The sequence below is a fragment of the Aplidium turbinatum genome, chromosome 10 (assembly GCF_918807975.1).
Source record: "Aplidium turbinatum chromosome 10, kaAplTurb1.1, whole genome shotgun sequence".
Taxonomy (NCBI): Eukaryota; Metazoa; Chordata; class Ascidiacea; order Aplousobranchia; family Polyclinidae; genus Aplidium; species Aplidium turbinatum.
Window position 1 is genome coordinate 15,788,556 of NC_137481.1, and position 72,089 is coordinate 15,860,644.

Consider the following 72,089-nt stretch of genomic DNA (forward strand, 5'->3'; position numbering starts at 1 on the left):
TTTAACGTTGTGTGTTCAGTAGGCTACAATACTGGTGTACCGGGAAGATGTGTTAGGTAGTTCTTCACATTGACTCAGGGGTGCAGTGGTTAGAAAATTGTAGGGAGGGGGCAGGGCCTCACTGCATTGACTGACAGACCGACCTGCCTGATCTAAGTCATTGTTGTTCAGTGCATATTGCATAACTATGTAATTTCGTAGCAGTTTAATGCAGTTAACTTACTAAAAGCATCGAAATAAATTAATTTCAATGGTACGCTATTGTTCTCATTTGTCCATGGTAAACATAAAAAAATCAGCGAAGATACCATTTGTAGGATTAAACTTGTTATATACCTGTTCAGTGATACAGGTTTAACAATGCTACTTTTGCTATTGACACGCTTCCTCTGTCTATCTGAAACCTATGACTGCAACAAAACCAGCTGTAACTAAGTTACTGCACTATCAGTGTTGTCAGGTTATGTTGCAAAAACAAGCAAAAAAATTTGAAAAACAAGCCCAAAACAAGCAAATTAACACAAAAACAAGCCCAAAAACAAGCAACAAAAAACAGTCAAAATAGCAGTTAAAAAGTTGCAATATGGCAAATTTTTATAATACAAAACATTCTATAGAGAAATAAAACATAGTAACTTTAGCGGGTATAGCATTAGCATACTTTATTTCAGGCAAAATATAACATAATTAAAATAAACTCAAACGTTTTTGACACGTACGTGTGTCCTCATCAGGAATTAAATCTGAAATACGGTAGGCCTACATAAAATGAAAAGTTGTAAGATAAATTTCACTTTGCACTGTAACTAAAATGTGATAAGGAGTAAATAAGGATTTACTAGGCTATAATGACACTACCAGGCAGAAGCACACACTAGTTACCCCTGTTGACTACCTGGCTATGGCTACTGACTTGTGACATTGTGAACTTGAACTACTGACTTATGACTAAACTTGTGACTTGAGTTGTTGACTGGTCATTGTTGTGTGTGCTGGAATTCTTGGAAAGTGTCTGGTGGAAAAAGAAACCGCTGCCCAGTGTGGCCAGATACAAAATCCGTTTAAACAGAAAATTAAAACAGCAAAAGTTCCATAATATTTAAAAATGTCATAATAATTTAAAACATCTAACAATTATACCAATAAAATGAAATATTTCAATAAAAATAAAACAACAAGCACAAAAAAAGCAACCCGCAAGTCTTAAAAAAAAACCGCAAACCCAGAAAAAAACAAGCCCAAAAACAAGCAACCCGCAAGTCTTAAAAAAAAGCCGCAAACTCAGAAAACAACAAGCCCAAATTCGCGGGAAAACCGCAAGGTTGGCAACACTGTGCACTATTCCTGCAACCATGCTTGCAGCCTTGCACATGCTCAGTTGTCAGACTCAGTGTTGCCAGATGCTTAGCACCAAAAAGTAAACAAAATTTCACCAGATTGCATACAACTTCACCAGATATAAAAAACACCCTAAATAAAACAATTTCACCTAAAAATACAAATAGTTTTTAAGACATAAGACACTGCCGTCACGCATGCACAAACCTCTTGCAAAACGTTTTCTATACGAGCGGGGATTTTTCGCTTAAAAGTTTAAAAAAATTGAAAAAAACTTTCTTGAAAAAAATTGATTGGGGGAAAATTTCACTAGATTTCACCAAAAAGTTTTCTGGTCCCAAAGTCAAAAAATTTGGCATCAAAGACCTCTAAAATTGAATTTCACCAGAATTTTTTTTAATTTGGTATCTCATTTCCCCCATCTGGCAACGCCAATCAGGCTCTGCAAATTCTGAGCGGGAGGCGGGAAATTGAGCAAGGACCAGGATAACATTCGCCAGCCCATTGGCTGACGACTGATAAGTGATAATAATTGTCGGGTTTTAGTCAGAGAGTCGAACCGTTTGACTATAAAACTCGGGTTCGGTTCGATTCTCTGGTACTTTCAGGGCATTTTTAAGGAACCACTATTACAAACAATTAAAACATTTTTGTCGGAGGCCGTGAGTTCGGATCTCTAGCAAACTTCCCTTCCAGTCATGATTGTTTCAAATTTCAATTAACCCATGAACTCTATATTGCCGGCCAAGGTATATCAGATATCAAAACAGAAAGGCATGACACAACGTAGCAGCCCACTGTTTCGAGAATGTGCTGGTGTGACCGTAAATATGTTGACTGAAAAAAAGGTTGACGTTTCGTAGAAGTGCTAAATATATTGCTGCACAGGAGTATAGTAGCCTAATCGGACTAAAATAACGGTGTTAATAAAATGTTACTGCCCATGTAGCCTAGCCTACCGTACCTATAGTACAATTACTGCCAATGCAAGTTAAACAAAAACTATAAAAAGTCAGTGAAATTTTACTATTTTTGTCAGTAAAATTGCAAAACACTTTCACAGACCAGTAAATTTACTTCCAAAAAATAAGTGAAATCATCTACTACGAAAAGAAGTAAAATTTAAGACTGCTCAATCAGTGATTCTACTATATTTGGAGTAAAAAAACGTCTTTGTCTAGTAAATATACCACAAAATGGCCAGTAATTTCAAGTACTGTAACAAGATAGTAATATTCTACTGCTCTTTTGACAGTAAAATTACGAAAATTTTTAACAGTGTAAGTAAAGTAGGCTAATGATGCACTGCCTAAAACTCGAACATGCATGACCAATTGACCATTGTCCAATGACCATGCATAACTTTCTTTTCGAATATCAAATCAAACACCGACTTTGTTCATAAATAAAAGTTTTGTTTTTTGCGGTTCGGACTCTTTTAAACTATAGCCCGAGCTTTATAAGCATTGCCTTTGTGTTGAAAATATACCTGGTTAAAAATTAACGCAGCGAAGGTAGCGGCAGATATGCTGTACTGCGATATTATAGATCTTTCTGCAATTGTGATAAATTAGCCTAGTAGGCTACAGCTCAGCTTAGCCTGAATATGCTATGCATGAATGGAAGTTGGATTGCATTCATTTTGCACACTTGCAAACCATACATTAAAAAAATGTTGGTTCACTTAAAAGACCAAATTACTAACTTGTGTCACGATTTAAAATGATGATCATAAAGTTGATTGAAATAGAAATTAATTTAATGTTTTAAAAGTTGAATACCAATGAAAAATGAATGAAACGTTGAAGTTACCATTTTCATCGAACTAATTCGATTTAAAATATTTTTCTGAAGATCTGATTCAACGTTGACAATCACCCTGAGGCAAAATTTATTTTTCTGCTTTGCCTTTTTCTATGTGTCAGCTTTTTTTGCGCACGTGAGGTTATATAAGCGGGGTTTCTTTCATGTTGGCTCAGATCTGAGACCTGTTGCCTCGATAAGCGGACAGAAGCGTTAGCAACGCTTTAAAAGGTTGCCTGATGATGATGATAAATATATTTTCTTTTTTGAATCCAAATGAAAGAAAAAGTTAAAAATCTTTTACTTTTCATAAATAGCAAGCAAATGTTAAAATAAAACAAAATGCAGTAAATAGTCAATTGTGGAGCAGACATTGAACATGAAAAGTCATCTTGACTAGGTTGCGAATATGGCAGTTAAAAAAATTCATTTTGTTTTTTGCAGGTGAATTCATATCGTGAATGTGATAGGAATTTAGAAATATTTTTTTTGCACTTGTTCACCAAAGAATTAACAACAAAGACTTTACACAATCAAGAAAAGAAATATTGATTTTCTTTAGTTTGGATTGCATTTTTTCCAACTGAGTATTACCTCTGAAGCAATAATGCTTCAAAAACATCACCTGTTTACATTTGCAGTATTTTCTGTATTACTATGCACAGGTGAGCAGGAAAACGTCTATACCTACAGTTATAAAACTAAATAAATCTATTTTTTTAAACTTAATTTTTTTTGGTACTTCTTGATTCCTCGATATCTTTTTCCGTTCAGTTTTAAAAAAGAGTTTTTTGTACCTGTAAACTTAAGGTTTAGTGCGTTGTTTAGAAAGATTCGCTATCAGTAGTCACCCATCGAACAAGGTGTGGCCTAGAAACAAATTTCCGAAAAGTCGTCTTTCGCCAGAATATCTTTGATGGACATACTGTAATATGAGTATCTTAATGTAAATGTCGAAAACTATTGTAGTTAGCTTTCTAGTCAACAATAATAAATAACAGCACAGTCAAATGACAGCAACAATCGCTATTAATAAACATAAGGTGTATTTCACAACAGCTTACTGAACACTGCAAAGTTGATAAAAATTCTTCGTTTATCAGACTTTAAACAAACTGACGTTTTAACAGCTAAATTACCTGCTGTTCATTTCTGACTAATAGATAACCGAAAAAATATTCGTCGTAGAGTAACGTTTACATTACAAGTAGCCTAAGTGACATAATATCCGCTTGTCTCTTAATACAATTTGATTGAGAAATGGCTTTACTGCAGCGCACCTTATCATTTTCATATCAACAAATAAACATTAAGGTTTTATTTGGTCAATTGCTAATTAACTGGTTATAATTTTTTCTATAGTTTATGTTTCTATGCGCAAAGGTTTGTACAACTGGTATGTGCAATAAGTACCATTTAGTTAATTTGTCTACAGCACCTTTATAAATAACGCGTTGAGTTGGATTTAATTTGGCAAATTAAATAGCTGTCATCTCGTTGGCATTGTTCTAATGTTCGTAAATGCAACCTATGGAGCGTAAGTAACATCTGTGACATCTTTCTTTATCCACACCAATTGTTAAGTTTGTTTCAGAGAAAAATAAGCGTTTGTATCAACTTCTAGATTGATTCCAATAGTTTTGCTGTTGCTTAGTTCCAAAAACATACATTGAGACTCAAACTCACATTGACAAAATTTATTTTTGCAGTTTTGTCAATGGTTCCGCATGAAGATGCCATTGATTTAGGAGAAACTAAAATGAGAGCTGATCCTGAGCTCGAAGCCTATGTGATCGAACCAATCTCAGGAGGAAATGTTAACACCCGCCACATCTTTAACGCTCTCGCTCGTCAACCGGTGAAGAAATCACCCGATCATAACACGAATCAGTCTCCATCAACGATTGCAGATGAAGATGGGACTGAGGCTTCAGAAGAGCAAGAGGAAACAACTCCTGAGCAACCGACAAGCAGCGAGTAAGTGTCCCTACTTGAATTGTCATATAGATTTCAATGTCCGCTGATGTATTACACATTTAACGTTTTGCAAAAATTAAGAAAAAGTAAATAAGGGAGCTTAATTGAGTTGTAATCTGTTCTGTAGTCACATACACGATTTAAAAAATTAGTGTTTTCAATATTCTCTTGCTTTTGCAGGATTACGGAAGAAGAAGGATCGGCTGAAGTTAGTGATATAGATGACGAAGTCACTGACATCAAGCAAGTTGAATCTGTCCTCAAGCCCGAGTCTACCATTGTCGGTGTCGATCCCTTTGATCCGGAAGAAATCGCCCGCAAGGAATATTACTCTCATCACAAGGATACCTTTGAAACCATTGTCGGCATCAATGAACGTAAGTCAAAAACTACAGCGCTTACAACTTATGACAAATAATGAGAAGGGAAATTACAATTCAGTTTTGTTATGCAGATGTCAGTCTTAGAGGAATAGAACAAGGAGATATCAAGTCTTTTGGTGTAAGTGACAAAATTGATTTTTTTTTATTGTGAATAGACTTGTTTTACAACCGTGGTTCTTGGCATTTCCTTTCAGTTTTGTTTATCGTTGCAGTAAATTTGTAGCCTTCATGCAAAACTAATGATAAGAACTTCCTGCCGAACATAATTCCAACGGTTAGGGAAATGCTCCGTGAATAATCAATTATCACAAAAAAACAAACGGTGGCTAGCTGAGATGTAGAAATACGTGATAAATTGACAAACGTGATATAATGACAATGTCAGATGAATTGAAGCAGAAGTGTGATTTCCGCTGACAAGTTATCATAACTCTGTTATTCTGCAAAGGGATAATATAATTTTTTTTGCTTTGTTTCTAATACAGCAAGTTATTGTTTCTGAAGTGTTGTTATGACAATATCACGACAAGCTATATCGTGCATGCTGCAAGCACTTTGGTTTTATTTGTCATTACCTAAAAAGGCAACATGCGGAATGCGGTTGGTTGGCAATGTCTGCTTGAACATAATGAAAAAATCGACATCACCAAGCAAAGGCTCGTTAGGGTTGATCTATTTCCACACGAAAATGTTGTACAATTGCCAACAATGAGACACATAATTAAATAGATTTATCTGTCTGCATGAACTCCTCATGTTTACACCGGTCTTTGCAGGCTCTGCGCAATGTTGGAGGATCAAGATGGCCAAAAACGAAAAGAGGTTTCCATCGGGGTCTTGTGCGCATCCCATACAAAATGTCCAACAAATACAGTGAGTACTTCACAGCAGGCCCAAAAGCAAAATATACAATGGACGTATTACGGTCATTGAGTATCTTTAATATTAAAATTTTAAATATCTATTTGTAAGTTTCTAGGCAGCCGATTTGTAGCAAGAATTGACAGCGATAGACACGTGTTTCGCCCATGAGGCTGGGCTCATCAGTATCGCACCGTATTCTTGCCACCTTCTTCTCATATCTATTTTTAATTAACTCTTTGTCAATTTTCAGATTCGACGCACCGAGAAATTATCAGAAACGCGATGACTGTTTATGCAAAGTACACTTGCATTAGATTCGTGCCGAGGCGAACAGAAATCTCTTATCTTTTCATCAGTGATGCCAAAGGGTGAGTTCAATAAAATAATTTAAGTCATGGCCACCTAAAGATACGGCCTGATTTGACACATTTTGCAGAAATTTCCAGGTTTTTCTAACTTTGGGCGAACGTTTAAATAAATTTTTCTAAAAATTAGATTTTTACGCTTTCTTTATTCTTTTCCCCAGATGACACAATAGGTTTTAACATCTTAACATGTTGAAAAACAAAGAAGATTTGATTTCGAAGATTTTAGTCAGACTGTTAATTTTCAATAACAGTCTGATTTTGTGTTTTTCAATTTACTTTTTCTCATTTGCTATTGCTTCCCCAAGGCAACAAAAAAGTTTTATGTCATTAGGAAACCGCAAAAAGTAAAAACATCTCAAAAAATGTCAGTCAAGCACTAGCAGTAGCTGCAAAATGTGACAAATCAGGCCGCATCTCCAGGTGGCCATGTTTAAGTCAATATGTGAAGAATGGCAACTTAAAAGTTAAAAAAATATACAGTTCATAACTAGAGCAAATATATCTGTGGCAGTACTGATTTTCAATGTGGTGCATTCCTGTCTTTTATGAATACCTTATTTTTAGTTGCTGGGCTTACGTTGGAAAGACTGGGTATTCTGCCCAGACGGTCTCACTTGGAATCCCAGGCTGCGTATCAAAAGGCATCGCCATGCATGAATTGATGCATGCAGTAGGATTTCAACACGAACACTCCCGAAGCGACAGAGACAAATACGTGCGGGTACTTCACAACAACATAGCAGGAGGTAATGGAGAAGAGAGAGACCTTTTATTTCTGAAGATGTGTTTATGTAATAGAAACTGCTCTACTTTTTATTTTATTTTTTTATTTGAGCTTGCGATTCAGTCCCCGTTTTTAATGTATATTTTATTTCCAGATGGCACCAACTCGAACTTTGACAGATTGAATAACACTAGAAATCTGGTTGTCTACGACTACAACAGCGTCATGCATTACAGCAAACACTCGTTTGCGAAGAAGCCATATCTTCCATCAATCACGGTAACAATTTAATGTTCTTGTGACAAGCTTTTTATGGTTGGAGGACAAAGAACATTTTGTAAATTTCAATCTACCCACTTAACTCAGATTATATTTTACAATGCAGAAAGAAAGGATCTTATGTGCGATTAAATCTTCCATCATATTTATATGCCTAGGTAGTTACCATTTTGAAATGCTGTTTTAACTAACAAATTTTTCATAAATTTCAACAAATTTATAGAAAGGGTAAATGGTCTGATTATAATGACATACAGCACCCAAAATTTAAAAGCTCTTTGCATCTTTACCAGGTAACTCCTAAGCGCAAACCAGAACCTTACATTGGACAAAGAAAACGCTTAAGTCCCTACGATATCGAGGAAATCAGATATCTTTACGACTGTGGTGAGTTTGAATTATGAAGTTTCTTTTACACAATCTAGTAAAGTACAAGTTGTTAAATGAAAGTTTCTCCGAACAATTATTGTGCGATAAAGGGATTTGATCAAGAGTAAAAATTTTAAAAATTACCGATAGTTTTGCTTTTATAATTTTTAAAATATTCAGCAGTGTAACCATCTTACGGTTATCAAGAACAATTTTTGTATTTATTTTTGCATTTCAACGTTTTGATGCTGATCGTCTTAACTCAATCATCTTTTGTCATATTGGGAACGTTGAGTACACAGTAACCTACATAAAACTGCTTAAAGTAGAAAATAATAATTCACTTCGTGATCACATGCCAACAAGTAGGCTATACCTACGCCAAGCTTACAAAGATACCGAAGGCACGAAGCATAAAAGCCTCGATCTTTTGTGTATCCAGCAACAAAATCACAATTTCTTTAAAGTAATTTTTAAATTGTTGTATTTTAGGCGAAGGGAGTTTTCAACGATGTGGCAGAGATTTCGTTGGTCAAACTAGAGGGTCTTTTGAAAGTCCGTCGTACCCTAAAGCTTACCCTAAAGAAGCTCACTGCACATGGAATATTACTGCCAAAAGAGGAAAATTCGTTAAAGTTACTTTCAAAAACGTCGACATTAAAGGTAAGCGTGAATTAATTCAACTAACTTATGTTTAATCAAAAGTGTAACGTTTTGTATTAATTCAAAATAGTTGGTTCAATCCAGACATTAACCATTAACTCAAATCACTTAGATTCAAATGTCTGCCAAGAAGACGCTATTCTTGTTCACGACGGAATAAATGCCGGGTCTCCTGTTCTGCGAACCATTTGTGGTAAGCACAGAAGAGACATTGAAGTAACTTCAACCGGACGACAACTGTTCATCATATTTTCGTCCGATCATATCAAAAATTCCAACACCGGATTCAGGGCTGTTTTCACAGAAAGTGAGTTTATATTTAATTTTTTGAACTGTAGATTGGTTTGGGCACCTAGAAAAACTTGTTTTAACTTGGTACAAATATTTTTGTAGCCATTACGCAAGGAGCGCCGGCACCATTACTAGTCACCCCCAATCTTCCTCCGATTGATCAAACCGTAAACAAGTTCATTTGCAACTTTGATACTGATATGTGTGGAATGACACAAGACACACTCGATTCTATGGACTGGCTTCGTATTCAAGGCGCAACTCCAAGTCGTGAAACTGGCCCATCTCGTGATCACACGACTGGTAGAGGTAAGATCAACATTCGGTTTTTGCACTTGTTGAGACCATTGAATGCTTATGAACTTTGAAACAATCAAAGGTTTGTTTTATGTTTTGCAGGTCATTACATATTCGTCGAATCGTCACTTCCAGCAGTTTCTGGTGACAATGCCATCATCCGTTCTCCTTGGTTTGCTCGTAAAAACCGATTCTGTGTCTCATTCAGCTACCACATGCTTGGACATTACATGGGTGGTCTGCGTTTATATGCATATGAAAAACGGAAAGGTAGCAAGTACGGCCATGAAATTCTTTTATGGGAAAAGTATGGCAATCAAGGCAAAAATTGGAAAACTCAAAAGCTTTCTTATGTTGCTAAAAGCAATGTAGAGGTGAGTTTGCGCACAGTTTATTGTTTGCACCACTTATTAATGAGTTAACTCAACAAGCTATTAAATACCTTTATACTCTATTGCAGCATGTACAATTCTACTGGGAAACTTACATCTTCTACTATCAATCGGATTGTGCTTTGGATAATATTGTGATTCTTCCCGGAAGTTGCTCCTCCAATAGAGCACCCGTCACCACCACTCGACCAAGACTTGTAGTTTGGACAACTCACCGCAAGCCAACAACCCCAACAGCGCCAACCACTATCAAGCCTGTCACTAGAAGGCCAACTATTCGGCTCACTCGACGCCCCACTACTCCAATAACAACTTCCACCCCTCCTCCTGTTGTTTCAAGTAAATGCTTTTGTGATTTTGTGTGTTTATACAAAAAAGTTAAGTTGTAGTTTTAAACTTGATTATTTTTTTAGGCGTGAATTGTACCTTTGAATCTGATCTTTGTGGATTCTCTCAATCAAGCACAGACAACTTCGATTGGACCAGGAGTTCTGGTTCTACGCCCAGTGCATCAACAGGACCGACTGGAGATCATACCAGTGGAAGAGGTAAGATACCATCACAATCACACTGTTTTGCACTGTGGCTTGAAGTAATAATTGAAATCTCGCATGGCATTACATTGGTGTGCAGTTTTTCTACTTCATTTTGTTGTAGCCTATGATACTCCATTGCACTTTCTCATAGAGACTTCTTAATTTAATTAGCCTTTCGTTTCTTCACACAAACAGTTATGTTTTGTTCAATAGGTTACTACATGTTTGTCGAAGCCTCCTCTCCCCGAAGACTGGGTCATGTTGCCCGACTGATATCGCCGATGTTGACTCCTCAAAAGCACTGTCTTCGTATGTGGTACCACATGTACGGAAAGCAAACCGGAAAGCTCACCGTAAGTTTATAAACTAAGTTTATAAACTCAAATACTTGACTATCTTTCGATTTGGGCAGTGAAACAATGAAGACATGTTTTTTTACTTACAGATTACGCAAGTTATAAATGGGATTTCAACTAAACTTTCTGAGAAGTTGGGAGACAGTGGAAAGCATTGGCTTCCATTGTCAGTTGAAGTCAATTCTGATGCTCTGAGAAAATCTCTGCGGACTCGTCAAGACGCCATTGATGAGGTAATTATTAATAACTTCTACTATTCTAAACCATTTGTACTTTTATTTTTACAAGTTCAGTACAGGTAGGCTACTGTGGCATATGTAAATGCAACTTTAACAAAAACTTTCATCTTCCTTTTATTTTAGTCTTCCTTAAACCCACCAATTGTCGAAGAAGAAGGTGATGATGAAGAAGAAGAAGAAGAGGAAGAAGAAGAGGTAGCCTTCTTAACAATCACAATATTTGTTTTTATTAATTCACACAATTAATGCTGTAGATAGCAACTTGCACTAATTTAATCAACTGTCACGGTCCCGCAACGAACTTTACCCAATCGCCAAGCCTCTTTAAAAACTTTGATCAATTATTATTATTGGCAGCGTTTAATTCGCGTGACTCAATAAAATGTCTTCTCAGTATAAGTTAAAAGTTTGGTAATTGAACCTTTGTCGTAAAATTAGGTCATTAGCAAATGGTAGAATAACAAAATTTAATTTTGCAGGTTGGGTCACAAATAGCGCATGATGACTCTGGAAATGGTAAGTGCCACATTTATCTGTTCATTACTTTTTTCTATTTATAAATAAATAGCTCTTTTTTTATATCCTTCTGTTATGTAGTTTAATTTCTAGTCGACACCTGTTCATTAGCTAATGTAATATTTTAGTTAAACTAAACTTACTTGTTTACACAGATGCAGGAACGGCTCAAACTGGTATTCTTCAAGTATCACCAAATGTCCAAATCATAATCGAAGCCTCCATCGGGAGAGGATATGCTGGTGACATTGCAATTGATGACGTCGCTATCACTGATTCGGCGTGTGGTACGTATTTTTAGTATTGTTTTTTTTTTCGGTAATAAAAGCGATCTCAGTAAAGTGTCTCTTTGACAGTAACGTCTAACATTATGATTGCAATGTTCTTTTGATTTTTGTGCGTTTATCCACAATATATTTATTTTCAGAACAAGTCGTGACTACTATTGACAGCACTGTGACGAATGATCGATTTACTTGTGACTTTGAAACCGATCAAGATCTTTGCGGCTTCGCACAATCCCAAGACGATGATTTCAATTGGTTGCCTAACAGCGGTAGCACGGCCAGTTCTGGAACAGGACCCTCTGCTGATCACACAAAAGTAAATCATAATTACCTTAGCGTTTCTCTCTTAAAATAAAATTCTCATTTAATCTGTATGTCATCTTTTTGTCTTGATATTCTCCACTTAATTAAGCCAATTGTTTTTCTTAGAAAACTGAAGAGGGCGTTTACATGTACGTCGAGTCTTCATCACCACGACGAATCTATGACGTGGCTGAACTTATTACTCCCAAGCTCATGGCAGGAAGATATTGCATTCGATTTGCGTATCACATGTACGGTACCGCAACTGGACAGTTGAAGGTAAGGTTCACACTTCTTTATTTTGATCTTCCACAACTAACTTTACATCCATGGAGTCAAATTGTTGTCGTTCGTATAGTTGTTAGTGTAGACCAGAGTAGACCTACCATGTGACCTACTGTAAGCTATTGTGTGCGGTTAGTAATTAAGTAACTTTTTCTCAGGTGTTTTCTGTCGAAGAAACAGCTGATGATAGAGATCCTACTCCTGTAAGAAGATGGAGTGAAGCAGGAAGTCAAGGAAATACATGGCACACGCAGTCAGTAGAATTTGCAACGGAAAGGAGCTCTCGATCGGTTAAATTCATATTCCAAGGCATGATAGGCACAAGCTTTACCAGCGATATGGCCATTGATGACATTGGAATAACAAGAGGAAGTTGTTCGGAATCTCCACAGCCGCCAACGACCAGCCGGATACCTAGAACTACAACCACTACAACAACCCAAGCGCCAACAACTACCACTACAACAACCCAAGCGCCAACAACTACCACTACAACAACCCAAGTGCCAACAACAACTACTACAACAACCCAAGCGCCAACAACTACCACTACAACAACCCAAGCACCAACAACTACCACTACAACAACCCAAGCACCAACAACTACCACTACAACAACCCAAGCACCAACAACTACCACTACAACAACTCAAGCACCAACAACTACCACTACAACAACCCAAGCACCAACAACTACTACAACAACTCAAGCACCGACAACTACAACTAAAGCAGCAACGACAACTACCTCAGCGTCAACAACTACAACTCAAGCCTCTACCACCACGACATCGATTCCAACTACGACAACCGGTTTCTATTTGCCAACTTCTGATTATCCTGCAGCCTTCGCTTGCGACTTTGAAACTGGTGGCATGTGTGGAGTTTCTCAAGTCCAAAGTGATGCTTTTGACTGGATTCGGCGCAAGGACAGTACGCCAAGTGGTGGAACTGGTCCTACATCTGATCACACTACTGGATTAGGAGGAAGAGGTAAGAATAAGAGAATGATTTCTCAATAACAAACCATGATACCAAGAATAGATAGTTTGTAACGTTTGCAATGAAGTACAATATAGCACAATAATTTTGATGTTAAAATTAATGTTTCTTATCCACAGGACATTACATCTTCATAGAAGCTAGTAGCCCTCGAAAACGCGGTGACACTGCTGCATTAATTACTCCGAAGCTGGCTCTTGAAACTCCAAAGCGTTGTGTAACATTTTGGTATCACATGTGGGGAGGTGGAATAGGCTCCTTGCGAGTGAATGCTAACTTCAATCCATCGCCAAGGTTAGTATCAAGTCTTTTAAAGCATTTTCAGTGAGCAAATCTTTTCAACAATCACATTTCTCAGCAAATTACATTTCCTACTTTACACAATGTTACATTTTACTTTACAGAACAAAAAAGTCTGCTGCCATGCTTCAGCCTACCAGCACATTGGTTGTACAGAAAAGTGATGATGAAGGAAGGAACTGGAATATGGCTCGATTTGAAGTCAACCAAGATGCTGATTATTATGGAGGATATGTTCAGTTTACCTTTACGGCTGTAAGAGGACAGACATTCCAAGGCGACATAGCTCTTGATGACTTATGCATTTCGGAAGGACCATGCGGTAAGACCTTATTTTTTGTGAAAAATATTGTTATTATGGCAAGTAACTTTATGAATAAATTACACAACACTACAATAGACGCAAGAGGATTAATTTACTATGGTGTACGTATTTTGCAAATAAACAACGTTTATTTTTCATTACAGACAGTTTCAGCCAGTGTAGCCCATTGGGAGTTTTGAGTAGAACCACATCTACCCCTCCAATTACTGCAAGAACTCACCGGCCACCAGTTGTCAAGCCAACGACAGCCACCAAAGGAAGAACAACTGTGAGACCTAGGAGAGTTACATTGAGACCAAATCCAAATCGTCGTCCTACAGTTCAACGTCCCGCACGTCCTTCGTCATCAAGACCAACTCTTTGGTCTGGTATGCCACGTAAGTCAGCTTGTTGAAATTCGGTAACGTGTGTTAAAATTTCAACCACTTTTTCCATGTTTCATTGCTATACCATGCATTGGGTATGGGATGGTGCAGAAGATAAGGCACTCGCTTTTAAAACATGTCCTTCTGATTCGATTCACGGCATAACCTTGTTCTTCAAAACATCCTTTTACCTCTACCTAGACTTCTAAAGTATAAGTGATTGGATAGATGTAGTTCTAAAGCAAAGACGGCCTAGAAAAAGAACGGCCTCCCTACTCTCGCTGGTACCAAAAGCTTAGTATAACGAAGACCTTGACTTCATCATGTTTGTTTCTTGTTATCAAGTATGGGCCACGTTGACTCTGCATTAATCAACCCAAGCAATTGCCTAACTTTTATATTTTGTATCACAGTTTGTACTTTTGATCCCAAGCAAAGAAGGCAGACGCATACACCACCTTCTTCCATTCCTGGAGACTCTACATCAGATCTTGGTTCATATCTTTATCCAAACGCTTTTTCGACCAGTAATCTGTGTGGATGGAGACAAATCACCACTACCCAGGATCAGTTTGATTGGACTCCAAACTCCGGTTCAACAAAAAGTCAAGGCACTGGACCAGATGGGGATCACACGTCATCACTAGGTAAATTAAGATTATGAAAGCAAATACTTAAATCATTAAGTGAATAAAAAACTTAAATCATTGTTTGAATTTATTGTGAAATTTCTAAGCAAAAAGTTTATCCAAAGGTTAAATAGTTGCGCTTATTCTTTCAGGAAATTACATGTATATCGAAGCATCACTACCAAGGAAGCCTGGAAATGTTGCTTTTCTTCAAACATATCCTATGCCACCAGTAGCGTATTGTATGGATTTGTACTACAACATGTATGGGGTAAGAAGAAATGTTGAAAACTTATTATTTTTTTTATAATATGCATCACAATTTTAATATTATCCTACGTTAAAATGATCGAACTTAAAGGAGCAATATCTAAGCTGAATTATTGTTTTCCAGACTTTTATTGGCCGTTTAGCTATCCGTTCCCTTCAAAAACTCAGAAACGGGCGACATATCCTTTCAAACCTACACAGCATCAGGGGAAATCAAGGAAGAGGATGGAAAAATGTCAAAGTTGATTTCACCCCTCGTTCTAACGCAGTGGTAAGCTTCTTAACAGCATATTGTAAACAAACATGTCAAGCTTCATAAAACCTTGTTTGTCGTTTCTTTGAAATGATAATATCTAACTTTTTTTTCTTACTTTTTTCAGCACACAGCATTCCGTTTAGAAGGATCAGTCGGTAAAGATTATCGTGGGGACATGGCAGTTGATGATATTACCATTCTTCCTGGGCGTTGTAGTAAGTTATTGTGTTGCTATTTATAAGTACATCATTATGACTTACACATGTTCTTTGCTTCAGGTGTCTTGACTCAACTACATGTTATTCGACTAAAATTGTTTTGAGATTGATTTTAAATTTAAGCAAGTGTTTATATCTCAAAGCGTGCAGTGAAGAAAAAAGTGGTCAGCTCATATAAACGATTGAAATCATTCCTGCATCGATGATTTTGCAGCGACTCTACAGTTTTAAATACAAAAGCTTACTCTTTCTAAGGAAATGAGGTTTTTCAAGTTGTAATTAATCATTCTAATGTTTCACAACTGTCTTGACAACTCTCACTAAATTACACAGTTAGAGCATATTTTGAATTCTTCCTTTTTTACAGACGCTTGCAAGACACCAACGAAGCGCTACACAAACGACTTAAACCAACAGCAAACATTTACAACGGGGTGTGTCAATACTGAACTTTTTTGGGTGCGATGCTGCAGCTTAAACCAAGAGAAAGCTATTTATCGTCGAGTCTCTAACTGTGATGCCGACATGTTTAGCCTGGAGCGACTTAACTGGTATTGCAGTTACTTGTAAGACTGTTTTTGACAGTAGCTCAACAGAAGGTGCGGGCACTTATTTTGTTAATTACCATTAAACTGCTCTCCTCCCCCAATGAAACAGGAAAGGAGTTTAATCAATTCGTGAGAACAAATTTTAGCTTTGTGCTGACAGTATCGGACAGAAGTTACTGCAGTGATAGGCAATTTTGTCGCTTTTTCTGAGGCTTGGACCGATGAACCAACATGATGTTGGTTGGCTTAGTTGTCACTTGTATTAATGACCGTCATTAACGAATGTGCTAGGCTAAAGGCTTTTGCACTTTATATTACTGTGACTTCCATTCATAGCGTTTTCGTAATTGTGACTTGAAAGATGCAATAACTGTCGTGCGCAATTTATTCCATGTTACACTAAAGATTTCGCGAGAAGTTATCATAATGTAACATAGAAGAAAAGTCATCGTTTTGGTACATTTCTGATACGGTACAGTGAGATTTAGAGTATTATAGCCTCAAGCATAGCAATCTATTTTGAGTCTAAGTGCACTTTTGTATTTATTGTATTTATTGTTTGAGTTTGAAAAAGAAACTGTGGTAAAACAGACCACACAACCAAAAGCATGTTCAGGCTGTTGCAATGGAGCTCTTGCTCTGCCAGTAAAATATGCAGCAGCCAAACAGTGTAGTTGTGAAACTGCCACAGAGATTATACCATTGCATGATTGTCTGAAACGATGCTCTTGGCAGTAATTTATAAAATATGCCAGCATTTCCAGAAAATTGTTTTTGTATGAAAGTAATGGTATTTTTAAACAGAAGCTTTTTCTCATATCGACTCATAAACATTCCTTACCAAAAAAATTGCATGTATTGTTTGCTGTTCCATTATTTGCGATGTCTATCTCATCAAGTTTTTTTGTTTATCAAAATTTTCTAATATCTCAGTCTCTTGCCATACGGTACCGTACAATTGTTTTTTCTTGGAATTGCGAACTTGCCAGTATTTTAATATTTGTGTCTGTTTTTTTGTTGTTGAATTTCTTAATTTTAAATTGCGAAGAATATATAAAGATATTTAAAAGAATTACCACTGGACTTTTGATTTGTTGAGCAAATTAAAGCAGATTAATCGAAGAACTGGCGGATGAGGATCAACGGCTAGCGAAATTGAAACGAAAACTTCAGGTTTACTTCAATCAACTTTGAGTCATTCAAAACTGTTTGAAGTTGAATCGATAGACTTATTTCTACTCGTCTACCAATGCCTCGCCAATCCGACTCCAATTAGGTCGCAAAAGAATGCAAAAACCAAGGTTCATCTTATGTCAGATTGATGTAAAAAGCTTAAAAGTGACGCGAACTGTATGTTAAAGGCTGAAGTAAAGTCATGCAGGAAAGAACTCTTCGAAACTTTGACATCAACAGACAAAAGTGAATCATGAAAATAATAACAAGCCTATTGTATTAGCACAGGTGCGCATATCTCTGTTGATGAATAAGACAATTGTCAGAAAAAGCCACAAGATTTACTTAAGGTTGTCATTTAATATAAAAATGATAACACCTAGGGGAAATGGATGGAATCTTTTTCGATTCAACATTGACGTCTTTTAGAGATAAGAACATTAAATGTAGTTGAATTATCGAAGTAAAGTATTTGATCTGCTTCAGCAAATTACAGAGAAATATGACACACTGACCTTTTCTGAGATGAGGATTTACTTACCATAAAGCAGTGATTTCAATATAATAGTTTTTCCAGCAAGAAAAGTTGACTCGTGACAGCATTATTTGCGTGTGTTGGTCAAGGAAGTTGTAACTTAAATTTAAATTGACCAGCATGACCAGCCATTTTTTTAAAGGTTGTCGTACGACGGTCGAATACTTCGTTTACTTTTCAAAATACTGCCGTAGCCTGGCTTGATAAGAAAAAACGTGATAAAACAATCGAGCAACTGTCATCCTACTCTTCCTATGGTTACTCAACAACAAAAACTATAAAGCAAGAATGTTTATCTCACCAGTAAATTTTGTCTTGTTTAAATTTCGATGTTTTAAAAATAAGAATATCGCCACAATTTTATCCGAGTGCCACGAAAGGTTTGGCGATCTATATTGTATGGTAACGGCAGACCCCGTTAAACGGACATACTTCGGTTTGTCCAAAGCTGGTCGTTTTTATAAAGTTTTTTAATATGGGCTTTCTGTTGAGAACTTCTTCAATTTATTTGATGGCATATTTGTAGAACGTGTGGAAGGTAATCTATTTTGGCACAAGCTCTGCTGTCTTTTTCTACAGAAACTGGCAACAGTTAACTACCAAGGGCTCTACCTATTCAAAGCCTGCACAAAAAATCGTAACTGTGGTGGTCCAAAGTCACCATTTGCCATGTAATTCGCCCCAAGGGCCCACTATTCAGAAAAGCTTAATCCTAAAAGCTTGAAATGCGATAACAAAATAATGGCCTTTCAGCATATCGGAGAGGTCATGTAAACGTGAAGATGATTTATCTCCGAAAATAATAACCGTGCTTCCACCACAGTGACCCGTCGAACAAATTCCAAAGAATATAAGTGTATTCGATTGTAGCCTATTTAATAAAAGGAGTTTTAAAATTTATAAACCTGTGCTTTGCATCAAACTTTCCGGATATCTTCCATGCCGACTTGTTGTGATGTTTTGAAACAAATACATCAGCCTACAACGTGGAAACTAGACAAAGAACCTGTAAATATTTGGAAATAGATTATTTCGAACATTTTAATCGCACAGGAGAAATTCTCATACAGTAGGGCTTGTAGGTACACTGTGTTCAAACCTTGTCATAAATGTAAATAGGTGTTTTAAAATCTACATAAAAGCGTTGAATAGTTCAACAAACAATCTTGTTATTTCCTCTGGAGACTGAAGAATCTATGAGATAATAATGATTCAAATTAAAAGCAATTGTTATCATGATCATATTTTTATATTCTCATGTATCATCAGATACGGAAAGATTCGAAGAACAAGAAACAAGATCATGTTAAGTTTGCAACTTTTGTAGGGCGACACTACAAGTTCTATTTTTGGATTTAGTTTACCACGTCTGGGCAAAATGATGATTGGTAGCCTGGATTTTCCTTTCAAGGATGCAAGCTAAGCAAAATTGCTAGCAGGAGTGGATCTGAGTTTGCTGTGAAAAACGCTTTAGAATATGTTTATAAACTTTCAATGGCAGAAATAGCCTATGCCGGACAGTATATCACTACATCTCAATACAAAAAGTCAGCTTTCACAAAATAATTATGAGCAATGCTCCGCACAAGAAAACTTGCTGATTCTCGTGACCGATGCTTGAATAAAGCTGAATTGCAAATTGCAAACGACCTCAAGTTAGGTTTTCTTTAGGCTTGGGAGGAAACACTAATTGTTACCAACTAAAAATTTTGAGTTAAAAAACATCGCATACTATAATTGGTTGAAGCATGCAACCATTCAAAATAAATAACTTAAGTGTTTGTTTGTTTATCTTTATCCTGCATTGCGGGAAAGCGGACTTGAGCGCTATGCATCGGTGTACGCCTTCCGACATACACCTGACCCACGCTGCAGCCGACTGCAATGTCTGTTTCCGATTGTCTACTGTACTTATGACTTAAATTTGGTACTACCCATTACTCGAAATCGATCACTAGGTAGAGGCAATTATCGTAAAGTTTCTTGCCCAGAGAAACAACAGCAAGTGCGGGTGGCTGGAGTCGAACATGCAGGCTCTCGACTACGAGCCCAACGCACTAACCACTCGGCCACGGCTGCCGAGTGGTTGACACAGTTATGGTGTATTGACACAGTTATGGATTCTGTGCTGTACGATAATTGCAGCGACATTTACAGGATAAGAATCAATTTCGCATACCGTGCTTTTGTTACAATTTCAAAAATCTTCTCCAGATTTAACCCTGTGAAGAATGTATCGATACAGTGAGCCTAAGGGCAAATTGACAGAGTGGGTTATAATACAATCATAGAAAACCGACCGACTAGAGATTGATATCTTATTCTGTAATTACATGCTTATGTAACGGAAAGAGCTCAAAACGTAATATTGAAAATGTGTGCTGTTGAAGAAGAGGTGTCACTTGTCATTACAGCAAAACATAACCTGATGAAGCAATTTGTTTTGGTAGTGTCTAAACCAGTAAGCCTATTCCCAGTGTGACTGATGTAAATAATGATAATAAAGCTTGGTTTTATACATGCGTTCAGCTTATTTCACTGCTCAGCAATTTGGAAATTTTGCTAGAACAAAGAAAGGCTTGCTAAAATGTGTTATTTTAAAACTAAAATAGATGCTGATAAACCTCTCAGGTTGCAATCCTTGGTACACCAAAAGCTTATCAAAAAGTCGGTTACGAAGAAGCTAATCTCGAATTGAATCTTACTCTCCGATTCTATGAAATGTTTGCATAGAAAAATAACGCCTTTGCTTTTTCAACGTTACACATCGAAGAAAATTGGCTGTTAATGGCTTCAATGAAATCTGATCCACTAAAGATCCTTCGATACAAGCCTAAAGTAGCCTATATTTTGCAACATGAGCATTTCGCATGGCCGAATGGGTGTCATAAAAATGCACATTCAGTTTCAGTCTGTGGCTCTGTGTGCTCTACGATGATACCCACAAACAGAAAAGGCGAAGCTACGACATGGCATTTAACATAACCGCATCTGAAAATAAACTAAAGACTCCAAATGATCTGTTGCAGAAACTGATGCAATACAGAAAGCTCAAATCCACCTTCCTTGAACGAAGTTAGGCTACTCTTTTATAACGTAGACAGATTGTTGGCAGCATTTCCACGATGGTGATGGGTTGGAAGGGAGAAATGTAACGAGTAGGCCTACCTCAATGGATAACTTTTTTTAGAGAAAATGTAGTTTGCAATGAATTCAAATTTTTTATGCACACAGATTACAGGACTAAATTCTATTTTGCTTAATACACTACAGTAGATGTAGCCTATCAGGAATCAGGATGTGTTCAAGAACTTGCAGCTTTTTATTTGAGTAATTAAATTTGAAAATGACAAGGCTACGCACGGAGCTACGATGGGTATCGCGCATTTGATAAAAGCTAGCAGCGATTTTTTCTTTGTGTACCATTCCTGTTCCATGCTAGGCGTTCATGCACAGTTCCTTCCATTTATTCCGGTATTTGACTGTATTGAAAATTGTTGTAGTAACGTGAAGGTGATACTTATTGAGAAAAGTGAAAGGTTGTTTTCCATAGGATCGGTTTCCTTTGATCTTTCCTCAAAAAGCAGTGTCTCCAAACTGTTCCTTGCTCATGACATGGCCTAAAAAGCTTGTCTGTCGTTTTATGATGTTCATCAAGAGAGTTCAGGTTTGATTTGTTTAGGAACTTAGTCTGAGCAGCGATTTACAAAACCGAAAACAATTTTCAGTTTAAAGAAAAAGTTTAGACTGACAGTTAAATTGCCACAAAAAGCTTTGAACGAAGAAAAAAACAACCGTACAAGCAGTAGCCTAACTCCAGTGACGTGTGTAAACAACAGCATTGGCCTAACGACAAACAACAACAAAATTCATATCGTCTGAAAACAATTCCTCATAAGCTCACTACACAGACAGCAATATCTGTGTGCAGACGTTGAATCAATGTAAAAATGACAGATTTTGCTGTCTGGTTATGGACATTATCGCACTCAATCTTCATCAACCAGTAAGTGACGTATAAATCAGAAGAAATCTGACTCAAGGAAAATAAGCAATTAAGCCTTGAAATGATAAGATCGTCAACTCAAGCGGTGGGTACTCAATTTCAAACTCGGTCGATCGCATGCTGGGCTTAGCCTATGTGTGTCAGAGTTGGAACAATTTCACAGTTTTCAATTCAATTAGGCTACATCATCAACTCTTTTAATTACAGTACAATTACATTGTTCTGAAACTTTCAAATTACAATTGCTTCCAATGTAATAAAATCAATAATGTCCGATCGAACGAGAATGGAAGAAGCCATACTCGAGGTTTACCTTGTTTGGTATCATCAGTGGTACATACCCCTGTTTCTTGAGAGGGAATCGAACTTCCAACTTGATGGGAGTTGTGAACATTTCCGACTTGATTGGGAATCGAACCTTCGTCGAGATTGTATCACGGTGTCCAATATGCCGTTGTTAACCAAGTCGGAGACGTCCACAATTCCCATCAAGTTGGAAGTTCGATTCCCGCTCAAGACACATGGGTATGTACCACTGATGACCCCAAACAAGGATGACATTCGAGTGTGGCGTCTTTCCTTTTTGTTCTATCGGGACATTAATTTTACAAATTTCCACAGCCCCTTAAATGTAAACACATTTCAATTTCAAAAATAAACTGTTTCATTATTTATCGATGATTTTTACACTTTAATTTTATCAAAAACAAGACTTTATTTTGATAAAGATTAGGTTGCAATGTAGAAGTTCTTTTTGAACCCAACTAGCGGCTCAACAAAAGTACTGATATCATGCGTGCAACTTACGAAATGTAGGCTAATTGTTATTTAGCCCAAGATTTTTTGAAATTACAAATACCATTACACAACAACAAAAAGTTGCAAATAAACTTTTAATTAAACAGGAAACACCACAAAAAGTGCTCAATGCCAAGCAAAAAGCCAAACAGAGCAAATAACATCAAATATAGGCTAGTCACTTTATTTGATATAATTACAATTACACAAAAATGTGTAATTAATTACATTCAATTGATCCATCTCTGGACTGTGTATTATTGCCATTATCAAACGAAAAACACGATGAGCAGCCTACCTCAAACTTCTAAAATGCCCAGAAAATAGCACAAAGTGGAACATTGTTTTGTTTGTTAAGCATGCCTTCAGTGGATTTCAAATTAGTTTTCGAGGTGGGTTGCTGGATCTGTAGAAAAACAGAAACCGCAAAGCAACAAAGCCTGGGAAAGAAGTTCCCTCCGAATATGGAAAAAAGTCGCTTCTTCCCTTCATTAGCGTTACGTTGTCGCTTTTTTAAACAAGAACCAATCATCTGAACTGTCCAATTATGATTGTAGATAGAGAAGTCATTTGGAAAGTCTGACGAGGCAGGCATCGCCCTCAAACAACTTACAAAACTTCATTTTAATATTATTTTTGTGTAAAATTTACAAAGCGCATTGTACATGTGAAGTTGTAATGATATTGTAAACATAATATGTAGGCTACGTCGATTAACTGAAAGCTTGACCACATCGCATCGTGGCTCTTCGTCTTGTTGTGAATGATAAGGAGATACACTGTGAAGAAAGGGGCGTTCTTCCCGGCTATCAGCACAAGGCTGAGCACTCACTAGTACAGCGAGCAGTTGCGATTCGCCAACCATTCAGACCATCCAATCAACAATATGTTTCTCGGCAGCCGATTTGTAGCAAGAATTGACAGCGATAGACACCGTGTTTCGCCCATGAGGCTGGGCTCGTCAGTATCGCACCACTAGTGTTAAACTGTTTTATTTGCATCAACAGCGCACGGGTACAAATAATTGACACGGCGAGAGAGCACAAACAAACATAGCCAGGTCGAAGACTTTAGAAAACCGGCCTGCCACACCCCGCGGCGGCGGGGAGCGGCGTGATTTAGGGGTGACGATGCACCCGGAGGGGTAAGTCCACCAGCTTAGGTCGCGGGGGCCAGGCTGGGGAGTCGAGGTACCTGTGGAGGGATTGTGTGGATCGAAAACGTTACATGACCCGTCCGCAAATTTAGAATGGCGGAGCGGGCCAGGGAGACAGGCTCTTTCTGCATTGCCCAGAAAGATGGCCTGCGACGGGCCGGGCGACCCGTCGCGTGTGGACGCTGGAACCGGCAGTAATTGACCGTCGGGCGGCGCCCACGTCTCCCTCACGCGACCTCGGCGCAGGTACTTGACTCTTATACCCGGTCTGCCAGAGCGGATAAAATTGGGGTCTACCACGAGGAAGAGAGTCAACTATTTAAGGATAATTTGGTTCTCGTGGTAAACAAAATTCAAATAAAAATGTGGAGCAGAGGCTCGATTAATCAATAGAAACAAAAAATATAGGTGGGATTGTAATACATACTCACTGGAGAAGAGTAAGCTTTGATTCGGCGAGCACGGATGTGCACTGGCCAGACGTTGACGCAGGTTCGCCCAGCTGGGTCGGGGAGGCTAGCGATTGAAACTAGAGGCACTGATAGGCTACATTACCAGGAAAAAGTAGAAAATTGGGGTGGAAATTTTGAGGCTGCATCGAGTTGATCAGGGGATCGTGTTGATCAATGCGTTGAAAGCAGAGCGAGGTTGATCCGAGCGGGCAAGAACAGCGTTACAAGGCGAAGGCAGCGTAAGATATTCGACCACCGCTTTACCAGTCAGTTTAACTCTTATCTTTGTGGAAAGAAAAGAGCCAACAAAACCAGCAGGCGCCAGGGCAGAGGACATTGTGAAGAAAGGGGCGTTCTTCCCGGCTATCAGCACAAGGCTGAGCACTCACTAGTACAGCGAGCAGTTGCGATTCGCTAACCATAACGGTGTAGCTTCCACGCTAGCCATTCAGACCATCCAATCAACAATATGTTTCTCGGCAGCCGATTTGTAGCAAGAATTGACAGCGATAGACACCGTGACGAGCCCAGCCTCATGGGCGAAACACGGTGTCTATCGCTGTCAATTCTTGCTACAAATCGGCTGCCGAGAGAGATACACTGTGTTACGTTAGAATTTTATATCAAAAACTGAATCTGATCCTACCGAGCAGAGAGCAACGTAGGTGTTGGTAAAAATAAGGTTAAATGAAACACCTATTGATTGGCAAGTGTCGTTCGAACAGCTACCAAAAGAGAAAGTGTTGGCCTGATTTTTCCATGAGGGAGCAAATCAGTCAATTGTCTTTATATGCCTATGGATTATGGAATCGAGGTCTACATACATTTATTCCTTTTTTTACATTATTTTATCTGATTCATCAGTCCCTTTTCATATTATAAAAAATGACTGATTTAAATAGATTAAAAAAGTTACAAATGCAAATAAAGACTGCTTTTTTTTGGCTTGGCAAGTCTGTCGCCACTCATATGTGTATCAAGGACCGGTCTAAGAAAATACTAACAAGCAAATTTCAAAGTAGTTTTGTCAATAATACTAATGACGTGATAATAAAGATAAGCTCAATTTGCATTCAGTCTAATTAACACGGACAGTAACAAGCCGTTATAAAATATCACTTTCACACGCAAGACATTTCACTTTCTCATTTGGTGTGGCTGTGATTAATCAAAATCTTCTTTATGGTGATCACAAAGTTGATTCTTCCTAGAAGTTAGAAGTAACCTCATTCGAACCGCCAACGACCGAACACAAACGTATTTTCGAAAGTTTCTTTAAGTATTTTTATTTAGCACGATTCAGAGCAAAACACGGCATAGAGTAAGTTTCACATTCGATCGAAACACAGCGTGAGATGCTACAAAGTAAGAGAACCGTTCTTCTCTCGAATATAACAAAGGGAAAAAGGTATCAGAACCCTACTCTCGCTAATTGCAAGCAAACGAGACCGACAGACAGATTTTAAACAATTTGCGAGAATTTGGAACATGCAACGTTTCTGTGGCAAATGTTTACGCACAAATCCCTTCATTGCAACTGGGTTAAAATCATTCGAAAAGAATGGGAGAAAGCGTTGCATTTAATGAATCGATTTCATGCATCGGGTTTCTACTGCTTCCGCTTTGATCATTGTGTTTTTATTAAATGTAGGCTACATTGAACCAATTTCCTCCGTAAAAGTCTATCAAAAAAAGTTGCAGATCGTAGTCAAATGTCGGCTTCACCGTGTGTTCACACATCAGCATAGGACAGAAAGCTTTTTATTCTGTCTTTCATCTGTGTTCATTCCCTGCCTAAAGGGTATGAAAGTTGTCCATGAAGTTGCCCCATTTCAACACTAGAATTTGAGAGCTTCAGAGCATTGCACAATGTTGATAGAGAGTTAGATTTCAAGCACAAATACACACAACTGACCATTACAGGGCCGACAACACTATGTTCCAGCTGTCCAGGCTGCGAGCAACAGAATATTTGAAAGACATAAAAACAAATCTCCAACATGTAACCGAAATGAAATTATGTTAAACGTCTTCGTACATTGAATCAATGCAACAGCTAGTGAACTGGTCATCAAGGTGGCAGAAAAAACATTTTAACTTTAATCATGGGAGGCAGATTTCTTCCCAGTTTTAAATTTTCCAGTTATTTCATGCACATTGCATATAACCAAACAATATATTCCAAGAATAAATTGTAGCAATGCAAAACAAAGTGCTCAATGCAGGTAGCCGAGCTAGTGATTACATAAACTAAAATGGCTTTTATTTTCGTTTTTCAGTCTTGCGCCAGACGATTGCACCTGGCATGAAACCTTAGGTGGCGCATAACTTCGCCATTTTAGTTTTTGTAACCAAACAATATATTATTATATTTTTTTCACATTTTGGAACACTGTCTATTAAAACATACTTCACGCAAAAAAAACCTGCGCTACATTTATTCGCAAGTGTCCAGCACCGAATGCCACGTTCAAATGAAAGTGATTCAACTGGCAAAATTCATCAAGTTTACATTGATTTGACGTGCAAAAACGTTGAATCAATTTAAAATTGATGAATTTTGTTAGCTGAGTCAAAGTACACTATAGCGTATTCTGACAAAAACCCCAACAATGATAGAACAATATGTTGATATTACATGACCGGACAACGTTAAGTTGGTTTATGGATTCAGATGAGATTATCTGACATACTAATTACATCATTTTGGCACTAAAATAACGTAAAAAGTGACGGGTATCGGACGAAGAGTAAAACATTTAACAAATTACATTTAATAAAAAGTGCGAGTTGATAAAGTCTAAAGAGCCTAGGTTTGTTCAAGTGTGAAAAGACAAATATTATCAAAAAAATAACAAATTTTGCCGATTATATCACCCACCGCATATTTCCAGACAGTAAATCAGTCGATTTTTACATTGATTCAACGTCTGCAGACGTTGAATCAATGTAAAAACGACTGACTTGCTGCCTGGGTTGTGACGTAATAGCATCGGCTCATTTGCTGAGGAACTGCACAGGCAGCAAATCAGTCAAAATGAAAAACACAACAACCATTGCAAGATTTGCATACTCATGCAATTCATCGAGTTATCGCATTGGTGTATTCTACAGCATGTCGAATAAATTTCAACTCACGGAAGGTTAATATTTATCAGAGACCCAGAGTTCTTTCCGTAAGCGAAGGAAAAATTTAAAAGGGAGGTAGTTTGGAGAATTGTAACTTTTTCTGCAATTGCTATGTTGTTTGCTTCATTGTTTCTATTTTGTTAAGAACCGATTCTTTCCAAACCAACACCTGGTCTCTTGCGAGCTTGAATGGACAATGCGATGCCTAGCCCAGCCAGTCATTTTTTGCATTAACTAACGTTTGCAGACGTTGAGTTGATGTAGAAAACGACTGATTTGCTGGCTGGGACGAGGAGCTTTGGCATTGCGCAATATGAAAGTTGACAAGAAAATTTGCGACTTTCAAGAAACGACACACGCCGAGCTGTCTTCTTCCACCGAAGCAACGCTGTCTTCCCCATCGGAGCTCTCCGAACGAGAAGACAATGAAGCTGCTGGAGGATCATGTTCTTTAACTGGTTCTGCATCAAGGGATTCAGGGCTTGAATCTTCCTTATCGTTATCCAATTTCGATTCGTTGGGTTGGGGAGTGATTTCGTTCGGATGAGTGTTTAAAAAATTGATTTTTGCAGGAGAGGATGGAGTGCGCGTGTGGATGGGATCATTCAGGGATGGGGAGTCATTATTCTTGCAAGGATCGCTGCAGTGACGTGTCCTGGATGATTTCGGCTTGTCTGCCATGGGCTTATCATCATCATCATCGGAAAAAGAATCTCCGTTGAAAACACGCTCCTCAGACGCAGTGAGAGCGACGGCCGAACCTGGCACCAGGCCAAACAGTCCCTTCTAAAAACAGAATAAATGTTTCATCATTTTAACCTTTTTCAATCAAGTTTTTATAAAAACTTTGGCATTGAGAGAGGCAAAATAGACAGCAAGCATAGGGACCGTAGTAGCTGCGGGAACACAGCCAAACTATCAATAGGTACAGTTGATTGAGAGAAAGTTTGCCCTCGGACTGAGATAGCTTCTTTGGTAGTTATTCTCAGAAGTTTGGCATACTTGTGGAGGCTTTGAAATTAACAGGGTCGGTCACTGAGATTAACAGAGTGAAGTTTCGCTTCATGAAGTGTTGTTGTTGGTAGACTATTATACGACCCACTAGGCACCGCTGAATGGAGAGCTGTCCTTAAGTGCGTTACCGAAGTGCACCTGGAAATTTGAACCCCTGTTTCTCGATCTTATCGTTTTTTCTTCGTTCACAAAGTCGGGCGCTTAACCGACTGAGCTATAAAAGCTTCTTTTATCGCCAGCTCAGATGCTATTATCGTATCCAGGCTTACACAGGATGGTTGAAGATTTAGATTAAGTGAACGGGAAGGCAAGGAAGACAATCTTTTGTGCCCACCTTAAGGCATGCCTTCAAGTGTCCTGCCAAAGACACAGCCACATGCTCTAGAGCGGTGTCGAACCAACGTTCTTTCGAACGTTGAACCAAGGTTCTCCCCACTCGGCTATGCATGCAGTTCAAAGATGTTCACTCTACACATCTAATGAATTTTCAAAAGCTAGTTCTTATACCTTAGCAAATGTAGGTTGTCCTGCGCTTTGCAAAGACGTGGTTGTCGATGTGGTGCTGGTGACGATTGACTTTCCCTTCTCTGTGCCGGCAGTGAGGCCGCTAGTTTGGTTGGAAGCTTGTGTCGATGATCCGCTCTGCTGGAGCAACATCATTGAGCGAGAATAGAAGTTTACCGATTTATCGATTGCCTATTTCTAATCTGCAGGTCGCTGCAGCAAATAGGGTTTATTAACCAATCAGAAGGCAAGATTTAAATCAACTGATTGCAGCCATGTGATCTAGTTGCAGCCAAGACACGCACGTTAGAAAGTAAATTAACTTTTTCGAGTCTTGTGGATCTGATGGTGCTTATTGTTGGACTTATCAAAAAACTGAACATAAAACAACATTTTTCAAAAATAAATACCTTTCGACCTTGCACCAGTGACTGCCTTAACTACGAGCGAAATGCAACAAAACAAACAATGCGCTTTTGCTTATTGTGAAAGCAACCACTCCCATTATGACGCAGTTTGATCATGATCCGAGTTGAATCACGGCTGATGGGTTTACCTGGAGCCGAGCCAGGATGGCTTGCTTCTCGGCGTGTTCCACCTCGCGTTCTGTGATCACGTCATAAAGCGCGGCAATGTGGCTTCGGCAGTTGACCAGCACGGCTTTGTAACCAGAACTAAAAGTTTAGGGAAAGAATTTTGTTATGCAAGACAGCACTGATCACATACGTGATTATAGCAGTGGCGCGTGGTCAGCATACAAATCTTTAAGGATCAATTGGGATCAAATAAATTAAAGAGCAGATGGCTGGGCAGCAGTAAAGATAATCTATGCATCGTCATCTCGTAAAGTAATGTATTTATTGAGTTCCATTAAGGATAGGGGATCTCCTGACTAAGAAGTAGCAGGCCAGCGATTCTCCATCAAGTATTGATTCAATATTTTATTATTAAAAATGCATGGTGAATCAGCAGAGCCCTATGTATGTCATACTCATATGCATTTTTCTCTACAACTGTAGAGCAACATTAGTGCCTTGATTAAAAATAGAATGATTACAAATAAAGTTATTATGACATGCTCAATATTTCCAATCGAAACCTACCCTTCAGTGCCCTCTGTCACAGACCATTGCTCAATTTGCTGAAGACACTCCCGTGTTCTCTGAAGCGTGTCGAGAGGAACAAGGCTCTCTTCCGCCCACGAGCGGTCTTTTGAGCGTGATGTGGATACGAGTCGCGCCATGTGCGAAGGGTCTCTGAGCATGATGCAGATGAGAGCGGCCCACTCCAGACACAAGGCTTCAAGGAAGAGATTGAAGAGATACCTGCATGGATGAGATACTTACAAAGTTTTCACGTGAAGATGTTGTTTTTGATACTTAACAAAGTCACGTTCATAAAAATCGAAAAATTTGGAAAAAAAATGTTTTCAGGAAACAGCCTTAAATGTACAAACTATTCAGACTGAGTTTTCGCGTCAAGGTCAGAAAGTTAACTGTCAAATAATAAGAGAATGTTTGACATTTTCACTGCCTTGCACATTCGTTCTGTCGTTAAGATTACCATCAAGTTATCACACACGCTGTTAGTACAAACTATATCGGCACTCTCATCAATTCTAAGCGACCTTTAACATTCTGCAGAATGCAGACTATTAGCAACCCAAGGACTATCCAGAAATATTTTAATTTTAGGAGCCATTCTCCAACAAACTTGTAAGCTTCTAATGCGCATGTCAATGTCTCAACTTACAAAGCTTGCAGGCTTTTACCGATGTATTTTAATATAAAATCAATTTAGAAGCGATTAATTTTAGTAACTGATGCAATGTTGTTCTTATTTGTTAGCAGTACATTAAATGTGTCGGGCGCACACACCTAAAAAACCAACCTTATTACGTTAAATTACTGTAAAAAGACTTATTTCATGATTTGAATGATGAAAATAGGACAGCATTTTTAGTAACGCGAATAAGTTAATGAGACACGATGGAATCACGCATACGTCACAGCTACGGTTCATGGCAACGGTTCACACGTATAACCTAATTACGGAAAAAAGACATCGATTAAATATTAAAGGTTTCAAACCGCTCATTAAGTCCAAATCATTTCTCGACCTTTTCCACAGTTAATTTGCGACATAGGCGATGGGACATTAATTCTAAAAGAATTTGCCAGACACAAAATACAATATAAAGTTTCTCAAAATTACCCGGCTGGCAAAAGTTTCCCTTTTTGAATTGCTTTCATCGTCTGGCGACGTTGAAAACAATTCAAAAAGGAAAACTTTTGCTTGCCGGAAAACTGGTTAAAACACACACCACCCATCAGGCCATCAACTCTCCAAAATATTTTTGTTCAATAAGGTTCTTAAGTTGTGGTTAAAACTCTGAGCGTTATTTACATACTACTTACTGGCACAAAGAGTGATTAAAATGCATTCACTCTCAAGCCATCAATCACTAACATCATACGCATTTGCTTGCGTATGAAGCAACTATTACAAGCCACTTAAAAAGCAACCGGTTTTCATTGATGACAGTCTGCAACGTTCAGCGCGGGAAGCCCTTCAATATTTCACAGACACAGACAAAGTGCATTCACTTCATGTCAAAAGCAACTTGGTCCTCAGCCACTGCTCCATGACGATCAGATTTATAAAAAAATCTTTCTAATAATTAAACTAAGGGCGTGGCTGAAGTAAGGTGTTTTTAAAGCATAAAATATATTTTTCTTTGTTAACAAACTAATATTAAACGCCTTTGAGGTTACGTTTCTTTCCTTTCTTTCTTGAAATTTATTTTTGATAAGGCTTTTTGCAAGAACATAAGTTAGGTATTGTAACTGGTCAGTGTTGCATGCTAACGCGCAACGAAATATAACTCGCCAATTAAAAGGTAATGAGGAAAATTAATGATATGCTTCGGAACACGGCTTGAAAAACTTGCTTGGGATGTTGATTGCTATTCACAAGTCAGTTTATGTTTCTAACAAAACAGAAGAACAAAACTCCGCATTGCATACAGCAGCTTATAAAATAGACTTAAGTTGACATATATTAAGTTGATGCAATACTTCGGAGAAAGAGTTTGCTAAATATAAACAATTTCAACTTCTCAGATTACATGGACTAACTTCTTAAATTATATTATTTAAGTACTTCAAATTGAAATACATTTTTTGTCAATGCAAAATGTTAAAGTACGTTGTCTACAATCACGAGATTTGATTGGTTGAACCTCAGTCATGTGACGAAGCTAAACTCAGATTCGTTTAACATTAAGAGATTAGTTTACTACTGCCTGGCATATGATGCCTGAAATGCAAGTCCAAGTGAATTTGTAGCCATAAATTTGCCCCTTTTATATGACAATGACATTTTGACAATGTCAGACGATATCGAAGCGATGTAAAAACGGTTTTTGTTGGTTAAGGCAGAAGAAATGACTGCAGCAAGTTTGAAATTTTTTTCTGTTGTATCCCCACTTGTTGTTCTCGGTTAAAAATATTCGCAGAATCATCGTTGAGTGACGGTTGCTAAACAGGTTACGAATCCTTGCAACTTCACAATTTGACAATGAAGTTGCACGGCCGGTGATAATCCGTTTCAAACCGTGATAAAAAGTGATGATATGGTTGATATTAGTATACAGTAAACAGTCGTATCAAGGTAAGCAAAGATTCGCATCGCGGTTGCCCGCTCACCAACTTGCAAGGTATTCTTTTTTACATCGATTCGACGTGTACGGACGTTGAATCAGTGTAAAAATTGACTGCCATACTGACTGGGTTATTTCTTGAAATCGTAACCAGGGTAGCTTTTAATGAATCTTGATTTGGCGAAAGCGGTAAAAGTTCTAGACTTTGAATCAGGCTCAAACGAATCCATTTACATATTAGGAAGACACGCGGGAGACGTACCGCGCTGGCACCAATTTTAAAGCACAATTGTGCAGCTAGCATTTTGAAAACCAAACTTACAATAATTGTCAAAAGAGTGTCTGGTAAATCATTTTTAAAACACCTTAATTGGGCGATGGCGGGTTGCGTAAATGTGTCATTGACCAGGCCTGGGATATGGAGGTAGCTGACACTGTTGTTTGATTTGTGTCAAGATGACAACTCGGATAAGAGGGACATGGCCTTAAACACCAAGGTGAAGCTTGTTGCGTATGGCCTACTTTTTTCTTTTCTGGGTAATTCCATTCTGTACCCAAACGGCAAATCAGTCGTTTTTTTACAATGATTTAATTTCTGGAGGCGTTGTTGAATCGATGCAGAATAAGTGTAAAAAAACGACTGATTTTTAATTGCTATCTTGGTGACAATACTTACAAATCATGTTTAATTGTTTAACCATCGTTTAATATCGAACTAACATAACATAAATGTCAAAAAACTCACTGGATTTTAATTTCCGATTTGGTCTGTCCTCGTCTCGTATCCACCTCGAAGCCGGACTCCATGCAACCGTGCACGACCTCCGTCGTTGCAAATGTGCTCGAATCATCAAACGAATAACTGGTTTCCGACGCTTCGGAAACAACAGACACATCGGTGGCCAATGTGAGAGTCGAACCTGTGTCCTTCGGTGTCAGAACCGTCAAGATTCCTGAACCAGCGTCATCGTCGGTGGCAAAGCTGCTGTTGTCTGCAAAGCGAGGTGGAGGTCTCGTGATCACGCCAAGTCAGATCCGCCACCAAATCAGTCTTTCGTTACGTTGATTCAACGCCTAGAGTTGTTGAAGCAATGCAACAAAGGACTAACAAAGGAAAAGACATCAATAGCCCGAGGGGCATTGAGAGTGGCTTTGCAGGTATTTGCAGTCTAAACAATGCAGTATCACCACCATGGCTAAGCCAGCTTTTAAAACTCTGCAACGTACATTGCATCAATGTAGTTGGTTTATGAGTAACGGACGTCTCTCCATGATGTTGGATATGTAATTTATGTATTTACTTTTGGTGCATCTTTTATTGCGTGGAAGCTGCAGAAAAAGCATTGAAGCTGATTTTTTTAGGCTCTTCTCCTTCACACAGCTTCATTGATGAGAAGCAATCCAATATGTGTCAATGTGGTTAGGGGGTAATAAGGATAAAAAGGACTGAAGAAAGTTAGAATTACCCATCATACGAAGACAACCTACAAACGTTGAATCAATGTAAAAATGACGGGTTTTCCAAGCTGGGTATATGTGTGGACAGGTCGAATGAAAAATTGAGATCAACGCACAACATTGAGCAAGGCTCATAACGTCAAAATGTTTCCCTCTTATTTTTAAAGCTGGTAAAATATTGTCGTCACAATCTCACACAGAGATTTGTTGAAATTGAAGATCGCATAAATGTAAAAAAAGAACAATCTTTGCTTCAAGTGTAGACTGGTATAGAACGAATAATCGGCAATACCTGCCAGATTGCGATTTCCCGGGGAAAATACGTTGTTAAAGCCGGTGGATTGCGATTGCGGCAAGCTCCATCGGCTGTTCAGGGATTTCAAGTCGTTGTCTGATTGTGAGTGAGGTGGTCCACCTGAAACAACGTATTGTGCTTGCAACGTTGAAATAAAGTTACAACTTGTACTGCAACATAATTTTTGGCGCAGTGATGGGATTGCATCGTAGGTGTTGTAGTCGAAAGGGCAAAAGCAGAAGTAATCCTACCATCAGTCAACGTAAGGTTTGCGGAAGTTCAATTCTTACTGAAGAGTTTGAGGGCCTTTGAAAAAGTTGCTTGACTGCTCTATGGCGCCAGTAGCGATGCAATTTCACACTCACGTTCCTTGCATCAACTCGAGAAACTTTGCAGCTACCATCAGCGGCATAGTTTCCTGTGATGATGTGTGAAAACACACGCAATACTTCACTTGGTTCAATTTCTTCATGAATAAACCAACAGCTAAGAAACTTAAACAATGCATCACCTCTTAGGCTGCCAGGCCGGCTTTGTTTTGGCACGAACAGAGCAGGATAGGGCCAGTCAAAGTCTTCATGCAAAGCCTTGAAGCAAGCTATCGGGTCATCAACCCTGAAAAATGTTACACTGACATTTATTCTCTAACCGCTAACGTCTTCTAATTATATAAACAACGTAGAAAACAAGCTTTATGATCAACTATGATCAAGTCAACATATTTTACTGAAAGAATGTGCGTTAGTCGGTTTGAGAAATAGCTCTAGTTCTGTCTATTTCTGGTCTATAAAGAGAAAAGGAGTAAAAATGATTGGAAATACGTTTTCGTTGTTTTTCTACGTGCGCATAAACGGCTTGCGTGGTCTCACCTTGCCGCCCTTGCTCGTTCTTTCCTCAGCCAAGGTACAAGTTGGAAGTCTACGTACGCCGCAAAAGTGCCGAGTTTGTGGAGTTGACGGTTTCCGAGCATCTTACGCGCCTGCGGAGGAATATGTCAAGCAATGAGTGATTGTTTCGATTTCGGTCGATTGAAAAGCCAGCTAGCCAGCAAATTACTGGAGAAGTTAAAAGGAGTAAAGCAAAGTACTGGAGAAGTTAAAAGATACGCTACCTGTCTGGCTAATATATAGTCGATAAAATAATGCTCGGCGCATTCGGCGGCGGCGTGTTCCTTGCTCTGGTTGTTTTCTCGTTCATTTTGCAGCCTGAGAACAAAATAATGTTCATATCCGGAAATGGGTTAAGTTTTCATTATGAACTTGTCATCTAGCTCAAATAAAAAGTTACAACAATAACCAGCAACTTCCACCCCATCATTCAACTACACGTTTAAATGCATTGCATAAAAAAGAGAAGTTCCACCGCAACAAGCCAGCTATCATGCAGAGGTGGAAGATTAGTGGAGAGCCAGTGAGAGTCTGTCTTTCACATTGATTCAACATCTACAGACGTAGAATTAATGTAAAAAAAGACTGATTTAGTGGCTGGAAAAAAGCAACCAAGTGTTAATGGTTAAAATCTAGCAAGGAGCCATTTAGTTGTAAAGATCCGGAATAAGTGAGCCTGGAATAAAAAACAATGAAAACGTTATGTTCTACTGTATGAGTTTTCCTAAACTAATCCAAAGTGCAATTGGCAACGGGTGAATTACCTTTTCAATCCTTATTCGTGCGCAACTAGACAAAATTCTTATGTCATACACGCGTGAAGTTAATGACTAAAAGAAAATTACATTGATAAATAGTTGGTCGACTTCGTGCGCGGAAGCTTCATGTCAACAACAAAATTACTGAATTTTTTTTTGTATTTAAATGAGGCTTGACAACAATGCTACAAGCCAAACAGTGGCCACTTCCAGCAGAAAAATGCAAAACGCTCAATAAAATTCAGCTCTACTTTGCAAATTATGAAAGAATTTCCAAAATTGAAAAGGACACAACAATACAAAGAAGGTGAGCCAATGGTCACCTCAGCACGACTTGCTCGGAAAACTACAGTTCAGTTAAACTTATGTTTTTTTTTTCACATGCCAACTCTCTTAAGTTAAAGCGAACTGACCTTTTGGGTCGGGTATTGCCGCTCACAGGATGGCTCAGCGAATGCTGCAACGGCCTGTGCACTGGATCATCCTTCAACAAATTGAAGTCGTTTAATAATCGCCTATCTATCTACTTGCTCCACATAAGGCTGCGTGGCATAATGGTGAGAACGTGGGATCGAAAGGACCTCGGTTCGATACCTTCCGGAAGCAAGTGGCTACGTCTTGGCAAGATACTTAATATCATGTTTAAAAATGGATAAAACTCTAGCTTCTTTGTCCTCCATCCTAGATCTTTAAAACCAGTCTTTAAAATCTTTATCTTTAAAACTTTAAAAACAAATTATTAAAACCAGTTGTAATTCTGGATTTAAAAAGCAAGTTAGCTTTTGCATTGACCTCATCTTTCCACTAAAAAATCTAATGTTGATAAACGATTCGTGAAAACAAACAAGAACTAAATAGAAACTTGTAAACTTGTTGCAATTTTCTCACTACACAAAAACAAGCTTTAAACTCAATGTAAAGTACCAACACGAGTTAGTTGTGAGCATCTCCCCAAACAGCAAAATCCATCATTTTTATGCATTTTCTGCAGACGTTGAAGCAATATTGTAAAAACTTGATTTTTAAAAAGTTTTGACGGACGAATTTCTGTCTGGCTAATTACCTGGTGATACTGGCGCACTGAGTAGCGTGGGACGAAAGTCGATGAAAGCGACTCCGAGCGACCCAGACTCTGACCGGTTGTTGAAGGCACCGTGGCCGATGACGACACAGGGAGGAGATATGATTCGGTGAAGCTTCGCGTTGACATACGACGGCTGGTGGAGTTGACAGATGACGGAGAGAACTCATCCGCTGGTGAGCTTGCTTGGGTTTTGGTCGAGCTGCGTGTTAGTGAAGCGTCTAATGCTTTGGTCGAAGATTGTTACGTGGTTACAAGTGCACAGAGAACAACCAGGCAGACGCTGGTCGTTTTAGAGCAAATGTTGAGAATCAGAAAGTGGTAATAAAGCAACTTCCTAGACAACAAATCAGTAATTTTTTACATTGATTCAACGTCTGTGAACTGATTTGTTGTCTGGATTGTGCTGTGCAACAAACACAACATGTGAAAACATAATCTTTCAGCTTGGTTTATGGGGTAGGCTATTGAAGTGATTTATTTCATGTACTATTTCAGCGAGAAGCTATAAAGAAAGAAATATTCACAAATCAAGAAAGATTCTCTGTGAAACAAAGAAATATGACGTCACGGTATCAAGGATATGCAACTTGAGGCCAGAAACGGTAGTCAAGACAGACAAATCACACAAGCCTTCGCTGAACAGCATTATCGATACAAAAGATAGACTGATCCTCAGGCCAAAATGCACTTGCTTAAGCACCTCCAATACGTATTATTCACAAATTGTATAACTCCAATGTGTGGTAACGTTGAAATAGCAGAGAAAATATTAAAAAGATAAAAGAATGTTTTTTGGTATGAAAAATTTCCACCTGACACAAATCACCGTCGAAGTTTGTAAAAGCCAAAGCAATACAAGCCCAAGCAACAAGTCAATGATTAGATAGCTGTGTTAGTGGAAAAGCTTCATCAATCCAGCAGGCTGCTGTGGTTACCCGACATCGGACACACCTAGCGTTGTAGCCGGAAAACGTGACAACGATCGCCGGCGAAGAGGGACAACTTCGACTCGATGAGAGCTTCCGAACCGGATTGAAGGTCGTTGTGAGGCTGGGAGCGTTGCTTGGTTGAGGGACGACCGCTTTCTCGTGGTAGCTGGGCGCCATGCTGTATTGTCGCTTCACAAGCGACGTTTTCCGCTCTTTGCGTTCTTCACTGCTTTTTTTACCGACAGATTAACTGCTAAACTGCTGAGGAATACCCGTCCAGCTATTGGGCAATTTTTAGATCGTTCAAACGGAAAACAAATGTGAAAGCCTGAACCATCTAAAAGCAAGGCATATTTTCCACACACACCGAGCTACCAACCGCCTAAACAAACAGAATGCACGATGACACGCTCAAAACGAGACAGGAAAAAAAGCGCAATCGAGAGATGACGAACTCACCTGAACTTTAGGTTCGGTTCGGGGTCAGTGGGGGTATTATGAAGGGATGCGGGGGCAACGGCGGGGTATATGTTGGTGTTGAGTAAGGTGGGATGACGTGGGGCTGCGTTGGTGTCTCCGTCACCTAAAAAAATGTTTCTATTGGAGATATAAGGTGCTTGGTCATGTTAGAAAATAAGACGCAACAAGTGTGCTCTGGACGCTGAACACTTTCAGAAGACTTGCTTGTAATTTTTTTTTTTTTTTTGGTAAAAACAGGAATCTATATTTTAACTATACAGTGACTACTGATCAAACGGCGATGTCCTTTGCTAGGTAGTTGTGACTTAAGTTACCTTTCATTTGAAATAAAGAAAAAAATGCCATCTACAGACACATTGTTATGTATCTACGATTCTGCAAATTTGACTTAGTGTACTTCTTTTTATAATTCACCAGTCACCTATCATTTAAAGCGGATTTTGAAGTCAGAGCTTCTGACATCACGTGTTTAACATCCCGGTAGAAAACGTAAAGCTCGGCGTCTGTGTTGTATTCAGCAAATTTACTAACCACCAAACGCCACTAAGGATACCTGGAACTACATTACAGCAGCCTATCTGAGAACTACGTGAGAAAGGCAGACGAACATGAACTAAAATCCCGCTCACCACCGCAAATATAAGCCGCTACATTTCCAACGGCAAGCCATTGGGGTAAGTGAGGTTAACGGAGCAGCTACATTTGCCCAACTGCCATAAACCTCTCCGCTTCTAGATACAAGATAGACCCTTACCCTTTTTCACCAGTGGTAGTGCTAGTTCACAATCTACACAACATTGATACAATGGCAATGCTATCTCGCTACTTATAACCTACCGGTGTGAAACCAGCCTTCATATATTTCATCCAAAACTAGATAAGTTCGAAAAAAGTTTAGACATTTGAAAATCACATTGAAGCTTTGTAGTGAGCATAAAAAGATATTAATTTCAACTAAAATCAAAAACAACGTTCGTTCAGCGTGACAAGAAGAGAATATGAAACGTACCAATCGCCCTAAGAAAGCGTGCTATATCGTTGGCGAGCTCCCACATGTGATTCTGTAGGGCTTGGTCGAACAGGCGAGTGGCGTCCTGCCTAGCAACTGATAGCTGCTCTAGGTTCTGGAGGATGATGAGGTATGACGCTGCAGTTCGTAGCTGGTTGTTCTTGAGGCATTCCTGTGAGAGAACTCACAGTAGTTGTTTGAACGTGTCAAAGGATGTGATGCTCGGTCGAACATCATGTAGCTGGAGGAAGTAGTGAGGGATCATGACATGCGGGATAGCATGGCGTGACTTGAGAAAAGAACTCAATTGAACAGATGAACACAAGATACTGCAACTGGCCACAGGGATCTACTGGCTGCAAGAAAACGTTTCCTCCTACTGAGTGGTTGATGTAATAATACAGAAAAGCGCGCAAAAAGAGGTCAAAATAATATATTACAGATATTACAAGCTACTTCGACAGACTCACCTCAAATAACTCGCGAGGGCTTCCCACAGAGTTGAAGAGATATTCCCACAGAGCTATCTCGGTCTTACGGGCGCAGTGAACGACAGTTTGAAGATATTCTTCGAACCCACCAAGGAACTTGATGACAGTTGGAAGAAGAGGATCGGGTATCGGCTCCGATGCGGTCGCTTCCTCTTCAAGAACCTGAATGATCATACGTTTTAAGCTTGACAGTGAAATTTGTATTCGCTAAAGCGAATACAGGTTTTTATGTTTGACCTTTCGAGGAACAAATCACCACACAAATCTTTATGCATGCTTTAAAACCCATTTGGGTCTTGGGAGTTATGTTTTAGAGGACGCTTTGGACAGGTGGATATAGAGACAGGTTGTGAAGGCAATTGCGGCATGTGGAGGCGGATCCGACCACTCTCAGTAACGGGGACGTCACCGGATTAATAGTGGACATATGTGAAGGGAAAAAAACTTTTTTTGAAAAATTGCCTCCAAAAAAATAGCTTTTGTTAAGCTTAAGAGATGATAAATTGTTCTTATCAACGAGCACATACAAATATGGAATCGAAGCTACGTCAAACGAGTCAAAACGTTTATTTCACCAACAGGCAAATTAACTTTATGCGCCTTTCTATCGTAAGCACTCATTCACACATCGTATAATAACCCGCAAATACTAATTATACGCCTGCGGTGGTGTCGTCACAAAATCAAAATACTTTAAACCAGCCAACGGTTAGCACCGAGGGAGCAATAAACTTTTAAAAAAAGTTTCAAGCATACCTCATGCAACATGAGCTCAAGCACATGCGGAAAGCAGGATATGTTCTTGCAGGTCTCTGCCAGCTGTACGGCATGGTAGCCCAGGTTTCGACGAAGCAACTGCCGAAGAATCTGAGGCAGAGATATTTAAAAGTTTTGGTACTGTGCGTGTTAAAATGTTTAAAACAGCTTTGCATCATTTACAAACTAAATAAAATGTAGTGCTAATTAGTGAGGGCATTGGAATTATTGGAAGCAAAAACACTACGTTTGAGGAAAAATTGACAAATTGTATTCATAGCCAAAAGAGTCTTTCAAAAGTAACTGCATCAGTGAAGAAGTATGAATATAATGCTCACAAATCTGAGTAATCTAAAGTAAAAAAGCATGATTGAGACATGAAAATTATCTCCATTTCCAAGATACATATCGGCAGGAATAGCTATTTTCACAATAAACTTTATTGTTACAAGGCGATATGAACTGTCAATGCTGACAGGTCGTAAGCTTGCTCAAACCACAACACTGAACGATCAAATAAACGCGAGAAAGATGTTTTCCCGATGAATCCGTTAGCAATGGTCCAATGCAAGCGGTGTCAAGCGGTGCCGAGTGATTTCATGTCAAACGTATGCTATCAAACATACTTTGCGAGTTAAAGGTAACGGTTAAAGTCGCCAAAAGTGACAACAAATACACACAGCGCCATACCAACCTACAATTTTTCACCAGGTCAAATTTATTAATATCTTGTTGACCGTCGCAACGTCGATAATACGAAAATTGGTCGCCGATGTTCGACAACAAAATTACAACACTAAGAGAGTTTTTTAAGAGTTAATGGTCTTATCAAAAGTAACTTGAGACTTTTAGGTTATTTCTACGGCGATTGCCATCTAAAAATTTCAAATCAAAAGCCCATGATCTAGTTTTCATGATTAAATAATGGCCGTATGTCCGAGGCGTCATCTTACCCTACTCGGAACAACATTACAAGACCGGAAGCATTTTTTTAATTCCAAGGTATCAAGATTTAAACAAAGATTGATGTAGTTTTATATCCCTGGTTTACTCAACACTTTGGTCTGCTCTGTAACGATGGCGATGCCAATAAAACTAATGAACCCGTCGCAGACAACTTTTCATAGAAAGTTCACGCTACTTGTAGACCAGCAACGCAATGGCTTGGTGGATGAAGGAAATTGCTAATCGAAGAAACACTCAAATTACATCAGATATCTATAACGCGAAAAACAGTGTTCAAATTAGAAAACTTGAATTAAATTTTTCTGTACGTAAGCACTCCATGTCATGGAGTCCATGATCGCCACACTTGGCTGTTTCCTTACATAAGAAGCCAAAGTGACCTCAGTATTTTTCAAACTACTAAAAGTCCTACAGTTGCGGAATGAACTGACCTGGTGCAAGTATATTTCACAAGTGCGTTCTATGGTGGAGAATGGAAGGGAGGTGGTGATGTTGGAATGCAGCCTCTTGTTGTCGATCTTCTGATCCAATCCCTGGTAGAGAAGCTTTGAAGAGGAAATTTTGGTTAAAAAATTGTAACGGAAAGAGAGCTTTAGTAAAAAAGAGAGAAAACCGAATAACTTTGGATTGGACGTTTTTAAATGCAATAAGTTCAATAAATTGCTTTTGATTTCACTTTGAAAGGGAACAAATTCGAGTTTTCAATACATCAGTGAGTGTTTGGACTTTCTTGCCTCTGTTCGATATACTTGCGCGATTACATAAACTTTTCCGCATCTCGTGGGCTGCGCTAAGCACACGGTCACTGTTGAAAGACTGGGGGCTGGCTTTCCAGTAATGCGAACCTGAGTCCACCCAGCTGACGCTGGTTGTTGATAAACACCGCTCACCTCTACCCAGGGTGTAATAAATTGGGTGGGTATAGTTTCTGAAAGAAAGGCGACCGAGAGAAAGGAACTGGCTACTCTACTCTCATTAGTGCCGCAGGCCTACCCAGCCAGCAAATCAACCACTTTCAACAATGATTTGACGTCTGCAGACGTTGAATCAATGTAAAAAGGACCAATTTTGCTGGCTGGGTAGAGTGCTGAAAACCATCTTCTCATTTCCCAAAGCGACATTATATCGCAAAACGACTTGAGCACTTAAATAAAATCGCCTTTCTTTAAAGACCAACAAATCCGTAAGACCTTGACATGGAAAAGAGCATGAAGCAAGATTAGCGATGGACAGCGCTGCGTGTTTATTGGAAATGTTTATTGTTTATATAGAATACATATTAAAGTTTGTTGATCGTCAAAAAGCTCGCTTTCCAACCGCAAGAATGATTACGTCATTCACCACCTAAGGCTACGACAAAGCTCCATCGAGTAGCAAACAACAACAATGGCATGCGACTTGAGCTAGAAAACAAGACACTCCTGTTTATAAGACTGTTGGGTAACAAATATATTTCGACTTGCTTTGCATATCAGTTGTTATGATCTCGATACGTAACAGAAATCTCGGCTTAACTTGTCGCCATTCACTTTAAAATGAGGCTATTTTTGTTGTAATTTGTTATTTTTAACCACATTTCATGAAAACGCTTCTTATGCTAATTTGACTCAATTCCCAAAGAGCTTCCAGGAGAGATTCAACACTACAAGGAAACTTGCGATCTTACTTTTATTATCATTTTAGGTAACGTAATAACAGTGATTAGACGTCAGGTAATGAAAAAAAAACGATGACGAAACACACTCTGAAAGGGCGCCTGACTAAAAGCACGTGAAGCTATGACTGAAACATATTTTGAAAAGAAACTGCTTTGATGAGCTCTTTGGTTCCACCGAGGCTAGTGACTTTGCAGGTGGTCGAGTGTCGTGAGATGTAATTTTTTTGTGGTTAAGGCTGGTCCATGGCATTTCGCACGGTGTAAAAGCCGCCTCAACCTATTTCCAGGTTAACAATAAAGTAATGTGAAGAAAGTAATGTGCCTGCTGGTTTTGTTGGCTCTTTTCTTTCCACAATAATAAAAGAGTTAAACTGACTGGTAAAGCAGCGGTCGAATACCTTGTGGCTAGAATACGGTGCGATACTGATGAGCCCAGCCTCATGGGCGAAACACGTGTCTATCGCTGTCAATTCTTGCTACAAATCGACTGCAGAGAAACAAATAAAGTAATGTTTATGAAATCTAATGTTGAACTGTCAGGATTGCTTTGGCTGGGACTGCAAATATTCCGAAGTATTGGTAATTTTGTTTGTTTAATTTTCTGTATTTGGAATGCAACTCATAAGATCTGGTTTCACTTTCTGCAACTTCGGTAAAAGAAGGCGACATGTAACAAATGGTTCGGAGCACACAAAAACCCAACATAATACCACTGGGTCAACAAACGTGATATGTTTAAAAATCTTTCAACAAGTTGTAAGGGTTTGGTAGAGTTGGAGTATTTTCTCAAACAACTTTTGCAGTTTTAATATCGCAATATCTTTAAAAATCTATTGCAATTAATAAGATCCATTTGCATAATAATTGCGTTGGTGACCATTTGAAAATTGACTCCAAAAATTATCGCGAGTTTAAAAGGTAAACGTGACAATACGAAGATTTGAGACAAAATGTTATCCCGATGTAACATTGCGTTGGTGAACAGGTAACCTAATTGAAAAGAATTTGACTCTCCATGGTGCCTCAGTGATTTGGAAATGACTCAAGAGCGACCTCTTGCGAACACAAGTTTGACTTGCAAAAACATCAATTTAAAAATGGTTATTCCGCAAATACCGAAGCACAAGTTCTTGGTATTGTTTAAAAGAAACAAAACAGAAAACAGCTCTGGAAACTTAAATAACATGGCACGACTTACCGTTTCAGAAGTGACACCCAACACAACTGCTTCGTTGAATAATACAGCGAGGGGGTAGCAAGTGTCAAGTGAAAACGCCAACGTGATTCTTCTAGCGGTCAGAAGTTGGAGTTCAAATCCTCTTGGGTTGGCACCATCGTGGCCCCCGTGCCTGTTTTGCCTGGGAGGAAAAAGGGGCAGCCAGACCCTGACCCCGGCACCACCACAACCCAGCCATAACGCGTCTGTCAAGTGGACTTTTGCTCTGTAAAACAGGCTCGGTGAAGTTTTTTGTTTACTTTGGTGTTTTATAGCTACAACCACGTCTAAGATGTGATGACGAAGAAGCATTGGCGGCAGTGTCAAGAATGTGGAACATTATTCTCCTAAATGCGACTTAGAGTTAAATTATACAAACGAATTTATTTTCACACGAGTCAGTTCAATCATAAACAGCTAAAAATCGATTTCGATCACCTAGCAGCTAGATCATCTTCAGTTGAGCTTATTCAAATAGAGTTAAATTACAATTTTTTTCAAAAATCTGTGCCAGCCGGGTTCATCTCATTAAAATGTGAGTGTAGTGAAAGCAACCACAAATCCTCACTATGAAGTGTATTCTGCTAAAACGCAGCAAGGTTTCAAAACATAGAAATCGACACTGAAACGAACTATGACATTGAATATTGCTTCGTGCATTTCTTCAAATGCGTGTTCCAAAAGTTCGTGTACGCTTCGATAACTTTACAACGTCATATTTACAGAGTTATTGGATGATCTCTTAAAGTCATAAGGGCATGTCTTGCTTTTCATTCATAAATATTGAAAGGGATTGTGGTTTGATAAGCTTAAACATCATTAAATTTTTTCAAAAAAGAGAAATGTGTCAAACTGCAATACCGATTATGTTAAATACACGAATTTTAACAAAACGTCTGTTGAAAATATCATTTCAACGTAACGAAACAACTCCACCCTTTATAAACATCTGCATTCTGCACTGCTTTCTAACTCTAAAAAATATAGAAATCTGGATGGATTAAAGCCTTTCACCTGTTCTTGTGATGAGTTGTCCAGATGTTTTCGACGCAGGAGGCGAGCACCACAGGAGAGGTGAACCTCATCTGCTTCCTCTCCTCATCCACATGGTTGAGAAAGTGCTCTTCATCTTCCATCCCGGGACCTTCGTCATCTCCGTGGGAGCGTTGCAAGAGCAGTAGACGACCTGGAGCGGATGAGAGATGAAATGCATCCTCTGTCATGTTCACGACGTAAAGCTAAAATGATCCTTCACTGGGTGTTTGTCATCAATCAAAGATGTCCACATGGAATCATGGATGAACAACTCGTGAAAGCGATTGTTATGAGGTTTCACGTAAGAAAAACAACTAAAAATCGATACCCACTTGTGTGGTTACGTATCGTCTAATCGTAATGTATAAATGTAATTTGATCTCAAAAAATTTCTCTATCCAATAACAACTGCATAACTAAGCCTTCAGGACAATTAAGTGACGGTTTTGACGCTAGGTGTTCTAAGCTGGAATGGAAAATATGCTGTGAAAATCAGGGCTGTGGTCGGGCGAAAAATATACGACTCCTCGGTTTATAACTGGCCGATCATCACGATGCCGGATTTAGTGTTGCCAGATTTTCGAGAGCTACCAGATTTTTAAAAATCTTTTCTTATTTCATTTTATGTTTTAAATTTAATTTCACTTCAGTTGTGATCGAAATTGAAATGGCAACTTTCACAAAAACTACTTCTTCTTACAAAAATTGATAAGAACAAATACTTTTATCTTCTGGTGAAGTTTTATAGCGCAATACCGAAAACAAGAAACACTATTTTGAAAAAAAACGTTATAAACAAAAATTTTATTGTTCATCGTTTTGTATCAAGCCGGAAACGAAGTCAACTTTCTTTTTAACGACTCTTACGCCTGATACGGAAAAATCCGTTCGACTCCACAGCCCTGCGGAGAATCGAAAAAAAAATGACTTCTACAAAAAGGTAATAATTTGATGCTGGACTTCCTCACCTGCCACGTTGACGATGATCACTTCTGTCTCTCTCGGAGACCTGGAAGAGAATGACGCTGACGAAGAAGATCTTCTCGTGGCACTCTCCATGTGGAGTGCAGACATGGTTACCGAGGCAACCAGTGTGGGGTAAGGAACAAAACGAGCCATGGAAATATCTTGCAAAGGACGTAGAGATGCCATGGGTCTTTGTCTGGAACAAAAAATATTTCGTGCTTATAATCACCTACAATGAACTTGCAAATACAAAACCTGAAGTTAAAATAACTGCACCCGTAAAGCCTGGGATCGGGCAAGATTTATGGATACCCTCTTTGGAAAAGTCCAAGGCATATCAGGAGAAGCACAAGAAATATGCTAGATAGACTACTTAAAAATAATCACAAAAAATGAGCTATTTAACTGCATGCAATTTAATAAAAATACTTTGATAAAAATGCCATTTGAAAAATAGGGGATTTTTACACCGAGATCAAGTAACAAACTGTCAGCTATGCTGCTCCAAGGTCACAGTAGAACAATACTCACGACTTGGTGTCACGTGCCATAACAAATATGATGATCCGGCAATCATAGGTAAATAATATGAGAAGGTTTTGGAACACATTGACGAGCAGAATCTGTCACAATCACAATAAGAGGTTAGTGAGGTTAGCTATGTCTGATGCAGAGTATAAGTCAAATTTGGGCTGAATGGTGGACCAGATTAGAACCAAAAAAAAGAATAAAGCAAAAGCATCCACATCTGTATCAACAACAAAAAAACAGCAAGACAAAACAAAAAATTATTGATTTCGTGCTTATCTTGCTTTTCAAATAGTAAAGATACCGAACTATATATCGGCCATAAGGTAAACATTAGGGACTCAAGTTGATTTTATCGCTAGAGGTGGATGGTATCATTGAACACTCCACTTATCCGGGTATCGAACCAGGATCGAATGGTTGGAAGCCAAAGCCATATCCACTCCGCCACGACACAACATTCCCACATACCTGTGAACGGACTTTGCGGATACAAGCAAACGCGTTATCCAGGTTGTTGAGTCGAGGATAGATTCGAACCTCGTCGCGATTCTCTGATAAACTGAAGCAGGCCACCACTAAGAAGTCCTCCCACCAGGTTAAGCCTCCTGAATGCAAGAAGAGATCAAGATCGGAGAGATGGGAAATATTTTTTTGGTGTACGGCAAACCATGTATCAACCTGGGACAAGCTGAATTCGTGTATTCGCAGCAACCAACCAGTTGTATTCTATCACAAAACATGTTTTAGAGTTTTTTGTTTCATCAGACCTTATGTTTTAGATTCTTTTAATCATCCAGGGCCGTGTTATATTCTGTTGTGCTATTTTAGTACAGCAAGCACTTCAGAACACGATGTTGGTGAAAGGACTCTATAAATTATAAGTACTATTATTCTTAAGTCAAATATCAATGCTTCCATACTGCAATTTTCCTCTGTTATGAGGACATGAGAATAGTAAGATGATGGTGGAATGGTTCGAAGTGATTCGTTAAATATATTTTAGACGATTGATAGCTGCCACGATTTACATTATTGATCAGACACATGATTCAAATTTGAAACACGGTTCAGCCGTTCAGTTCTCTTAAGCTAAACATGTAGAACCAGTGAACAGCGGCCAAGGTCGGTTACCGGTGACCACCATGTCTTTCTCCTGCATGACGTTGCCGAACACCTTCCACTTGCGAGATATCACAGTGTAGTGAGCGAGCCCGAAATTGCCGGCGATGGCCAGGTAGCAGCAGGTCTCATCAACGGCGGCAAACTAAATGAGGTAAATAAACAATGCAGGTTTTGAGACCGAAAAGCTTAGTTGGATAAAGGTGTTGGTTTATGTATCAAAACTTAGTTTAGAAACATCATCGAAAAAAATAGAAAGGTTAACCAAGAAACAATTTCACGAAGTATCTAAAGAATGACAAATTTACTACTTTCTTACGTACCGTAGTTTAAATAAAGCAACAAGCGATAAAATTATTAAAGCAAAGACGCTTAATTGATATAGCCTTGATACTAAGCAAATCCAGTATAACAACTCAATTAAACGAGAGTAGAAACACACAGCTTTTAGAATCTATTTCCTCACGACAAAATTTTCCTAATCAAGCAGCAAACACTACTGATTATGTTACCTGAAATCGAAAACAAACATATTTGTTTGTGCACCACATTCACTGACTGTGTCGATTTAGTCAACAAGTAAAGTAAATAAACACTAACGCGTATGGGCCAATTGCTCGGCAGGTAATTAAGAGGGAACTGGACAACAGTCCATTGCTTGTTCCCCACAGCGCTGCTCTCGTACACCTCTTCCTCGGGATCTTTAGAAGGAGGAGTCTCCTCCGATATAGAATTTAACTTCTCGTCACCAGAGAAAACAGAAAAGGCAGCTGATGGTGAAGTAGGTACAGACCTATACATTAATTATTTATTACGTTATGAGCAAAGCAAGACTTATCAGTCATTAAAACATGACTAGGAGGATTTGTGTCTTTCAAAATTAGATACAAACGACCTGTTGGCACCAGCTCTCGGAACACAGTTCCCTAGTGATGTGGTATAACGAAGACACTATTTGTGCCTTTATTCTGGGTCAATGTTGCGTTAGTACAAATTTTAAACAGGTCGACTTTAAGAAATGTCTACAAGACACAATAAATTGTCGTTGCCACATTTAATCGATGGCATATCAATATTTTCTAGTGTGCCATTGCTGTCTGATGCGCCAGATTATTAACATCAATAGAAACAACTCCACAAAGTACATCTATAAAGAAGATGCCGCTGATTAAGGCATGAACAAATATTGTCGAAACGTCAAGAATTACCAAGATGTTAGTGGCATGCCACTAGCAAGGGTAAATGTTAGCTGACTTGAAGCAATATTGGAGTTAAAAGCGACATATATAACTATATGCATATAGCATATATAAGAATGTAGATTGGGGGCTTGGACTCCTAGTTGCGAAAAGATAGATCCTTACTTTCTCCTGGGTGACAGACTCTTGTTGACGGTGTTGATGGATTCCTTGCCTCTTCCTGCTCCTCGGTGGGGACTGGACACGTCTTTTTTAATACTGTTTTGTTTTTCAATGGAAAGATTAAGAGAAGACTTCAGTGGTCTCTCGCCGCAACTCAAGTACAATCTATCTTCACTGTGTAGCAGCACATGGCAGTGATTGCTCTGTTTTAAAATGAACTGCTTCTGTCATCAGCATTAACGGTGTGCGTCACAGAATATGAAGTAGATGAGATAACGAAACCAACTCTGATTCTTCTACAGCATATTTCATCGCACTGAGAATATCAGAAACTTGCACACAATATCGATATCAGCACCCTCGGCATAAAGTAAACCAAAAATTACAAACCTCCTTGACTCTGTTCATATACAAGCTTAATGTAAAAGAAAATACAGAACCGTATGTACGAACACTCCATGACCGCAATGTTCGTAAACATATTTAGGCGGAAAATCTCCTAAATGGCCATACCAAAAAAATACCGAGTAGTGAAAAATAACTTTGATTTACTTAATAAGACATTTACTTCCATTACACTGTCACTTTATAATTTTAGTCCCATTAACGTTAAGTAACTATCTTATCCAATAAATCAAACCCTGCAGAAAGTCTATCAATGCTAAAGTTGCTTAGTATACCACATCTTACTGCTAGATTGCATCTAAGCAGCAAACACCTAAAACTAAAACGTACAAGTACAAGCGACTACAAAATTATATAAAATTTCTTACCATGCAAGGATTCATAGCGAGGGCACTTTTCACAAACTGAACTTGCAGCAGTTGGCCTAAGTCAGGCTCAGGCGACTTCTTGTTGGTCCCATATTTCTTAGAAGCCGGAGACTTTGAGATATTTCCAAACTGTTTTTTAGTTTTGCTTTGAACAGTTTTTATGTGGACATCGGGAAGTTGATGCAGCGCATTGTCATCTCTGTCGGTTTCGTTTTCATCACTGGCGGATGGAGGAGGAGCAGGGGACACACTGATCAGCCACAGGTGGTATCCTTCCACTCCCCAACACTTAAACAAACAAAGAAGCATTGAAACCAACACAACATAAAAGATGCATTTATGGAGACTAAATCTATCATGAATTACAACACTGCAACTAGACGCCAAAGTCTGTGATGATCATTGTTATGCAAATCTTTTCCTACCATGGACTTGCAAATGCCTTGAATGTTTAGAGACCCGTCAGAAGCGTAAGCTCGGTCAGACGCCAAAGTACACACAAGACAGGCTCCAAATACACTCCATATCGACAAGCCACCACTTGCCCAGGCCAACGCGAGAGCGCAACCGTCCGGCGACCAATTGATGCCCAACACAGCCCCTGAAGCAGAGAAGCGATTACGTAGCTAGTCCGCAGAATATCTATTGGCAAACCGAAACAGTGACAGAGCTTCAGTAAATTTAAAAAATGCAAAATCACTAGACACACGGCAGGGAACGCCCCAGATAGAAAACCAATCGTTTTTTTACATTGCTTTAACGCATGCAGACGTTGGTGTGGGAAGCATGCGTCCAGTCACTGTGCGCAAGGCGCTGTTTATGGCAGTGTCGATGTTGTAGCAGTGAGCAATGCGGCACTAAACAGGTACTCAGTACTCTGCTAAAAAGTAGAGCTGCTATTCGCAAAGTGTCAGCTCTCGCTCCGCAGCTGGAGCCTGCCAGGCGCTTGAGTAGCGCAGCACGCGATGACATTTTCTTGCGCAGTGACACCAAATGGTAGCGGTATGTGAGCGATCTGTCTAATGTCACCCCGATGTATTTTGGTTGGGGGCAGAACGACAGAGATTTTCCATTGTTTTGGACATTTAGGTCAGGATCAGCTTGTTTTTCTGAATTTCAGTCGCCATTTCTGGAGATAAGCTGAAAGGGTTTTATGTCCTGGCTCAGGGTGTTTTCTAGGTTTTCCCAAGACTTTTTGGAGTGGAAAATTGCTACATCGTCCACGTATAGATATTTTGCGGAGACCGTGCTTGGCAGGTCGTGGGTGTAGACTGTAGAGACAATGATTTGTGTTTCCCAAGGGATCATTTTTGCTTTGAGGTGGTAAAAGAATATTTCGTTAACCTCTGAAGATAAATAAAACTCATAGTAAAAATGATAAAAACGTAGCAATATGCATTTTGTAAATTAGCCAATTTTGTAAAACGCAGTAAATTTGTCGTACAGAGCAAACATTTACACTCAAGGCCATTTAAATTCGTAGAGCTTTAGATCTACTATAGATATTAAGCGCTGTTATAACAATATGGCAATAACCAGCTCTTGGTCCACACTCCAAGTGGCTTGTTGACACAGCGCAAAGAGCCTGCTGTTCAAAAGAAGCAATTCCCAATACCACTTGATGTTTAAACAACTTGAACCCTCTACATTAGGGAGCGCGCCATGCCATAAATAGTTTGGTTGCATGTGCTAGAATTTCGTTCTTTTAGGTCGCACTAACATGGCATCAGTTGATTCAACTTTTTCCACAGCGTAAAATCCGACAGAAGCTCAGCCTATTCTTGTTGCATTCCTTTTACACTACGAGGAAACGACACGTTAAATTCCCATACAAAATAATACCATGGCTGCTAAAGTAACAAACACAATGGCAACCTAGCCCTAGAAAATCAACAACAAATCAAACTTACCAACAGTATTGCAGATGTTGGGATAGTGAGTAGGAGACAAAGCAATAGTGTGAGAAAGTACGAGACATCCAGTCACATCGTCGATGGCATAAACACAACATTCTCCACTGGAATGAACGAAAGTATTGTCATATCGTACGATATCTTCTATAACAACATTAGTAGCCTACTTAACTAAATTTAATTCGTGACAGCTGGTTTGGTTGTTTTTTTTCTTTCCACAACAATAAGAATTCATTCTGGCAAAAGCAGCGGCCGAGAGCTCTATGGCATGAATTAGTGGTGCGATTCCGATCAGCAAAAAGCATAGCCCAGCTTTAGGGGCGAAACACGTGTCTATAGCTGTCAATTCTTGTTATGCTCGAATGCCGAGAAAGAGTTACATAAATTTATCGATGCTGCAAAATTATGTCAACATTTCATGTAACTCATCTCATGCTTCAAGGTAACCGGTAACCCCAAGCATGTTGAAATGTACGCTTTCAAGGATACAAACAAATTGCATAGTCTTAAACGAAGAATCCGCTTTATCGCCGCAGTCGGCAACAGACAAACTTGAAGTTATGCAAACACGCATCTCATAAGAAAGTCAGACAACAAATTTAGATAGTTGATAAAAATGCAAAATTTACACGTCATAAATGTCGGAGTAGCCTACGATTTGTAGGCGTAACTAGACAATTAGACATGTATCCACAGTCCACACTGTAGCGCCAGGCGATTTAAACGCTGTTCCGAGAAAGCTGCAGGCTATTTTATTTGGTGCAATCGTTATGATATTCATTTATATATCGTCGGCCTAATAAAAACTTTAAAGTCCAAAACAATTGTAATGTATTTTCTGGAATTCAGCTTGGTAAGCCAATGGTTCGCACAGGAAAGTTTTTATTAAACGATAAAAAATATACAAAAGTTATGATGACGCGAAAAATGTATTCGTAGATATAATCTGGTAATACAGAAGTCACATAGACCAGCCAGCTATGACAAGAGCGTTTTATGACTGCGCATGTAATTGGCGTGCCCTCAAGCGTGGTAGGCCTACCTTTTGAATTATTATTTCAAAATTCCGTTCTCACTTGCGAGCAAAGGTGAATAAAATGATGTCAAGTAATAAAGACGAATCTAAAATAGCTGCCAAAACTTTGATTAAACTGTTGCGTAATACTTTATTGCACCCTTCCATTTTACGTTGAAGAATCGAAAACAGGGTATACTGCAGTACTGCACAGCTTTTTGGTGTGGAAATACAAAAAGCAACAAAAATCACTCACAGTAAAGTATCATACTACGCCTAATTGGATGGATAATGGATATTTTATCAGGCGAAGACAAACCTTTTGGTGCCAAATCCTAAAAGCCTATATTTGTTGTTGATAGCAACGCAAGTAGCTTGTGATAGACCAGGTGCCCATATACCCTTTGCATTCCAATCCATCGAATCCACGGCTTTACTGTTGAATCCGCCATTTATAGATTTACAATCAGATTTTGTCACAGCAACAAGAGCCCCTCGACCATCACTGAGAACAACAGCAAATCCCTCTAGAAAGGAGCTGTACACAGCTTGGATGGGGTAGACGTTCTTTGTCTTCAGATGCATGCCTGAACAACGGAAACATTAAACGGAAAGTTGTTTAATACGCTGATCTTCTGTAGCATGTATGAAATATACATATATCATGAACTGCAACCGTACACTGATCTGTGAATCGGCAGGCAGGTAAATAAACTGCATATTATAAGCATTGCGCAATTTCAACCCTTTAAATAAACACGACTGACCTAAGCAATACAGCAAGTTTGGGTAAGTTTTCGTAATATTCAAAGTTTATAATAAAGTGTTTGAGCTGTTCAAGTGTTCAAGCTACTTAAGCATAATGCAACTTTAACGAAATATTAAACCAAAGAAAAAGTACAAATTGAAACAGATTGCAAAAACTCTCTGGGCTAAGCTAATATTTTAACATGGCAACATACGAGTACATTAAGTTGCTAGATTACCAAGCAACTTCCAGTAGCGTTGAGCAAAGGTTCAACATCGTGAGTAAATTGTAGGCTAATATAAGAATCTTACTTTTTTTACCAACTAAAGTTTGCATTAATTTCCAGAACACTGTAAAGAATATGCAAAACTCGATTTTGTAATATCATACACAAATCACGAAATCAATGTTCATCAAACAAATTATGGTAGAGCGGTGACAAAGACAAAAAATCTTTAAACAATACGACAGTACATAAATTGTACAACAAAGCATTAAAAATGTCAACCATGGCGTATGAAGTATATATTATTTAAACTGACCAGCCAGCTGCATATCGACTGAAAATGGAATGTCACAAAGGCTAATGGACTTCCTTTGACTTGTAGGAGTTTCCCAAGATAGAACTTCTATTCTTCCATCCTTAGTAGTAACTAGCAGATCATCATGAATGGAAGATAAACTAAATGCAAACAAGGTATAGACAATTATATAATATATCAGTAAAGTGATGTGATGATTTCGTTCATCAGCTCCACCCTGATACTGAGTTTTGTGCGGTTAGCTTGGGATTGAAGTCAAAGATAAGAAAACATTTACCGTACATTGTGTGTGCAAACGGAAAATGATGAAGCACGAAAGAATTTTCATAATTTTATGTGTGAATATCGTGTACCAAAGTGTGATGACAGAAAACGTCAACTTTTAAAAAATTGAAATGATTTCATAGCAAATTTCTGCAGGCTTGATTCTTGAAAACCACCGCTTTATTATAGCAAATCAGTAGATGTTTTTCAATGGTTGCTGCTCTTGAAAGGGGTCTGCTACTATTCGGTGAGTCAGATTTGGTGAGTCCGATTTGATGATTTCCTAACCTCTAACCCAAACCCCTAACCCTAAAACGGCAATGATAATTAGGCTACGGTACCCAATAATTTAAAAAAAATGAACAAATCACTAAATAGGGATCGGACTCACCGAAACGGGCCATTCCGCTTGAAAGCGTATTGATCTTTCACTTCAATAACCAGTCGTTTTTTAAAGATAGCAAATTGATTATACACATTATTCGCACATATCAAATTACCAAGAAAGTGAAACAGCTTGGCACCAATGCGGTGTGTAATTAGAGTGGATTTGTGCATGTTTAACTTTTACTTTCGGTAAATCAAGAAGGCCTAAAATTGTGCATATTCTATTTCCGCCCCAGTAGCCTTTTGTGTTCACTGTTCAGTTGAGTTTTATTATCAACTTGAGAGAAATCCCAATTTTTGCAAAACCAAACTAACCTTGTAATTACGGATTGGTAATTGACATTAGCCTTAAGTGTAAGTCTCAGTGCAGGCACTGCCTCAATGGAATCACTTTGATTTGTCTTTGTTTGTTGGTATTCATATAAACTGACACCCTTGTCTCCTTTAACATCTTGTTCCAATTGAAAGAAAAGCAAGTAGCCTGCAGTCGTCTGAAAATACATAACAACATTTTATAAACCTATGTCAATGTCAAATCAAAACTCAACCAAAACTATTGATTGTATGGTGAGGGAAACTTTAACTCCTCAGCAAAGTAGAGTCTTGAAATTTGAACTAATATCAAATCAAGTGTATGTATATTTATCAAACTAACTTAACAATTCTATAGCTCTAGGATTTAAAATATATCCACTGGTAGTAATGTAGTACGGTAGGCTACCCTACTAAAGCAAAAAATGTTAAATACAAAATACTACTTACTACAAAGGATATTGAATTAAAAATTCTAACCAGACATTTCTGCAACACAATACTGCAATTCACAAAGTTGACAATGCAGTGTAGTTGCTTGGTTCTATCTGCTTATGGTTCTAACATAATGCAATTAGCAACAAAATAGCATATTGAGAATGTTTGCATCAAAACGATGCTTTAAATCATAACATTCCATACCGAAATAGCCAACATGCTGCTATCTTGCCTCCACTCAGCCAATTCATTGGTGCCAACCGATGCTACAGATGAATGGCATCTTTGGTAGCACACAATTTCAACGCAAGGCTGAAAGAAATAAACAGTCAACAATTTGCCAAAGACAAAAAGTTCAGTTTGGCTTGAAAAATGAAAAAGTTAATGGATACAGTTCTTTAGAAGGAACAAATTGTTATGTCTAAATTCTATGTCAAATGGAGTACGGTTAAAGTTATAATTGCAACAACAAATTTAGTAATGCTGCTCAATGTTTATCATATATACAGTACATTGAAACAGACATCTAGGAAACAGCTAGGTTACAAACCAGGGTTAATAAACTTTCTTAGCTGAACATACTAACACAGTCAACATGAATGCAATATCCTTCCTAATATGAATTGCAGCAAAAATAACAAAAACTTAAGAAAACCATCCAACTAAACACATAATTTCAGAAAATTTGATAAGCTTATTTGAAAGAAAAATGGATATTTAACAATACCCCATAATCTGAAAATCAATCAACTACATAGCCTATTGTCCACAACTAGACTTTGGACTACGATATGCTGATCACTATTCTGACAAATAAGTAAAACAAGATTAGTTTTAGGGCAACCGATTTGTAGCAACAGCGATAGACACGTGTTTCGCCCATGAGGCTGGGCTCATCAGTATCGCACCGTATTCTAGCTACTTGGGTAATCGACCAAGTAGCTAGTAATAAGTAAAACAAGATTATTATACCCATAAAAACTGTATTTGTAAAAAAGGTATATAAATGTTTACCTTGCAATGCCATATACTGACAGTAGTCTCCGTAAGAACAGCGAACAGCATGCGATAGCGATTGCATACAACGCATTTCAGAGGAGACTTTCTCCCTTGTCCAACAGACAAACATTTGGGCCATCCAATAGGAAAATACATGATTGGTGGCAATTGGAATGCAGGTGTTTATATAAATAAATTAAACCATTTACAACTTGAGAAACTAACAAATCATTCTTTGCAACAAAAACATAACCTTTCAAAAGCAACACAAGTAAGCATTGCAAGGAAATGCTATAAGTACAACTGGTCTTTACAACTTTTGCAATAATTTATGTTTACTCAGTAGAATTTGCTGACATATGATGCTGGTGTTATCAATGGATTAAGACCTACGAACAGTGTCGTCACAAGCTCAATGAAGACAAAATGGACATAGACTGTCTTGTGCAAATAATGAATGTAATGTAATTATGAATCATGTTTCCCAGTTTTAGGGAACATGCAGTAAAGATTGCTTTGAAATAGCGTATGCTTTGAAGCAACTGGTGATGACTTAAAATGCAAAATATCAATTTCTTTTCGACAAAAAAGCGTAGTAAAATTCTCAGAAACTTTATTGAGACTCTGAGGCTAATTCAAAAGGAGTATCGAGAAAGTTTGTCGGAAAAAGAAATTTTATTAGGTTCAATTCCAAATACTTCCTAGGCTATTTTGAATCCATTCAAGACAAAAGCTTTCATTTATGGCAAAGTTACCTGATGAAAATTGGTGCTCTTCCAAACTTGGAGAATTATTCTAATCTGCATTCTGCACTATCAAAAATCTCCTTGTTGCATAATTATCATTCCACCACACTGTTTTAAAAAACAACAAGTAAGGTCCACCACTTTCAGGTGATTTGTTTTGCCATTGTCAACTGGTCTAACAAAAGGTAAAAATTTTTAAAGCCGGTTGGTGCTTTTATTTCGATTTTCAGGTTGTTTTTTGTTTTTCAGGATTTCAAAATTCCCCGAAGCACAAGTTCATGACCTAACACCAATGATGTTTTTTTTCAAATTGAGATGCAATTCCTTTTTCTAATGTCGAGTTTATCTTCTATGTAAAACAACAAAGATGGTTGAAATTGTACTCATGGCTATGCACGCGCTCAATTAAAGTGCCATAGATTTTTTTAACATGAAACTGCTATTCATGCAACGTCATAGATTTGACACTTGTTTATAAGAATGCAACATCAAGAATTGCTTTTACAAAAAGCTGAGTTTTTACGAATTACAACCTAAGTAGTGATTACTGTACTAATAAAAACTGGTATGGTAAATCAAACTTATGTGAACATATATTGGCAATGGCAAGATGCAGAACCAACTGAAACATTTCCGGATGCAACCTAATTTGTACCATAAACAATTTGTACCGTCAGTTCGTACCTTGAAGAAATCAAGAGAAAAAATTAAAAAAAGCCGAAGTCGTTGATCGCAGTTTCCGCAAACCAACAAAAACCCTTAGGATCATTACCAGAAATTTTAAAATGTTTGCGGAAACTCCGATCAACCCTAACCCTTTTAAAATGTTTGCGGAAACTCCGATCAACCCTAACCCTCCTTTTAAAATGTTTGCGGAAACTGCGATCAGCGACTTTGGCAAACTTTTAGGATCATTACCAGAAATTATAAAATGTTTGCGGAAACTGCGGAGAAACGGAAACTGCGATCAGCAATGTTCTATTTTTTTCTCTCGATCTTTTCAGTTTGTTTGTTTGCGAATACCGATACAATTCAATTCAATTTATTTTTCTTTGTCGGAAAACTACAGCAATGATGAAGTTACTGCAATCAGCGACTTCAACTTTTTTTAATTTTTTCTCTCGATCTTTTTAAGGTACAAACTGACGGTACAAATTGTTCATGGTACGAATTAGGTTGCACCCAACATTTCCAACTGACTTAATGTCACATACCTAAACATTCAATCTATCTCAATTTTTTGACTACTTTTTGTTTCCCTTAAAAGACTTGTAGAGCATTAATTATAACTTTAAAAAAACATTAATGTTTACCCTACCTGCCAGAGCAGTGTATGGGTCAGAGCATGAGTCAGAGCCAGCCAGAGCATTTTGTGAAAAATCTAATTTTTTGACAGCAGAGGACACTGTCTCAAAGCTACAATACTATTAGTGCTTTAAATCAGGGGTCACCAAACTTTTTTTTCTGAGGGCCAGATTGCTGCGAGATTAACAAATGCGGACCGGATGCAAACTGTGAAAAGATGTACAACTATTTAGAATCTCCATTGACTTGAATTGAGCACAATAAACATTGAACATCGATTGAACATCGCAGAGCGGTCAAAAATATGAAACATGAAAAGTCAGCCCTTTGTTCACACATGTTAGAAGAGGATCACAAAATTAACTGGTCAGAAACAAAAATTTTGAAAAATGAAAGTAATTATTATCAACGCACCACCGCAGAAAGTTGCTTCATCAACATCACATCCAAACATTGCAATGTACTCAACCGGAACGACGGAAACCTTTTACCAAAACCTTATAAATCATTATTGTCTCGACGTGCAGGCTTCAAGCCTACTTAAACACAGTTGGAAACGTTATTGCAATCTAATTTTGTCTCGAATTTCTAGTGGTCTTCAGTGCTTCGAATTTATGTTTATTGTTGGAATTTTTACGTAATTTAACGTCAAAAGTAACTGCACATCATTAGCCAATCTTTAAAACATTGTGTTCTATTTCTCTTGCCTTCAATCGCACTTTTTCTGTTAGTCATCACCGCTTCGAATTTTTATGTCTATTGTTGGAAGTTTTTACGTAATTTAACGTGGAAAGTAACCGCTCACACATCATTGGCCAATTTTTTAAATATTGCGTGTTTTATTTTTTCTTGCCTTCAATCGCACTGCAGTATATAACCTGGTGAAATTTTATTTTGTATGTTATTCGCTCTGAGGATGCGTATTGTCATGGTGCGCGAAACGTCAGTGAAGCAATAAACCATCTTGTTTGTTGTTAATTTTACTTTCAATTTCATCAGATGAACGTAGCAACTAGTGCTAGAAACGATAATTGTCCTGATGAACACCCAAACTTTTCAGTATTCAATAAATAACAAAGTCAGCGGTGGAATAGCAAAGTTGTGATGAAAATCGAAGGTTGCTTGAAAAGTTATCCCCTGCTGTGATACAATACAGGGCATTTTACACTACAGCTGTTATTTCCGCAGCACGTGACGGGCCGGATGAAATCAGTTTGCGGGCCGAACCGGCCTGTAGTTTGGTGACCCCTGCTTTAAATGATGGCCCTCTTTGTTCTGCTAAACTTAACAACAAACAGTGCTTTGATTGGGCTATGGGGTCCATGGATATGTTAGTATCACAACTTAGATATTTGCTTCCATCAATAACAAAAAAAAATTGTACAGCCATAGCAAAACAAGAGACATCACACTAAAAATCAATGAACTGCCATTGAGTTTATTGTAACATTGCGGTTATTTAATTTTCAAAACCATAGGATTAAAAAGCATTAGTCTAGGCTGCACATTACCGTAGTCAAGCAATAACAGATAATGACCAAATTGAATCACTGATCGCTGCTGAGCGCTAGAGAAGTAGAAGCCAGACAAACTGAGTCAACCAGACAAAAACCAGTGATGCCAAGTTATTTTTTTTTAAACCTAGCAAGTAAATCTAAAAAACAGAACCAAAACAGGCAAATCAACACAAAAACAAGCACAATAATTTGCATTTGCAACTAATACCAATCAATATCAAGCACGCAGTTTAACATTTGAAAATTTTAAAAACAACTTTTGAAGTCCATACATCACGTTGATTTTAGGAAGGACACTTAATTACGCCATTCTACGCAATAACTAGCTTGAAGAAAAAAAAATGTAGTATTGATTACAAAAAAAAAATAATTTCTATGTCAAAATTAAGTTAAAAGAAGTTAATGGTAAAAAACAAGTCTACAAACAAGCAACTCGCAAACTAAAATAATACGCAATTTCAAAAATCAAGCAAAGATTTGCGAAAAACCTCAAGGTTGGCAACATTGATAAAAACGTCTTTGTTGGAATAAACTATTACGATTGTGCGACACATAATACAGGGTGAAAAAATACAAAATCAGCAAAATGACCAAAAAACATTTATAAGGTATCAGAATGGGCCAACCTTTTTTGACCCAAGGTCTACTTTCCAATTAACCAAAATATCGAGGTTTACTCGCACCGTATCGATATAGCAAACAGATGTAGCTCCTGCGGTTTTATCTTTTTCTTCGCTTTAAGTCAAGTGTGTCATGATTTAGAAATTTGAAACGCTAGCAAGGTATTTGTGTGCTTCTTTGGAATTCGGAACGCTAACTACAGTTAGAGCCAGTGCCGGATTAAGGGGGGGGCGCACTGGGCTGAAGCCCAGGGCCCCCACTTTTGGGGGCCCCACCTTAAAGAAAAAAATCTATTGATTTTTTTAGTTGTACAGCTGGAGATTGCTGCTTTAATTCGTATCTCAAACAAGCAGGAGCGGCTCGCCTATAAGCCTATGTGCTGCGGTGCTTCAGCACCCCTACCCCGCCCCAGTTGTTCATTTTGTTTTAACAAAAAACATATTTATTTACTACTTTCAATCTGGAATTGGTACGGATTTTTTAGAAAAAAAATTTCAATATTGGAAACACGGCTTGCGCTGTTTTTTTTTTTTCATTTCGCCGCCGCGTGGCTTGGGTAGGTTGGTAGGCTAGGCAGCTGGGTAGGCTTTATCACATGTGCCAGTAGGCAATAAACGTAGCCGCCTACAGACAAGTTCGGTTAGCAGACCTAGGTTATGTTCGCAGCATAGGCTAAGTTAAGCAATGTAACCTCATTATTTTTGTAGATCAATGCAGATTTGAACTTTGGCAGCAGATTTAAATTACTTGCTGTAATGCTATGAAACTGTCTCCGATTGTAGGCCCCGCAATTCACGGCGGTCATGTCCGCAGGAAGTACCATCTAGATCGGTCATATTTGTCCGCCGAGAAATAACACAGAAACTAGCGATACAAATTGTCATTGCATAGCACTAATATATAATTGTTGCGAGAATATAATTCCCGCGCATTGTAGCGCGCATCTAGAAAATGTGAATACTGTATCCCTTAGCTTCCATTCAAGCAGGAAAACTTTCGACCGTTACGTTGCTTCAACGATTGATGACATTGAATCAGCGTGACAAAGGCGAAATCTTCGCTAAGAATCGATGGGAGTACCGGTACTTTTACACTAATCACGCGCAACTTAGTTCAAGTCTTACCTCACAATGTCTGGCTTTGATCTCCGAGTAATATTGATAAGGCAAGGTTGGTTACAACATTAGATTATGCGAGTAGCAGTAGGCTATTTTGTTAAGTTTTGGTATTACAGTAAGAAAGAAAAGGCCCAGGGAAAATTCCCTTTCGCTCACATGTCATAGCAAAAATAAACCTAAAGAAAAAGCCCAGTGAAACTTTACACAGTAAAAAATAGTAACGTTAGTGTAGAAGTTTTCCGACTCCTGCCCAGAGCATTGTGACGCAAGAAGCCACACGACTTCGTTTGGTGGAAGTTAATCAGTTATGCGGCGTAAGCAGCTACACGGCGCTTTGACACTTCAAGCGCACGCCGTTAGTCTGATGAAAGCTTTTTAGAGTGACTTCGTTGAAATTTTAAAAAGCCTTTTAAGCCGTAGCTATAGGCCTACTTGTCAAATGGCGAAGAATTATCAAGATAAAGTGATTATAAGCATGACGATCGACGTTAAACTGGTGTGTCCGCAGTGAAACTTAATTTATCCGCCGAGATAGCTGCTCAGATCGGACACGTTTGTCCGCCGTCAACAAAAACGAATTTCGAGGCCTGCGATTGATTGCTTGATGTTTTCCTTACCAAATTCATTAGCAAACAGGTAGCCTAGCAGTCTGCCACCTTTTTGGCTGTGAACCTATATCTTTCACAACTTTTATTACCTATATTTAACAGTGTACTGTACCGGTACAGTATTGGTAGGCTATTAATGTCAATGTCATGAATCGCCAGCGCCATTATCAAAGTGGTGCAAAGAAACGTGCAGCAGCGTTTGAAAAGAAAAGAATGTGAAGTTACCAAAAAAATACAAAAACTTACGACATATTTTGGAGCTTTTTCAGGCCGAGAGAGTGATAACATTCATCAAGTACAAGCTGGTAGTAGCCTATAGGTCTAGGCTACTGCTTCAAGGCCAACGAGCTGAAACAGAAACACCAATAGACACGGATATTTGTATTGAAGTTGCAAGTCCTCAATCATCTGAATTTGTTTTGACTGCCACAAATACTGTGTGCCAAACTATTGATTCTCCACCCTCAGAAGAAGTTGATGCGCAACCATTGTCATTACTAAATGCTGAGAGCATTGAAGATGCAAGTTGCCAATCATCTTTACACGAAGCAGCAGCAGCCTCAGACCCTGATTCTTTCGTTCAAGATGACATAGGCCTCTGGCCACCAAAACCATCCAAACATTTCTTGCAATACTGGATACAGCAGGGCTCAAGCAAGTGCCAGCATAAAGACGGTGGCTTTAAAGAGTCTGAAATTCTTGATAAAAATCAGCATCGATTTTGTACTCAGTTTTTGTTTTCTAGAGTACATTCTCGAACGGGAGAAAAATTTGATAGAAACTGGCTGTGTTATTCTAAATCGACGGGATGCGTTTATTTCTTTGTCTGTAAGCTGATGTCACAAAAAGAGAGTAAATTAACTTCTGGATTTAAAGATTGGAAGCATGCCCACGAATCATTAAAGAGCCATGAACACTCACAATCAGGGTCAGGTGTACGTCGGAAGGCGTACACCGATGCATAGCGCTCAAGTCCGCTTTCCCGCAATGCAGGATAAAGATAATCAAACAAACAAACAAACAATCACATTTTAATGCAATGGCAGCAATGTGCGCTAGAAAATCAGAAATGCAAATTGATAGAAATTTAGTTCTTCAGTTCGAAAATGAAATACAATATTGGAAAGATGTTCTACGAAGAGTTATCAGCGTTGTGAAGTTTCTGTGCGTTAGAGGTTTGCCTTTTCGCGGTAGTCAGAGTTGGTTGGCTCACCAAGTAATGGCAATTTTTTGGGAATACTTGAATTACTTAGTGAATACGATGCGTTTCTGGCGGAACATTTGCGGTTGCATGCTAACAAAGGACGTGACCATCCATCATACATTTCATCTACTATCTGTGAAGAGCTGATTGAGCTAATGGGCCAAAACGTTTTATCTGTGATAGTTGATGAGATCAAAGCAGCAAAGTACTTTTCTATATCTGTAGATTCAACACCGGATTTAGAACATGTTGACCAGCTGACAGTGATAATACGATACGTTTCGAAACAAGAGCCAATCGAGCGATTTTTAAAATTTGTACCAATGCACTCTCAGTCTCTCATACAGGAGCAGAAATCGCCAAAATTGTTTTGGAGTTTTTTGGAAAAGCGTAATATCAACATTGAAGACTGCCGCGGTCAAAGTTATGATAATGCTGCCAATATGAGTGGCAAGTATAACGGTCTTCAAGCTCTTCTGCGCGAGAAATGTAGTGTAGCTCATTATGTGCCTTGCACAGCACATTCACTTAATTTAATCGGTAAATGTGCTGTAGAAACATGCCGTTCTTCCGCTGAGCTTTATGAATTGTTGCAAAGCCTTTATTCATGGCTCGTCTCGTCTACTCATCGTTGGCAAGTCCATCGAAAATTCCTAGATGGTTTGCCTGTTTTAAAGACATTACCTGATACAAGATGGTCAGCTAGATATGATGCAGTCAGTGCATTAAACAAAGGATACAGTGAGACCATTTTAGCGCTTGAAGAATTAGCCTCTGATGACGCTCAATCTCGAGAGAGCAAAGTCGAAGGAGAAGGATTCGTAAAAAAGTTGAAACAACTGGAGACAGCTATTTTGCTTGAAATGTGGAGTACAGTTTTGGAAAGGTTTCAAAAAACGAACATGTCCCTTCAAAAAAGTGAATTGTGTTTGAATAATGCAGTACAGTTGTTGCAAAGTCTCATGAGCTTTGTCAAAAGCGAAAGATCCAACTTTGAAACGTATGAAGAAAAAGGTAAGAAGAAATGTGGATCCAACACCTACGCAGGTTCTTCAAAACGAATTCAAACCCAACTTTATAGGCATTTTGATGAGCCCTCTACAGAGCCAACGATTTTTTCCCCAAGAGATAAATTTAGAGTTGATGTGTATCTTGCCATAATTGACAAACTATCTGCAGAACTGGATAAGCGTTTGAAAGCATACCGTGACGTCGAAAGTAAGTTTGGTTTCATTTTAAAACTGACGAATCTTAGCCCTAACGAGATTCATCAAGCTATACTGTTGCATTGATGAAGGAATATCCCATGGATTTCAAAGCCAATTTTCCAACTGAAACAGTTCATTTTGCAGAATTTTTCAAAGTGAAAACTGCTGATGTTGGAAAAGAAGCCTCAGAAAACCCTGATAACCACAAAGTGGAAGATAGTGTTGAGCTCAGCATGTTCTTACTTCTAAGGAAAAACAGGTGCGTTGAAACCTTTCCCAATGTCTTCGTTGCTCTGCGAATTTATTTGTGCATGATGGTCTCCAACTGCAGTGGAGAAAGATCTTTTTCAAAATTAAAGAGAATCAAAAACGAAGTTCGAAATTCTTCGCGGCAAGAGCGAGTTTCGAATCTTTCGCTTCTAAGCATTGAACACGATATTTTGGATTCATTAAATTTTGAAGAATTGATCAGCGATTTTGCCACGAGAAAAGCAAGAAAGCGTTCATTTTGAGTTGATATGAACAATTTTCTAGGGCAGCAAACAAAATGACTACCGGTACCGCCTACCAGTTTGCAGTTTCATTTTTGATTTATGGCCTATACTCCTATGAATATGATTCTGTTTTTATTGTGTGAAGCTGACAAACAATTCACAGTTCATACATAAAGTTGCGGCCAAAAACAAACGTTTAGTTTTTTTGTGAAACGATTAAGCTTACTTTGATCGCTCTGTATCTCAACAGTTTTGTGTTTAAGTATTCGACACCATTCACACCAAGCACTAAGAGTTTATTGTCATTGCTAAATTTGCTTTTCAACCAAAAAACGAATCTTTTCCGAAGAAATACTGTTGAAAATTAACCAGGTTTTTCCTCACAATTTTCTTGGGGCAAAATGGTTTGTTTTGAACAGTACAGTATTGCACAAAATGAACATGTTATCGTACAGTTATATCAATAATCGCATATAAGCAATTTGTAATTGTATTGAAAGTGTTGCCACTAAAAATCATGGAGATCGAGTTCACTTTGAACAGTGATAGCCTATCTCACAAACTGATACTTTTGTTGATCTGCTCTAAAATGATTGGTTTTACTTTCAAAAAGACAACTAGAAAACAGTGGCGTACCTAGAGAATAGTGGCGTCGCTCGGGTAAGTTTGAGAGTTTGCGCCCCTCTCATAAAGTAAGCATTAAACGAATTATGTCATTTTGTTGTTCTAAAAATAATATTGCTGTTTAATCGCTTTTTTCGATCCTAATCGCAGCAACAGCACAGTACCAACTACACAATGCACACAACTCGGGGTTTGGAGGCGGAGTCCCCAGCTGCTGAGAAATGCTTTTATAGCGTCATTGATCGATAACCTTTTTTTAGCGAAAAATGTCACTTGATAAGGGCCCCCACTTTCAGCTCAGCCCAGGGCCCCATAAACCCTTAATCCGGCCCTGGTTAGAGCGCATTCTTGCAATGGGCAGTTTGATACATATACACGTATTTTTACGTCTTTTTAGCGTTGTGCCACAGTACGTTTGTATGTCGTGATTAAGTGCATCTCTTGCAACATTTCAACCACACTGGGTTTTCTTTTCAACCAACTCGTCTAGCGTTGAATTTCATTACTACCATTTTTTCAGTCATTGAGTCGTGGCATCTTGTAGTCAGTTTACCACGCTTTGTTTGCTGTTATTGTACCAGTTCAGTTGTGGTGTCAGTTTAATTCATGTTACGTGGTATCTCACTCTCAGCATCACTAGCAAGATCTTTGCCCGCATTCTCCTTGATCGTCTTATCACGCTAGCAGAGGACGTACTCCCAGAGTCCCAATGTGGCTTTAGACCTTCTCGCGGCACTGTAGATATGATCTTTTGTGCTCGACAACTCCAAGAAAAGTGTCAAGAACAACAACAACCTCTTTCATTTATCTTTTGGGACCTGAAGAAGGCATTTGATAAAGTTCCTCGACCTGCTATGTGGTCTGTTCTTGCTCGGTTTGGATGCCCTGACGACTTTATTACCCTGATCCGTGCTCTCCATGATGGCATGCTTGGCAGAGTCTGTTACCAAAACACCCTCTCCGACCCATTCCCCGTTACAGGTGGACTCAAACAAGGATGCGTTCTTGCACCTACATGTTTTTCACTCTATGTGGCTGCAATGCTTAACGAGGTCCCACAAACCTCCCCTGGTATCAGCATGCGCTGTCGCATGGACGGAGGGCTCTTCAATCTTGCTCGCTTCCGTGCTAAGTCGAAAACCTCTGCTCATACAATTCATGAGTTACAGTTTGCCGATGACAATGCCACACCTGCTTTTACTCCTGATGATCTCCAAACGATAGCCACCCTCTACAACAATTCTTATGAGCATTTTGGAATGGAAGTTAACACTGATAAAACTAGGATACTCAACCAAACGCCACCTGACCACACCTCCCCAGAGATCAATATCAACGCAACACCTTTAGGTGAAGTAGACTACTTCTCTTACCTTGGTAGCATACTTTCAACAGCACCAACATGTGCAAAGGATATTGAGCAACGTATAAAAGCAGCTCACTGTGCCTATGGAAGACTTAACCATCGTGTCTTCAACAACCATGCTATATCCATCCGCACAAAAATTATGGTCTTCCGGGCAGTCGTTCTATCTACCCTTCTCTATGCTTGTGAAACCTGGACATTATACCGCCGTGACATCAAACGTCTTGAGAATTTCCAGCAGAGGAAGCTGAGGCAAATGCTAGGTTCTCGTTGGGAAGATTATCTTACCAACGATGCAATCCTTGATCGCGCTAGGTTGCCCAGTTTAGAAGCCACCATATTGAAACACCGCCTTCGCTGGACAGGGCATGTCATACGAATGGACCCAATGAGGCTTCCACGAATAATGCTTTATGGTGAACTAGAGACAGGAAAGAGACCCCCCGGAAGACCAAAAATGAGATACAAAGATCAGCTGAAAGTGTCCCTCAACCATGCAAATATTGATCTGGATTCATGGGAACTACTTGCTAGCGACAGATTACTCTGGAGAAAAAGAACTAGGGAAGGCACGGAAATTTTTGAAAAAAACAGGATACAAAAAGCCAAAGAAAAACGAAACACTAGAAAAGAAAAGCTAAAACTACCACGTCCCCCACCCTCCATACAATGTGACTTTTGCCCACGTCTTTTCCATCATAGACTGGGCCTCCAAAGCCACATACGACATCACCATCCAAAACCAAATTCAATTTGAAGACAAAACCAATGCTCGGATACGAGCTGGAGCCGACGACGACGACGACGTGATTTGATTCAGTTCACCACGTTATGTTATAGTTAGGCATTTTTCGGTTGCAAACTTTTGAACTAATGCGTCCTGATGGTTTGAAGATTTGTTTTCTGCCATAAACTTATAGATGTAGACATACAGACATCATTCTCAGATCATTCTCAGATCATTCTCACCACCGATGTGCTCGGGATGTTGTTCCAATGATTTACAGCTAGGTAAGAGTAGGCTATGCTTTAGACTAGCCTACTCGTCGTCTTCTACTCATGCACATCGGAATCAGTGCCTTGTCACGGTCAAGGGGGAAAAAAACACTAAACAGTGATACAATTTAACACTAAAAACAACTGAAGAAACCTTTATGCAAATGTAAACCAAATACACTTTTATCTGCAATCGACTTTAGCATTGATAAATTTTCTTTTAAAATGTTTCAGTTAACAACTAAACAGTGGCGTATCCTGGTTGGTTGAGCAAGGGAAGCAATATAACTCGTGGGGGGTTAGAGCGTGCCGAAGGCACGTGTATTCTAGGAGGGTCCGGGGGCATGCCCCCCCGGAAATTTTTTGCAAAATTACACTCAAATAATGGATTATAATGCTTTCTAGAAACACTTTTAGGTTAATATTTGTATGAAATTTATTAGCAGATAAACAGCTATTAACTTATTAAAGGTAGCTCTTACACACAAACGGGCAAAATATGCTGCTAAAATTAGAGAACACCAAAAACTCAGCTACAGCTACCTACTGCTGAAGTAGCTTAAGCCAGAATTCATTTCAGTCAAGTCAATTCTAGCCTAGACCTCACATATCATGTCTTATGCCAAAGTCTACCCAGCCAAGATAACAGTGTAAAGCCAACATTTGGCTCAAACTTTTGCTTACTAGGCCGATATTATAACCATAACAGCGCCTTAGATTTTCTCATTACCTAGCGTCCTAGCCCACTGACACAATATCCAACAGATCAGCATTACCAGACTATGAAAAGGTCTTAAAGCCAAAATAATACAAAAAAGGCCAAAACAAGGAAAATATTAGACAAATAGGCCAAATGGATATAAGCCTATTTACCTGATTCTATTAAAAATTATAAAATGTAGGCTACATATATTTTATGACTTGTAGCGGATTTTAATAAACTGTAGCAAAAATAATTCTGAAAGTAGCCCAAAAAATAGCAAATATAAAAAGACTGTAGCGGATGAGTTTTAATCGGCCACATTACGAGTATAAACAAGTATAGAACATGTATTGAACAATGGTGAATATGGTTTTATCTGGTAAGGTTACGATATTTGAGTAATATTGATTATGCATTTTGAAGAGTTAATTTAAAAAAAGCCTAATTCGAGCAATTCGTCCAATCTGGCAACTCTGGAAGCAATTTAAATATTGCTTCCATCGATTTGTTAAAAGAAAGATAAATCTCGCAAACTTTGCGCTGCTTTTTTTCCTTTCTCTCTCGCTTGTTTCTCCTTATAGCAAAAACGAGAGCAAGGGAAGCGATACAATCTTTGCATCCGTAAGCTTCCAACTTTTTTAAAATTAAAACCAAGCTGAAATCATACGGGGACGTGAGTTAGAAACTGTTCTAATTCGTATTCAGGTAAAGAAATTACGAAATCGTTTTACTTAAAAATATCATCTTCTCTTTTTTCAATTTTGGCAGGGGAAGCAATGCTTCCCTTGCTTCCATTGAGGATACGCCCCTGCAACTAAAATAGGTAGCCTAAACTTGTTATTATTTTATTTAGAATTACCGTAACAATTATAATCTTTTCGTGCAGCGTTTTCGTTTAGGCTATTACTTGATGTTTTGTCCTAGCTTGGCCTAGGATGCTTAAGGTCACTCCAGGTTTCTAGCCACTTAGGCTAATGTTTGTGTTTGGTTCAGCTTCTTTTGCTCTTATGTAACTAATATATTGACACAGAAACAAACAGCATTTGTATGCTTTTGCAATTAGGCTATTACTTTCTGTCGAAATAAGAACAATCACATTCACATCACAAGTTTTTCAACGTAGGCTAGCTTACACACGCTTTCATTTTGAATTTGATTACAGCGCATGTGGAACCACCCAATACCTTACCATATTTTTTGGTTAAGCTACTACACTTTTATTAAATTATGAGCCTACAAACTTTTGTCTAAACGAGTGTTTCCCAAACGTTTTTGAATTGCACCCCCCTGCACAACGAACAGACTTGCCAACATAATTGCCACAATGTCTGCCACAGAGCTCTTATAGTCACCGTATTCCTTTGTATTTCTTTGAATTGAACATGACAAAAAATGCTTTGCAATCTTCTTGTAACTGCCCCGATTTACTCTCAGCGCCCCCAATCGCCCACTTTATAGCCAGCGCCCCTTCATGGTCGCAAACGCCCCCAGGGGGGGGGGCTGGCGCCTTGTTCTGCTGAAGTATTTGCATTCAACCCAGCGTCTTATTTTTATAAAAACACGCACTGCGTCATTCTTTTCCGTTTTTTGTTTTGGTATTTCAAGAGTGATGTGGGCTAATTATAAGTTTTAGAGATTGCTTTTTTCATTGGTGGTTGGTGCCAGGCTCAAAATTTTCTCTAAAAACGGCCTTGTTGACAGCACCCTGCTGAAACCAGCTGCACAAGCAAATGATTGTTTGATGGAAAAGATGAACCACTGTAGAGCATAAACATCATTCAAAGGTGAGATTTTGACCAGCTTTTTTTTCCGTTAGCCTACATTGCTTTGCAAAGCGCACAATTATTATAGGGAAAGCAGCAATGTGGGCTATCCAAAACTCAAAGAAACACCTTTTTTTTGCGATACATGACTGAACTTTCGTAAACTGAAAATGAAATTTATTACCTTTTGTCGACAGAAAAATCGATTAAACGCATAAAAAATTCAACAGGTTAGAGAAATATTTCTTAGACATCAGAATTTCTCGTAACTCATTTTTTTATTATTAGGCTCCAAAAGGCCGCTCATGTCACCATTAGCCTAATATTTGCCTCTGATTTGTACGGTAGACCATTTGTTGCGGAGATCAGTTATCGGTACCAAAAAAAAATCAGACGACATTACAAAGTAAAACCATTAGGCCTACTCACAAAAACCAAGAAAAGAAGCAATCACCAAAAGAAAATAGACAAGTGAAAGAAGTAGGCTATCTGGTTTGATCTTCATCCTCGGACTGGGAAAGCTTCTTTGAGAGCTTAATCCTGCCAGTTTTGCACCCTGGTTTCGCATAAGACTTGTAGAGGCTTTGAATCATTGACGCAGGCCCAGTCACCGAGATTGACAGAGTGGAGTTTCCGGTAGTTGTTGTAGTGTTGCCTGGGAATTATTCCATCCACTAGGAGCCGCTAAATGGAGAACAATCTTGAAATGCGTTGCTCAATTGCACACCTCGAGAGCCGAACCAGCGCCGCTCGATTTTGAGTCAGGCGCTTAACCACCGAGCAAATGGGGTTAAAGTCTAAGCTAAATAAACGTAA

General features: G+C 38.6%; 3 protein-coding genes across 3 annotated transcripts in view; 2 read left to right on the forward strand and 1 right to left on the reverse strand.

Annotated features, from left to right (window-relative positions):
* The first annotated feature begins 3,641 nt into the window (after positions 1–3,641).
* On the forward strand, positions 3,642–17,238 carry LOC145778720 (MAM and LDL-receptor class A domain-containing protein 1-like). The gene is made up of 31 exons (XM_082590278.1): positions 3,642–3,806; positions 4,851–5,118; positions 5,299–5,495; positions 5,573–5,619; positions 6,278–6,374; positions 6,616–6,733; positions 7,298–7,479; positions 7,612–7,736; positions 8,030–8,123; positions 8,598–8,768; positions 8,881–9,075; positions 9,162–9,368; positions 9,459–9,730; positions 9,817–10,087; positions 10,162–10,296; positions 10,498–10,637; positions 10,730–10,873; positions 11,003–11,074; positions 11,359–11,395; positions 11,551–11,682; positions 11,823–11,998; positions 12,112–12,264; positions 12,429–13,263; positions 13,392–13,566; positions 13,677–13,894; positions 14,041–14,274; positions 14,676–14,909; positions 15,044–15,162; positions 15,286–15,432; positions 15,542–15,632; positions 16,003–17,238. The coding sequence occupies exons 1-31, from the start codon at positions 3,749–3,751 to the stop codon at positions 16,203–16,205; spliced, it is 5,547 nt and encodes a 1,848-aa protein (XP_082446404.1). The 5' UTR covers positions 3,642–3,748; the 3' UTR covers positions 16,206–17,238.
* Positions 17,239–25,574: 8,336 nt separating this feature from the next.
* On the reverse strand, positions 25,575–57,156 carry LOC145778169 (guanine nucleotide exchange factor subunit RIC1-like). Its single transcript, XM_082589601.1, has 32 exons — positions 57,016–57,156; positions 56,206–56,313; positions 55,567–55,742; positions 54,601–54,740; positions 53,630–53,897; positions 52,293–52,399; positions 50,808–50,983; positions 50,383–50,670; positions 49,613–49,812; positions 48,849–49,041; positions 48,261–48,393; positions 47,598–47,734; positions 47,130–47,221; positions 46,601–46,794; positions 45,612–45,783; positions 44,580–44,823; positions 42,156–42,269; positions 40,759–40,869; positions 39,982–40,164; positions 39,512–39,683; positions 38,482–38,605; positions 37,073–37,292; positions 36,423–36,493; positions 35,476–35,569; positions 35,234–35,343; positions 34,876–34,979; positions 34,362–34,484; positions 33,357–33,603; positions 30,054–30,275; positions 29,507–29,624; positions 28,954–29,091; positions 25,575–28,218 (listed from the first exon to the last, which is right to left on the reverse strand). Exons 1-32 carry the CDS (start codon positions 57,154–57,156, stop codon positions 27,775–27,777), a joined length of 5,364 nt encoding a protein of 1,787 aa, XP_082445727.1. The 3' UTR covers positions 25,575–27,774.
* A 7,865-nt stretch (positions 57,157–65,021) lies between these two features.
* LOC145778998 (uncharacterized) overlaps positions 65,022–72,089 on the forward strand; it is a 23,861-nt gene continuing 16,793 nt past the window's right edge. The window contains exons 1-3 of the mRNA XM_082590579.1: positions 65,022–65,337; positions 65,472–65,586; positions 67,077–67,870. Coding sequence (XP_082446705.1) covers positions 65,022–65,337; positions 65,472–65,586; positions 67,077–67,870 — 1,225 coding nt within the window. The remainder of the gene's footprint in view (positions 65,338–65,471; positions 65,587–67,076; positions 67,871–72,089) is intronic.

Bases quoted from the DNA above. Each gene is read 5' to 3' on its own strand.
- LOC145778720 (XM_082590278.1), top strand. From the start codon at position 3,749: ATGCTTCAAAAACATCACCTGTTTACATTTGCAGTATTTTCTGTATTA. The intron at 6,734-7,297 runs GTGAGTTCAATA...CCTTATTTTTAG, and splicing joins TTCATCAGTGATGCCAAAGG to TTGCTGGGCTTACGTTGGAA. The intron at 10,638-10,729 runs GTAAGTTTATAA...TTTTACTTACAG, and splicing joins AGCAAACCGGAAAGCTCACC to ATTACGCAAGTTATAAATGG.
- LOC145778169 (XM_082589601.1), bottom strand. From the start codon at position 57,156: ATGTATTTTCCTATTGGATGGCCCAAATGTTTGTCTGTTGGACAAGGG. The intron at 34,980-35,233 runs GTGAGACCACGC...AACATTTTTCAG, and splicing joins GAACGAGCAAGGGCGGCAAG to GGTTGATGACCCGATAGCTT. The intron at 28,219-28,953 runs GTATAAGAACTA...TTCTGTTTTTAG, and splicing joins GACAACCTACATTTGCTAAG to AAGGGACTGTTTGGCCTGGT.